Below are 72,089 nucleotides of genomic sequence, written 5' to 3' on the forward strand. Positions count from 1 at the left end.
TCGGTAGTTGGGAAAACTCAAACCTAGAAAGACACAGCACATATTTGGGATTCTCATCAGTTTGCAATATTTATTCACTAAGAAAGAACTAGAAAAGAGTTTTTATACCATATTTGCATGCACTTCTGATTAGAGAGGTCTTACCGATAGGCACAGTTTACAAATGTATAAAATACAATTTAAAAAAATCAATTCTCCTGACATCTGCAAGTCTCATTCTTCTAGAAGAATGCCTTGATAAATGTTTCCCTCCTTTGTTGGCCATTCCATCTCTTGAAAATTAGAGGAGGTGATAAGACTATCTGGATTGGATTGTGGGGAAACCATTGACAACACATAAATCACACAAATTTAGGAAGACAGTAGGTCATTATGTAATTTCATAAGTTAAATTATCCAACCAACAAAGAAATGGAAGATACGGCATTATCAGATACTTCCTAGAATTTAGGAAGGCAGATTTCTAAAATTTCAAAGGAAAAATAGATGATCCTAGGGTCAGAAACCCTCAAAAGGAAAGTTTCTCATAATAGAAGAGAGAACATATAAAATGACATCTAGCTCTGCAGTAGTTTGGGGTATATGGGGAACTCTTTGATAATCTCAGAACTAGACAGTGATTCTGGTGATGATCACATGAGGTGTCACTTGTTCAAGTCAAAGCTCAAGAATGTTCCTCAACCTTTTATTGTCCTACCTATAGTGTATAATATGCTTTAGTCTTCCACATATAGCTTTACGCCAATCTTTTTGACACCATTAATAACAGGACCATCCTGTCATCTTTGTACATAACTTTCAAAAATATGAGCCTATTAAAAATGCTGAAGACAACAGACAGTACTTCTAAATTATCTTCATCATTTATTTTACATTTATGTATATATATATATATGTAAATAATATAACAACCACTCATCTACTTGAGGAAGGTGGTATAAAAGGCAACAAACAATATAAAAAAATTCAACATTCATTTCACACCCGCTTTGTACCAAACATTTCAGTAGGCTCTGAGACTAGAGCAAAAGGGGATATAGAAACTGCAGTGAGTCACAACTGAGCAAGAGGAGCTATTTTAATATAAACGGTCAAGGCAGACCTTTCTGATGAGTGAAGTTTAAACTGCTGCCTGAATGGAAAGAGAAGCAAATCACAGGAAGATGTGTGATCAAGTAATATAAAGTCTAGGGAAGTAATAAACCGGGCATGTATCAGAAACAGTCTAATAGCATAAACAGCTGGAGCATGATATGTAAAGGGTAGACATGAATGAAATAAAGTCCAAGAGTCAGGTAGAGACAGCTCCTCTGGAACTGTCTAAAGTAAAGAATTTGGAATTTATTCCAAAGGCATGGGAAGTCACTGGGCGATTTCAATCAAGAAAGTGAGTAACATGACACGATTTTCATTTTGGAGAGATCATTCAAGTGCTACATGAAAAACTGGCTGTAGAGGGGCAAGGAGGGTGGGGCAAAGGGACCAAGTCAGGAAGTCACTAAAATAAATCAGAAGAGAAAGACAACTTAAACTATCGTGGTAGTAGCAAAAATGAAAAGTGTCACTTGATTCTAAATGTGATTTGAAAGTATCTCCATCAGGTATAAATGATAGATTAGATTATGGGGTATGAGGAGAAGAAAAAAAAAATTCAAAAATGATGCCAAGGTTTTTGGTAACAAGAGCAAACAACCAATCAAAGTAGAAACGCATGGGTCAAAACTGATGTAAATAAGCAAATTAAAGAATGAGGAGAGAAATTACTTATTTACAGTGGAATAGCAACTAATAAATGTTTCTTCTAAAGCCTTCAAGTTCTTTCTGTCAACCCAAATTCTCCTCAACCTGCCAGTCTTCTCTATACTTTGAAAGTATAGTCTAGCATCCAGCTCTACATTTACTTCAACTGACCCTCTTCAGTACATGAAAATCTGCCTCCAGCTCCATTATTCTACAAAAATTGTTCTCGCTGGACACCAATGATATTCTATTTCCAAATGCAAAAACATGTTTTGAACCCACTCCCATAGAAAGCAAGCCTTCCAAGATCGATGTAACTTATAGTGGTATGACTTTTAGCTCTTTTCATCATGTGTGTACCCACAGCATGGAGACACTGTTATTAATAGTGTTTATGCCAGTTTCTATATTCAGAACAATTTAGCTTCTCAGAGAATTTAAAATACATTCTGCTTGTGCCATATGATTAAAGAGACTTTGAAAAGGGGAAAAATAAGAAGAGATGAGATAAAGATACATGAAATAAGATGATACATATAGATATATTAGAAAAAAACTAATGGTGTGATCCGATTAACCTTGTGCCAGAACACAAGACTATGACAGTGTTTAGATGAAAGGAAGTGATCTTTACAAATGTAAAATGAATCTATGGAGCTCTGAACCAACGGGTATTATTGAAGTAAATTGTTCAGCAAGTTTAAAGGTGGTAATGAGTAACCTTTAAGACAAGGAGAAATTACAGAGTCCATTCCAAAGGCTGGGATTTTTTAAGTGGTCTCAGTTCACACATGGAAAACAGAAGTAATCACCATCTTAATCCCTCACCATCTACTGTAGCTAGAAATCTTAGCATATGAAATAGAAATTCTTTGTTTAGATGGAGCCCAATTAGATGTGCATATATGTAGTGTACATACATTTGTGCACATACATAAACACAAACATATACACAGCAGAATGCTGTTCAGAAGGAACAAAAAAAGTAAATAAATGCAAATATAAAAGAATTAAAGTTATATATCTAAAATTTTCTCTGAAACAAAGGTATATATATGTTTAAGCAACATCCTTTCTATAACATTGTATTAAATAAATTACCAGTATAGTTTCAACCCTTTTTCTAATGGTTAATTTTATAATATGTACTATAACTAGAGTTTTTGGTAGAAAAAGACATCATTGATTAGTTTACCAGTTTGGAAAAGGGTCCAGAGTCCCAGGTCCTAGTTCAGGCTATGCCCTTGACAGCTCAGAAGACTTCAGGTGCCAGTATGTAAGGAATAACAGCCTTGAAGCCACTCAGCCTTGAGTTTGAATTTGTCACAGTTTAATGTCTTCACCAGTTGTATAAGCTTATTTAGTTATTTAAATTATTAGCTTATTTTGTATCTGCAGAAGGGGAAACTCACTGTAATGACAGTAATTGTGACTAAAAGCTCCTTGGACATTGTAAGAACCCAATAAATAGAACTTGTTTCTTCATTAAACCAGCCAAGGATTTTAGTTCCCACATCTATAAGAAGAACATAATAATTATTGGCCAGCCTATCATAAAGGGTTGTGGAGGGGATAAAATGAGCTTATGTATGTAAAAATACTTTGAAAAGGGAAAACTAATGAAGATGATTAGGGCAGTATACTATCCATATTACTCATTATTGACTTATGTATGGAGATGTCAATGATGGATGACATGCCAAGAATAGAAAAGAACTAAAGACTAAATAAAGCATTTGTGGTCTTTTTTATATTTAACCACTCTTATTTATGAGGATTATATAATAATGATACCTAACTTCAAAAAAGTCTGTGTAGATAAATAAAGTATTGAATCTTTACATTGTTGTTTAGCAGCAGTAGAATAGTAGAGCAGGTCCCTTGAATGCCAATTCTGTATTAGGGGCAATATTCTAGGTGCATTACAGATACCTCATTTGAACCTCATAACAACTCAAAGATGCATTATTGCTTCTTGGCAATTTTACGGGTAGGAGCCATGTACAGAAATCACTGAACATGATATATAATAAGCATTCCATAAACCAACCCTATAGTTATTCTTACCATTATGTATTATGGAGAACAGGGATTTCATTTCTCCTCTTGATGAGAAAGTCCAGACCAAAGAGGAGAAATGGTTGCATATAAGTTATAAGACCAGTCAGGCCCATATGCTGTCTAATGACTCTTTAGACTCAGATTCCATATTTATTAATTGCTCTTTTGAAAACCATTTCAAAGGCCAGAAAATCTGGATTCTACCTGAAGATTAATCAGATTTTAATCTTTAACAAGATTAAAATTTATTTTTATCTATACAACCTTGAGACTTCAAAAAAAAAAAAAGTCAAATTCTAGAGCAGAACTCAGAACTGAATTTTCCTTTACTAGTTCTGGTTCAAAATGATGTGCCCAAAGAAAGCCCTGGAATAAAATCAAGTGATAGTCTTTCTGGGCAATGTGATCTACTGCCAAACTGTCAGTGACACCATCACTTTCAAGTGCTTCCTAGGATTTATTTATTTATTTATTTATTTATTTTTTATTTTATTTATTTAGTCATTAGAGACACACACACACACACAGAGAGAAAGAGAGAGGCAGAGGTACAGGCAGAGGGAGAAGCCGGCCCCATGCAGGGAGCCCAACGTAGGACTCAATTCCGGGTCTCCAGGATCACGCCCTGGGCCAAAGGTGGATCTAAACCACTGAGTCACCCGGGCTGCCCAAGGATCCTTTTATTATATGGTTTTAAGTCAGAGTTTGCCAGTGAGAGGAACTCACAGGAGATTTGCAAAGTACAAATAAAGCTGAGGTCATTAATCTTAAGAGGTCACACAGGTCAGACAAGGCAGCTTCCACTTATTTGGCAGTTTTCCAGAAGCCCCTCACTCTTTAATTAAAGTGGTTTGGCTGAACTTGCCATGAGCTCCCTCTTTGTAGTAGCCCAACCCAGTCATTTCCCAAGCTTCCTCACAAGATCCCATGAGTCTCCCCATGCTAGTGCTTGGGACTGATGTAGTCAGTGAGGGTTTCTCCAGTCCTTTTGCTATAGCTTTCATTCCCCAGCTCCTTTTGCATTTACACATGCTAATTCCCATAGTAAAACATTTACTTCTGTGTTTTTTGTAGTGGTTCTGTTTTTCTGACCAAACCAGACTGTTACAGCTACCCTCAGAAATATATTTTGAATTAAGCCACTTTAGCTTCTCTTTCTCTACCCATTTGTATAATTATATGTCACTCTGTTCTTTTTGAATATGCAAGCACTTTTGCCACTTTCATGAGTAAATCCTATTTTATTTTAGACTGCAGTCATTCAGAGTTGGCTGTGAGTAAGAGACTTTATTTATTTTTTTTAAGAGACTTTAAATGATTCATTTAACAAATACTTGTTCATCTCCTACTCTTTACCAGACTCTGTGGAAAGCAAGAATGAAACATGGCCTTACCCCCATGGAACTTATAATTTAGTAGGAAAAACTGATATGAATGAAATATTTAGACAGGGAAATGTAAAATTTCAAGCTGACAAGTGTTAGGAAGAAATTGTGCTTTTCTAGTCCATATAGGAAGGTTTCACCCATTCCAAATTCTCAGGGATTTCCCTGAGTGAAGAAAATGGAAGAAGTTAGTAAAACCAGTCAAGAGGGGAGGCAAGGGTATGGCTTGCACAGAGTACAGAAGGTATAATATACTTTGGTGGAAAACCAGGGTACAGAGAACAGTAAGTAGGAAGAACTAAAAAGTGTGTGGCTAGAGCAAGATGGTGGTGATGTACAGAATGAAGATTCTGAATGGTGTGAGGTAGGAAGCGACCAGACCAGGCAAGTCACTGACAGCCACAGCAGCATTTTGTTAAATCCTAAAAGCAGTGGAAAGTCACCGATTATTTTTAGGAAAAATACTTTCATGATCAGATTTATACATCTTAAATTTACTTTATCTATACTGGAATATTTTGCTCAAGAAAGACATTTTTGGAAGACTGGAACAGATACACCTTTGCTCTCTAGAGGATGAAAGTATGATCTCACATAGGTAGGAGTCAAGTCGTGGTGTAGCTCATGAAGATTCTGAATTTTTTTTCACACAAGATATTTTCTTCTTTTTTTTAAAGATTACTTATTCATTTATTTGAGAGAGGGTGAGAGAGAGAGCAGAAGGAAAGGGAGAAACAGACTCCCTGCTGAGCAGGGACCCGCCCCCAACACAGGGCTCGATCACAAGACCCTGGGATCACAACCAGAGCCGAAGGCGGACACTTAACCAATGAGCCACCCAGGTGCCCCCACACAGGGTATTTCCAATGAGTGCTATGCGGTATTTAAATATGATATCAGGATCATAGCTACACAATGAGAAATAATGATAACCGTGCATCTGTCCTCTTACACCCATCCAATTCTCCACCACCTGTTCCTACTTTACCTCTACACCAAATGGTGAATATACACATTCAACCACTACTTCCTCAGATTAGAATTGACTCGGCCTTTAGTACAATTAATCATTATCAACAAAGGATATTATTTTGGATCGACATACTTATTATAATGGTCACTTTAACTGAATAAATGGTTATTTTGACTCATTGTGTCTTCACTACATCTTTAAAAATTTAAAAAAAAATTTTTTTTTTTAAATTAACCAAACCCTTGTCAATGTGAGAAACCATGTGTTTCCCATGGTAAGCCTAGTCTGGCTAGAGTCACAGAAACTGATACACGATTAGATTTAGATGTGCTATTGTTCATTTGGTCCTTTAGTATTTCTGTTTGTTATGTTCTTGGTCTAAACACTTTGGAAGGGGAAGGAGTATGAGGAGGAGGTATTTACAGTCTCCTACTGATTCCAGTCTAAACTCTAAAGATTCCAGTCCTTTCCACTCAGAAGGGGAAAAAAAGAGAGAGATATAGAAAACACTTTTTACAAGTGTTTGAGGGCCTATAACTTATATGCTAAACTAAAAATAAGTGTAAGCAGACTACAGATAAGTTATGGGAATTCTTTGGTGCGGTCATGCTAACTGTGGAGTAGGATTATAGACTCTAAAGGAAAGTTGAGTGGATAAGTGGGTAAGTGGTGAAGGAGGCATTACAAACAAGAATGAGAAGATAAACAAAGCAGCGTGATGGAAGAGAGAGGTGAACAGAGACCGCAAGAAGTAGGTTGACTTTAGTTCTGTTAATCCTCACTCTCATCTTGAGGTCTCTGTATATGGTGCCCACCAATCTACATAGAGCCATACCCTGGTAGCTCATGCTTCTCTTGAACATAACTCTGGGGACCCACCGCTTACTCTAGACAAGCTAAGTGTCCTTCTTTCATCCTTTACTTCCCTGGTCATGATATTCATCACTCTATAATAACTGCCTATCAACATGTTGGTCGGTGTTCCCTGCTTGGCTGTGGATGGCTTAAGGGCAAGGATTCTGCAGTAGGCTGAATAATTACCCTCCAAAAGATGCCCATGTCCTAAGCCCAGGAACCTACCAATATAGTATCTTATACAGTAAAAGGGACTTTGTAGATGTTATTAAGTTAAAGACCTTAAGATTGGGAGATGATCTTACAATGGCTAGATGAGCACGATGTAATCACAGAAGTAGTTATAAGAGGTTGACGGGAGGATCAGAGTCAGAGAGAAATGTAATAATGGAAGCAGAGGTCAAGAAGAGAGAGGATACTAAACTGCTGGCTTTGAAGATGGAGGTAGAGGCCAGGAGTCAAAGAATGCAGGTGACCTCGGAAGCTGTAGAAGGCAAGGAAACAGATTCTCCTCCACAGCCTCCAGAAGAAACACAAGTCTACTGACACCTTGATTTTAGCCCAGGAAAGCTGATTTTGGATTTCTGACCTCCAAAACTGTAAAATAATAAATGTGTGCTATTCTAACCTACTAAATTGATAGTAATTTCTTGCAGAAGCAATGAGAAACTAATACAGAGTCTATCGCACTTGTCTCCCCAACCCTTAACTCAGAATTTGCTCAAAATAAAAATTAAATTAATAACAGTATTAGAATAAAGAAGAAATGCAATATGGAGATTGAAAGCCAAAGCTAGGAGTGATAGAGGTGTGAGTATTATCATAGAGAACCCTGAGCGATCCTGAGATGAATTCCAACATGAGCTGAGGGTCAGTAGCAGTGCAAGTACAGTGACTATTTTTCTTGAAAAGCATTAAAAGAAGAGACAGCTGAAAATGACTGGCTAGATGAAAGCGTCATTTCTCCAAAAGGAGTCAGTGACCATCTGTAACAAAGGACATGTCGTTCACGCTCCTTCCTTCCTGCATCCCTGCATTTGCAGCCTCTGCCTTTACTCCCTCCGTGCGTGAGGAGCAGAAGATCTCTAGGCTCCCAAGTGCAGAATAGGAGGAGGGAATGAGTTGAGGAAGTCCAGAAGAGAACTCCGCCCACACCAGTCCTTGCTTCCCTTAGGGGACATTTCTGTTTTGGTCGCCAAGCAGCCTGGGGTAGCGTTTCATTTCCGAAGCGTCATCCACTGAGGCCCAGCCCAATCTCCAGCACTGAAAGCAAGGCTGGGTCCCTCTCCTGCAATGAAAGAAGGGAGGAGCCAGGGCCCAGCAGTCAGAGATCCATTTATTTCTGCTCCATAGTGGGAAGGCTAAAAAAATTGCTTACCACATCCTGGCCCCCTTCTGAGCTGCAACCTGCCCTTCCAGATGTGCCCATCCAAGAGCTCAATGAGACAGCACCCTTCTGGCAAGACCTCAAAACTCCAAGCTAAGGAATCCAAATGTTGAGGGTCAGCCACAGTGAGAATCGCAAAGACAAAGAAACGACAACTTGACATCTCATGCAAAATCGTCAACCTGAGTTTCTGGCAGTGCTGATGACCACTTCTGCCCACCTGGTGACAAGGGGAGGGCCGCAGGACTTGGAGAGATGAAGAAGAGACTATTAGCTCACTCGTAAGTGAATTCCTGGGCTGAATTCAGTCCTGAATGCCTGAAAAATGCAGAATCTAGAGGAGATGGTTTGGCAGGCCCAGAAGCATCTTGTGCTCTCCTGTGTCGGAGGGGAGGGCTGAACAGCCTGGGAAGGCCCTTCTGGCACACTCTCCATACCACACTCATCTTCTTCACCGTGTGAGAACAAAGGCAGGCAGAGATTGAGAGTCCACCGGAAAGAACTTCCCGGGGTAGGTAGGTGGCCCAATTCAGCCACGGCTCCTCCACAAAGCTCTATTCCTTCCCTCCTCTGGGCCAGATCAGGATATAATAACGATGAGCATTTCTACCTTCACTGCAGCATTAGGTCACTTTTCACATGACTAAACGTGGATTAAATATGATTAAATAAGGCCCAGAAAGTCTGTCACATGTCTAAGCTCTTGCTAGTAGCAGATGTGAATCCACATCTCTTTGACCCTAGAAATTGCTCTCTCACCCCATGCCGTATTACTCTCCCCTGCTTGCCCTTATACGTCTGTTTCTCACCATAAACCATCGTAATTTATTCATAGAAGTCTGTATGCCGGAGGGCAAGACCGATGCCTTGCTATCCCTCCCATCTCACACAGCACCAAGCACGATATAGCAGCAAATGTGTGCAGAGCACTTAGGCTGCGCCAGGCCCTATTTCCAGAACTTTGTGAAAGCGAATTCATCCAGTCCCCTCAACAACTCTGTGATGCTGACACTATGATTTGTCCCATTTTATGGAGGAGGAAACTGCGACTCCCAAAACTCAATGAACATGTCAGGGGTTCATTAACACAGCTCCTAAGTGGGGACCCTGTGCAGCCTGGGTCCAGAGTCTGGGCTCGTAACTCCTACATTAACGCCTGTACTATTCTGCCTTTGAAATCAGTACATGTCCATAGGTTGCACATTTACCCCTTTGAGCTCAGCAGTGTTTCTCAGCAAGGCTTCTGCAAAGCAGGTACCCTCTCCGGGGAACATATGGCCAAAGCATAAGCCTGGTCCAGAGTGGTCAGGCCAGAAAGCAAAATCTAAGCTTTGCACTGTGCCTCTTCCTCATCTCCATCAACAAACCAGCATTCGGTTTCATCATCAGCTCTCAGGCTTTTGTCTTGAATGCTTAATATTATCGCTTGGATTTCTGTACAATTGAAGCTCACCTCAATTACTCAGAATATCATTTGTCTGCTTCCTAGGGGTCAGAGAGCTAAATGTTATCCAAGAGACCAGAAGAATCATTGAATAACTAAGAGGTTCAAGGCAGAAAAAAAAAAAAAATAAGGGCCTGCCTGCTTGACCCTTGGGTATCTAGCACTTATGTTAATATCTCTGTTATAAAGCTGGTCATGTAAGAGAGAAAGTCCCGAAGTGCATCATCGGAAGCCCCGGTTCTGCAGACTATAGCTGATCACTTACATAAAACATTCTGTGATCCTGTAAGTTTGAGAAATCCGCAGTTAAAAAGTAAAGGCAAAATAAATAAATAAATAAATAAATAAATAAATAAATAAATCATAAAAACATAAAAAAATAAAAAATAAAAATAAAAATAAAAAAATAAAAAGCAAAGGCAGATTCCTTCCTGCAGGACTTCTCAGAGCCTTCAGCATTAAGCATGTACTGTGATTCTCCCGGCCTGACCTACATAAAACAGCTTTTCAGAAACTGGCCAGAAAGAAATGGGCACACTGTGTTAGAAATAAGGCTTGCAACTACAGGGTCATAGTGCATCATAGGAGAATAGAAAAAAAAAAAAAAAAAAGGAGAATAGAAGATAACATTGTTCACCGCACTTTTATTACTGGGACTTACCCTGAACCCTGGAACCCAACCATATAGTGAATGAGCAGTATTGATGTGGACACTTGAAGGGACAGACGTAGGGGTAGCTGAAGAGAAAGGATTCTCGGTTGGGGCTGAACACATCAAAAAGCTAAAGACACTGGATTTCATATCTAAATTATCTGGTCTGAGATTGATACGCAGAAATTCATCTGCAAATCCAAGCACATCAGCTGCACAAATTCCAGATCGCACACAGAGGGTGTGCATGACGGCTCGGTAAGAAGTCCTGATTAGTACAATTCTCACCCACAGGGTCCCCCCACCTCGAGATGGTCAGAGTACCTCAACTCATAATGAAATTAACTTTGCAAGATAAGAACACAAGGGTGCTACCCTCTATAAAATCCTCTCATGGCTAAAATCTGATTCCTCTCCAGACTCAACCGCAGGCCCCTCACTTCCTGCTAAGAATCAGGTCTAACCTGTTCCAGGGACACCTGCTGATGACAGTCTGTGATCACAGATTCCTGGGTTCTTTGGGCCCATTGTCTACTTCCAGACCCCCCAGGCACAGCGCGGGGTAATGGGGCGGGACTGAGCCCCATGCCCCCGCCCACCGCAGAAGCGGGGAGTCTAGTCTTCCTCTGTGTGGCCCTCACCCTCCTTGTCCCATAATCTCCACCTCGAAAGGCGGTTTCTGTGGCCTCATTGCAGGGCCCCCAGCTCAGGGTGCCCCTGTGTCCCGCACATCCCACAACAGCAGGAAACCGTGCCTCCATTCCCTGATGCTCAGGCAACTCCTTGCCACGGATGTTAAGTGTCCTCCAAAGCTTGAGAAAGAGAATTTCCTCCCTGTGTAATTGTGCCCACTACCCACCAACATGGGCCCAGGGCTCCAGGACCATGACTCTGAAACAGGGTTCTCTCTCCTTTGCCCAGGGCACAGACTTGCCCTCAGAAGGCAGACAGGGAATGCGAAGGACCTGGGCCATCATTCTGGCCAGGACATTGGCCTACCCTTCCCCTTTCTTGACGGGAAGCCATGCCCTGGGAATCTGGTCAGGCCTCACCCAGTCTACTCGCCCCAGAGACCTTCCTTATGAGAGTGAAGATTCAGGGTCCCCAGCCTTTCTCCCAACCGCTCATGGAAATGGGTCCATAGAACAGGAGCTTTGCACTCTCGTGCACGTATATGTGTTTGAGGTGGGGGACAAACCCAACAGACCCAAGCAGCAAACCACACAGTTTTGAAAAACAGGCCCAGACTGATGGAAAGAACATCCCGTCGGGAAACACCTCCTCCTCTCACATACCTACTGCTCCTGGAAAAGGTTTCTTTGTCCCAGAACCAAATTTTCCCAAGAGTTACGAAAGGTGGACCCAGGCTCCCAAGCTCTGAGCCCAGCCGGTGAGTACAGAATCCAGCCTGAGCCATTCCCACCGGGTTCCAACACCTCTTTATTGTTTCAGTTTAAAGACTCATCGACGTACCTATTTCTTATTAATCAGCTTTAACATATTTTACAAAGTGTCCTGCTAGTGCAGTCACCAATCTTCTGGATTTATAGAACTCACCTCACTTACTAAATATCACATTTGGCAGAACATGTGTCATTTTCTATAAATATTGAAAAATCAATAATTGCTGCCAGAAACCCTGTATTTGTTCAGACCCTGGGTGAGATAAATGATGAATAGAAATACCATTCTCCCTTAAAATTCAGAAATAAGACACATCTGATTGCTTATTCTTTTGATGCTTCTACAATGTGCCTGGCTTCAACAATCACGGGTGCAGCCCGCAGCGCTTACTCTTCCTTCTGCTGTATTTTTATTATTTTACATCTATTTCTAAATGAACAGTTAGAGTCAGCAGACTACCCTCATCATGCAGGGATAAGAAACACGTGTGAACACTGGGAGCGGGTACTCACAGCAAGCTGGGAAGGAGCATGGAGTTAAGTACAGATTCATCGTCCTAAAGTGATGAACCAGCAGTACAAAGTGTTGAGTTCGGTCTCTATGTGTGTGTCTATGTCTATGTGTGTGTCTCTTTCTATATATATATATAAAAAGTATATTTATCTTGCATTTTATATTAAACAAAAATATTTTGCAAATATATTTATAGATTTAATATATTTAATGAATATGAATATATTTGTATATTTAATAAATATGAATGTATGTAATATAAATATGATATACGTCTGTATATTTAATATATGTTAATGTGTCACATTAAACATATAAACACTACTATATTAAATATATTTTAATTATATACATTCATTAAATACTATCAGGATGTATAGTACATATTAGAGAAGTTCATTCTTTAATTACTTCAGAAAGAAAATGAGATAAAGAAGGTGCTATATACGCACACACACACACACACACACACACACTCTGGAATATTATTTGGCCATGAGAAAGAAAGAAAATTCCCAGCACTTGCAATAACATGGATAGACACTGAGGACATTGTGCTAAATGAAAAGTACCAGACGGACAAAAATCCCCCAGGGAATCATTTATACGGGGAACCTTAAAAAAAAAAAAAAAGGCAAAGTCCTAGAAACAGCATAGAACAGTGGTTGCCAGGGGCAGGGGGAGACAAGAGGTTGACAAAAGGGTGCAAGGGTTCAGCCCTAAGAAGAAGAAGCCCGGGATCTCCTATAAAATGATAAAATGTCAGGTGCAAAAAAAAAAAAAACAAAAAACAAAAAACCTCAGGTGCAGCTGAGCTGAGAACGCGCACTGGATAAGTGAGAGCTGGCGGGTGGGCACATGGAGACAGGCCAGTCCGCCCACAGGGGACCCGCCCGTCAGGCCCCACAACCAATGCTCTCTAAACAGCTTGCAATTTGGTATGTTAGTTATATGTCAGCAAAACCGAAATTTTAACAAAAGAAGACGAGAAAAAAGCCCAAGCTGAAATAGATTTCTCCCTCCTCCCAAGGGGCCTTCTCGCACAGGCCCGCAAACCAGCCACTCGGAATCCACTAGTTCCAGCTTTGCTCTGCCAAGGGCCAGGGAGCGCTCTCCGTGAAGGCCAGAGGTGACATTTTGAGCCGTCTGGGCCCTGTGGGGGCTGCCAGGGCTGACCAGGATGCCTCTGTGGCAGGAAAGCCCTCACACACAGCACCCAGGTGAGGGAGTACGGTGCAGCCTCATAAACTCCATGCACTCAGACAGGCAACAGGCCCGGTGGGACCTACTTACCAGCCACTGTCCTTGCTGGTCCTTGGCTTGGAATATGGTGAGGAGATGCTTGGGGGAGTGTGGGGCAAGCTCATGAGAACTACTGAAAAAGTCATGAAAGCTGCCATTTTGTGTGTGTGTTTATTCTCCCTAAAACTCTTTTCTTCCTTACAGCTCCAGACCCATTGCCCCTGACTTAGAACCTGGATCTGAAAAGAAGAGAAAAAGACCAACACGCATCGATACAAGTGGCATAAAGAGGATCCTGACATCATGTCAGGGATCTCCACCCCTGGATATACCTCTATGAATCCAAAGGGACATACTTTCCCATTCTTTCTTAGGTTCTCAGCTGGGTCTGTGTAACAGAAGACAGATTAACAAGAGAAAAGAATAGAAATGTATTTAATATAAGTTTTATGTGACATAAGAGCCTCCCTAAGGAAATGAAGACCCAAAGAATCATTTCAACCTGAGTGCTCTTATACTAGATTTGACGAAGCAAAGGAAGTCACAGAAAAAAATGTGATAAGACAAAGGAGTATGAACTAAAAGTAGTAAACTGGGGGCGGGGGGTGTGGTTAACTTAGCAAAACCTGTGCATTCATTCAAATTCCTTTTAGCATCCCTGCATCTTTGGAGATAGGATGCTTCTTTCCTCCATATATAAGGAGGACGCCTCCCATATGAGGGTCTCATGACCTGCTTCCAAGGAAATGTCTGCAAGGCCTTCCTGCACCTGCTGTTTCTCAAATTCCTTCAGCTGAAAATATTCAATGTGCCAAGACACCACAGCTTGGGGTAGCACGTCCTGAACCCTACACCAAGTCCCCAAATTCCCTCTTAGTTTCTGGTAGTTGGGGTTAGATTTTTGTCACCTGCTGCTAACAGTAGTAGTGATACATCCTGACTAATGCAGTATTTCATTTAATCCTCATACAACTCTGTAAGAGAAATTCTTTCTCATTGCGTAACTGAGGGAACTGAGGTACAGAGAAGAAGTTTCCACCGTACACGCCGCTGGGGAACAGCAGGGCCAGGTTCTGTGCTCTGATGGGGCGGATGGCCCCTGCTCCGCCCTAAGAAGTCCAACTGGCCCTATGACACTGCCCGTCCCTCCTGAAAACTAGTGAATCTGATGTAGCCCTCACAAAAGAGTAAACACACAGGATCAGTTCCAGAAGCCACCACTTGTGTCACCCAGTTAAATTCCTATTTAACTAAGAGAAAATGGTATCGACCACAGTTGGCTTGATTGCAAATGTCAGGCTCTTTGAATTATTAGAAACAGCAATGAAAAATTGATTACATTTAAAACATCCTGTGAAAAGTTTTACAATTGCACATTAAGAAACGGTGTTAAGCAAATAAGAACTAATTGTTCTCAGCTGCACTAGTAACAGCCCTGTCTGCCTTCCCATTACAATGCATATTCATTTTATTTGAACGGGAAAAGTAAATAAAAATAAAAAGTCCCAGATCTCATTCATATTCAATCTGCAATTCTGAGCCTAAGGTTATCCTCTGAAGGGAGGATAGCAATGTAACAACTAATGTTTTCCCCATCAGTTAGCTCCAACTGGTCTAGAAACCACTATCTGCCCCATGTACAGAGACTAAAAAAACATTCACAGGGAAAGAATACCACACACCATGCAGTAGATGTGCATCCAGACATTTGCGGGAGGATTTGAGGGATGAATTAAGATATTTTAAGGGTCCTTAGGGAATTGACTTGAAAAAAGAAACCAAAAAACAGTCAAAGTAAACTATGTTCTGTGCCTTCGTGTTCATCCAGCATCCGCGGGCAGCACGTTGACCCAGAATGCCATCTAGACTCTGAGGTCAGCTAACCCCAGTGGCCTCCCCACCCCTAACTTCATGGGGAGTCAAAACAGAAAGCTCTAGTCCCTCCCCATACCCACTCTTGTCCTCACACCGTGACTCCTCTCCTCCTGTAGTCGCCCAAGTAGGCCACGTTATAGTGTCGTAACCACACCAAGACATTCAGTAGCTTAAAACCACAAAGGTTTTATTACCCATTCGGGCAAAACGTCCGTCATGGGGTCCACAGGTAGGGTGACTAGCTCTCCCCAATTCGCCTTGGACTTTCACGGGTTTTGCACTGAAAGCCCCACAGACTGGGTCACGCTATCCACAAGACAGCTCTTAATCTGATGCTTGCTCCAATGCTAAGTTTTAATTGTTCCTTATGATCCAAAAGTCTTCTGAATTATGTCTTTCTCTGTTTTGGAATTGGGAAGTAGTTTCCTCTTCCAACTCTGAAGTATTTTTGTGTACACACTTTATTTCCTCTCATTTCTGCTGGCAAGTCTGCCTTTATCCCCCACTCCCACCCCCAGACCTAGTTAGCCACCTGCAACTAGCACCTGATACTAAGAGTTTGTTCTCTGAGCTTTTGCCCTGGATCTATACACTCAACATTGCTCTAAAAGGTCATACACTATGATCAAGTGGGATCTGTTCCCGGAATGCGAAGATGGTTTGATAACCACAGATGCATCAGTGTGACACAGCACATGAACAAAACAAAGGATAAAAATCATATGATCATCATATATTGATATCAGTGGTTTGTTCCCCGAGCTTTTGCCCTGGATCTACACATTCATACGTACATGGTCTGCCTCCCCACCCCCCACCCCGTCATCTCACGTGACCAAATGCTTTAGCACAGAAGAGCATGGATTGACCATTTTCCAGCTCCCGAAGCGTTGCCTTGTTTTTCACCACTCAGTCCTTAACAATGAAATATATTGAATATTCTGCTTTACGGCAGCCCCATTTTGAAGCACTAGTTCTATATTGGTCAGAGCAAGCTAGGTTATGCTGAGGTAACAAAGCAAATAAGCATTTCTGTGGCTTAAAAAAACACAAAATCTTCAGTCCCTATTCCTGCTTCGTGTCTATCATGGGACAGCAGGAAGGCCCAGGTCCAGCACCCCAGGCTGATACAGACTTTAGTATTTTAAATGTCAGGGGTTGCCAAGACACAGGGAAGTGGATATTGTCAATCCTGAACTAGCTCTTAAAGCTTCCATGTAGAAGCGTCTACACTTGTGTCGCTTCTGCTCACTTGTCACATTGGTCCAAGCAAGCCACGGGCCAGCCCTGATGACAGGATGAAGGAAAGTGCCATCGTACCACATGCCCCGAAGAAGAGACAATGCCTGTGGAGAGTCCTAGTGACTACCAAGCCCCACCCCAACCCCAACCTCCATTCTAACCTTCCAAACATACCCTGTAAAACTCTTCCTCGGTCGTTAAAAGATGTAGCTGATCCCAGAGTCTTCTCTTTACCTCCTGCCTCAACCACGATCTGTCTCTCTCTTAGATAAGCAGCCCCATCCCATACGCCTGTCTAAATGTTCCCTGTCCTCTTCTTCCTTCCTTCCTCTCTTATCCATAAGGACACCTACTTTTCTTCTCAGAGGAAGCACTCAGGGTCAGAACAATCCTGTTTCGTATTTCATGATATCCTGCCTCCAGACCATGACTCATCCATCCTTGAGTAACAAACATCGTTCTTTGAGGTTCTTACTTAGGACTCTATCCCTTCTCTCCCATATATGCCCAGATTCTCTGTTCACTGACCTTCTTATCTCCAATGACCTTCTCTTACTTTCTAATCCCACTACTCAAATCCATGGCCACCCTCTAGTTCTTACACTCACCTGGAACCTGTGCTCCGCCTTTGAAATCTTAAGTTGGAGTATCAAACTTTCTGGTCCCAACTCCTGTCTTTCATTCTTGCTTGAGACTACTACTATTGTAGCTCTCAGTTCCTTGCTCCCCTTAGAGTGTTTCAAATGCAAAACTGTCTCTTCCCTAAACAGCTTACCTGCTCAAAGCCCTTCACAGGCTCCCCATAGCACAATGATTTTCAAACTTGGCTACATAGTAAAGCCACTTCAGGAGCTTCTTAAAAATCCCAATGCCAGACTACATCCCAGATAAACTGAATCAGAATTCTTGGGGTGCCAAGCACCAGTATTTCTTTTTTAAGTTCTCAAGTGATCCCAATGTGCAGCCAAAGTTAAGAACCACTGACTTAGAAAATAAAGTCCAAGTGTGAACGGTAAATTACTTGAAAAATGGGCAGGGTTTTTTTCTAAATGTTTTTTTCCAACCATGGAGTAATCAACGTTGCTTATTTTCCTGGGCTCCACCCCAAGATATTGAGTTATGGTGACTTTAGCTACATTCCCAGAATCTAATTTTCAATAACTCTCCAGGTAGTTCTAATGCATGCTGAAAATTAACAATCACTTTCTGACATATTAACTTGTTCACACTAAGCTTTTGATACGTCCCTATGAATACAGTTTATGCTAAGTAAAGTCCTAAGTGATATTCTAAGTGAAGTCCACAATTTTTAGACAAAACTGTGAACTAGAACACATAACCACATCTAAATTTCCACAAATTGTGGAAAACAGGGAAGAAATTAGTAGAGGTAAACAGACACCATAAGAGATCATGATGACCAAGGGGAAAAGTCACCTGTAGAGCCATCCAAGAGTCTGGTATCTCCTGGTCAGGTGTAGGGTATCTTCCCATTAACCCCCTTTCCCCTAAAAAAGCTCAGTGTGAATCTAATCCTTGAATTACAAATCATCTACTGGATATATTCCCCACTTTTAGTCTTTTTCCAGAAATGACCCTCTCCCACCCAAAATAAATATTTGTTGAATCAATCATTCAGTCTTAGTTTTTCCACATTTTCAGTTAAAGGTAAAAGAGTTTCTGGGTACCTCTCTGCCACTATGAGAATCACTGTAACGATGTTATATTGTTCAACTTAGTAGAGATCTGAAGTCAGTTTACCCCTGCCAAAATTATTTCGGTAGTCTCTCCCCTCTCAAAACACAGGACTCTCTTCTACATGCCAACCAAACATTAACAGCATCCCATTTCTGGCTCCCCTAAGCCAAATCCCTTCCTCTCACAAGAGCTACTTGTTAAATATTCAGGAGTTTTGTGAAGTGGTTTTCACAAAATGTTTGTTTGAAATCAGCCTTGGTGGGAGTATTTATACCACAGAAATTGGCAAATGCTACTAGTCAGAGCTAATTTGTTTTATTTTGTTCTTTCTGGTAAAACCAGTTTACTAGTAAACTGCTACCTCACATAAATTTCTTATTTATACTTATTTAAAGTTTACAAACTTTTTCAAATCCATTATTACACTGAAATTTGCATGAGAACACTAGGAAGAAGGTACTATGTTCCGTTCCCCATTTTGTATAAAGAAAACAGAAGCTTACCATGCTTAAATAACCTGCCTATTGTCACAGAGATTTGGGGGGAAGAAAAAATAGACCTGACTTCTACTTTATATCTCTTTCCAAAGCAGTACTTTATTGAATAAGGTTAATAACTTGTAAACCTAAGGCAAAAGCTATAAATTCCCTGTGTGATTATTCATTCCTATCTTTCATTCATCAATACACATTTATTAACTGACTACTGTGTGTCAGACTCTATGCCAGATACTGGGATTACAAAGATAAATAAGACACAGTTCCTGTCCTCAAGGACCTGCCTATCTATTAGGAAAGAAAGATATCTTAGCATATAAATCACAGCACAGTATAGTGTATAGAGCCCTGGGCCCACATATATTCACCGTGGCCAGGAAGAAATCAGATGTCTGCCAATGAACCATACTCTCGATGGTAATGAAGCTTATCACATTTTAGGACAACCAAGAATAGCACTTTAAAAACCTCATGGCCTCACTCCCAATATATGGAGCAGGTGACATGACAGTTCTACAAAACATATCACTACCTGTACAGCATGTCCAAAGATCAGGGACAAGAAGAAAATACCCATTTTTCCCTCTCAGATACACATCCAAGCAATGCAAGCATATTATCATTGGTTTCCTTACATCTGCCAAGAGGCAATATGTCAAATAAATAATTTAGACCAGCTGAGGCACCACAAGAAAACAAAGCCATCATTCATCCCGGCTGCATTATTGATTGCCAATAACAAGATACTTGCTAAGACAAATGACTCAGCTATTATACTAGTGAGGCTTTAGCCTATCTCAACTACATAAATCACATTGAACTGTTTGTTGTTTCAAGGTGTACAAACATATCTATAATAATTTTTGCCCCCCATTTTCACTGTATATCTTAGGTGGCTTTTCATATGCAGAATCTAGATTCATTATTTCCTCATGCAATTTTTCTTTCTCTATGTGGAAGTTACCAAATGTCTGCTGCATCTATTTAATGGAGAACTACATTTGTTTATGCCTATTCCTATAAGACCCAGATATTTGATTCAAGATAGAAAAATATAATTAATTCATTAACCAAATTAATTCACTTCAGATAAATCAAGGTGTGACAGGATAAATCCATAGCAATCGGAGTCAAAGACACAGGTTTCAGGATAGTCTATTGGTTGTGTGACCCAGGATACCTATTTCTTATTGAAGTTTTGGTTTCCTTTACAAATTTGAAATAACACCACCTGACCTGCCTATCTCAAGGTTATTTTGAGAATGAAAATTTGAAAATTGTAAAGCACTCTATATAGATGAGGAAATTATTTCAACATAAATTTGTCCTTTTATGAATTACCAACTATGGGTATATCTGTTTGGTATTCCAAGCAGAAACAGAACATTCAAATTAGGATAATTGGGCGGGGGTAGGAGGTGCAATTAACCAAGGGACTAATTATACAATGTTGGTGGGAATAGAGAAACCGCAAGAAATAGTGCAGGAGCTTGAGACTGGCAGTATCATGACTGTGATTTTGTCTAAGCCAGAGGATGTAAAAGTGGGAGAGATGACCTAAAGAACCTAGAATGACAGACTCATGAAGATCCAGTTACCCTAAAAAGAGCAAAGGTCTTCTCCCACAAACATAGCCAGCCCTAGGTGACCTCACAGTAAGGGAACCAAAGGGATGGAATCGGATTCGTCCCCATTGACTATACCCTTCCAGCAGCCAGGAGACACAGGCACTTTTGTATATGTGACTCACGTAGGTCAGGATTCTAGAGCAAAATGCAAGGTAGAAAAGGAGGAAAGTATCTTACGGGACAAAGGCAGAAATTCAGCACAGAGGGGAAAATCTGTGATGTCCTGGACATCGGCCCCAAAGCCATGCCCTACTTTTCCTCTCCAGAGCTCCATTTCAACTCAGGTATGAAATCATGTCAACTTTCTCTCTCCCATTTCCATCACACCCATCCCCTGGTATCTAGGTCTATTACCTTTGTCCATGCCTATCTGAGGCAGGAATCTTTGATTACGAGTAGCAGAGAGAAGCTCAAACTGGCTGAAGCAATAAAAGAAACTTGCTGGCTCATCAATTGAAAACTCCAGAAAAATTATATCTTCAGCCATGGTTGGATTCACAAGGTGAATCATTTCATTAAGATTAAGTCCTCTTCCTCTCCTCTCTGTGTCATCCTTCCCAGGCTGTGCTTTATATTACTGGCTTCCATGTTGGGTAGGCTCTCTTCAATTGGGGGATTCAAGTGCCTTAAGTCTACTGTGGTTGGGGACCCTGAATCACAAAGGCAAAAGGAGTCTTGGTGTTCTATAACTATTTACATTCACATTCAACAGCATGGGAGGTTATATATTGATTTTTAGCCAAATTCCTAGCTAAGAATTATTAGTATTTATTTCCCCTAATTCCTATCCTGCTCATGTCCTTTAAGGAAGTGAATGACAATAGCACTGAGAGATGGCACCAATCATTATAGATGGGGAAGTAGATTATACATTCATGAATTCTGGTTCATCTTAAAAATCTATTTCACCCTTGACCCATATTAGAACTCTTCCCAACCTTTTTGGGTAGAAAGACGGGAGAAAAATCCTGAATATGTTCCACAGTTTAAATTTCAGTGTATGTGGCCAATCTCTAGCTGCCTTATTGTGAATATTGAGTGATATCCTTCAAGTACTCACAGAGAAGGTAGGTCAATAAATATTAGTGCCCTGTGCTTACATCTGTCTTTAAAGACACAGCCAACAGTACATGTTAGAACTCTCACTTCACAAATAAAGAAACTGAGCCTTTCAAAATTACTCTGTTGGGAAGCAGAAAGTCATGATTCAAGTCCATATTTGCCACCAAATCCCTAAAGTTTTCTATTTTACCAAGATGCCATCTTTATGCCTCTATTGCTAAGGAACAGTCAAGCATCATTTTGAAGCATGATGTATTTAAGTAATGATACCGGAGTGTAATATAGAAAATATGTATTGATCTCTGCTCTGGTTCCTGGCACAGAGCTCTCGAAACCCTTGTATTTTCTCAGTGATAGGGGTGTCTTTTGTCCAATGAGGTGACTTTGGGTGGGCTCCTGGATGAGTGCCAGGCACTGGAAAGAACAAACCATGATTAGAAGGTTGGAATTTTCAGCCCCGCCCACCTTCTCCTGAGAAAGAAGAAGGGCTGTAAATGGACTCTATGATCAGTCATGCCTACATGATGAAGCCTCCATAAAAATTCCAGTAGTATGAGGTTTGCAGATCCTCCAAACTGGCAAACACATCCAACACTGGGAGGGTACACATCCCAATTCCATAGCTCCTGTGCTCCGGACCTTCCAGATCTCACCAGATGTAACTCTTCATTGGGTGTTCATTCACATCCTTCATCATACCCTTCAATAAACTGATAAACAGGAGTAAGTGTTTTGCTGGGTTTGTGAGCCACTCTAGCAAATTAATCAAACCTAAGGAGGGAGTGATGGAAACCTTCGGTTTGTAGCCACATCAGAAATAAGCGGTGGGTAACCTGGGGACCTACTACTTGCAGCTGGAATCTGAAGTGAGGTGGGAGCAGTCTCGTGGGACTGAGCCCTTAACCTGTGGGACCCGGCACTACCTCCAGGGAAAAAGTGGCAGAATTGAATTAAAGCATAAGACACCTGGTTGATGTCACAGAGAATTGCTTGTTTTGGGGAAAAAACCTTCACTTAGAAGACTCAGAAGTGAAGCACTTGTGAGTGTGGTAGTACAGGAGTAAAAGAGAAACACACAGGAGGACAGTAGGTTTTTCTTTTACAGCTGGGTATATCCAGCATCATGGGGAGAAAAGGCCACTTAGGTCAGGATATATGGAGGCCCTGGAGTGAACTACAAAGCAACTGTTTATACTTTAATTCACAAATGTACCCTGGATACTTCTTCAAAGTCACTCAAATTTATCTTGCTGAAAGATAAATGAATGCATCAGAATACAAATTTACTAAGTGATCTCTCCAATTGGGTTGGAGTTCCTTTCAGCTCCTTTCTAAAAGATGCATTTCATTTGTTATTTTCTTTGGTTATTTATTAATTTATTTATATTTTTTTATTTTCCAGTTTTGGGGGTGGATTTTTTTTTCTATTTCATTTGTTATCATTTAAACAACCAAGAGTGGCATAATTACAGCTATAAAACAATTCTCCTGCCTACCAACATGTTTCCACTCTAACCCACCATCAGCTTCATCCAAATCCAGACTGCTATTCATCTCACATAGACTAGTGGAGAAGTCAACACACATCCAGAGAAGCAAAGCTTTAATATGGATCCAGTTTTAATATAAAATCACACTACCCATACCTATCCCGGGTCATAGAACAGGTGTTGGAGGAAAATGAGCCCTCCACTTTGACTGTATTTTGTTTCATTTTCACAAGAAAGAGGAAATGGAATGAGCTTTAGATTTAGACAACTCTAACTTTAAATCCCGTGTACTGTCTTTATGATTTTGAGCAAGTTACCTTCCCACTCTGAGCCTTGGTTCCTATATCCCCCCCACAAAAAATAGGAATGATACCAACTTCTGTTGTGAGGTATGCAAAATTCATGGCAAAAAGTCAGTATATAGTATTACCAATCATCAGATGGCTTTAACAACTGTGAGGTTAGTTTCTATTATAGAAAGGTGAGTCTAGGGGCAGCAGCAAGTCTAGAGGCTTCCTCATTCCATTATATCAGGTCTTGAGGGCTGAGACAGGTGATGGCCTCATGATGTAGCTCCCTGGTAAGCCATTCACTCAGCTAAGGCTTGTGAATAAATAATCCTTTAGAAACGGCACTCCCTAGGAGGAACGAATTGGCTGAGAGATTCATATTAAGTAGATAAAGTTGTTTTTTCCCATTCCTGTTTTTGTTTGCTTGCTTGTTTTTCTCCTGTGAAGAGGATGCTTGACTAGAATAAAACTCCTGCCATCATCCCACACTCCGTCTTCTCTAGAAAAAGCAAAGCTGCTTAATCTCACTAGTGAGTTGGGAAAATATAACTGGATATCTATAGACCATTCTCTTCTTTTTTTCTCTGTCCCATTAAGCGTCAGCTCTCTCAAAAAGAATATGTGTACAGCTCTGCCCTTCTATGTTTTGATAGTTTCACAAGAATCCAATACAACCCACAACTGGGCAAAATAAAAATCTATATAATTCTAGAGTTCACTATTAAGATCACATGCCACAATCTCCACTGGCTTCATGAAAAATGAAAGTGGTATTTTTGTTTCTCATCTCCCTTGTTTTGGGGGTATTTTTAGTTTTATTTATTTATTCAATGAGAGAGAGGCAGAGACATAGGCAGAGGGAGAAGGAGGCTATGGGATTTGATCCCAGGACCCTGGGATCACGCCCGGAGCCATAGGTAGATGCCCCCCCACTGAGCCCTCCAGGTGTTCCTATTCTTTTGTCTTCATTCTCTACTGACACAGTACTTAGAGCAGAAAAGGGAGTCTTCTTAAATATCAACAATATGTTTACACAAACAAAACTTCATTGCCACACCCATTTACTACACCAAAACCATTTCCAAGTTCCTAATTACAATGATTCGCCCAGAACAGACTTCAAAACTTTTTTAAAAGAGTAACTTAGTAAGTTGAACTCCAATAAAAGTAAATAAATAAATAAATAAATAAATAATAAATAAATAAATAAGATTTTTTTAAAAAGAGTAACTTAGTGTCTATTACGTTTGTTAGGATATTCATCATGGAAGCAGCACTGATTTCCAGCTACCTAAATCCCAGATCCAATTCCCTAACTTCTTCGTTAGACCTTCTTCAGAGGTGGAACATCAATGTATAATTTTTATATCAAAAAGACATAAAAAACTATAAATGCCTTATTTCTACAGCACTTTTATTCCAAAAAAAAAGCTTTTACATTTATGTTGGCTTTGCTTTCAATTTGCTTTCACATTTTTATTTATTTTTTATCTTCATTATATCTGCAAATTAATGATAAACTGGCAAATATTCACCTAATAATTTTACAGATGAAAGAAATAAGCCTTAAAGAGGCAGTGTTGATCAAGATCATACAGATTGGAGCACAGTCAAACTGAAATTTAATTAATCCAATTCCTTGTCCCCAACTGCATACAGCCTAGCAGGAGAGAGACAAAGAAGAACTCAGGACCCAGAGAGCAGATGCCATGACAGCTACCGTGAGGGACCACACAGGAAGGACTGATCCAGCCGTGGGGCCTAAGAGCATACTCGGTGGAGGAGAGAGAAGAGATGGGTTTTAAGGTATGAACGTTGCAGGCAAGAGGAACACTCACGTTCAAAGGAGGAAAGAATATGACTGTTCAGGAAACCACAAATTGTTCACAATGGGATTGAGGTACAAATCACCAAGTCGAGCAGAAAGAGATGAGCCTGGAGAAATAAGCAAAGACCAAAAAGGACAGGCTTTCCTTTTTTTTTTTTTTTTTTTTTTTTTTTTTTAAGTCTTAGAATACAAGCTTCATTATAAAAATATGGAGGCCTCACAAGCTCATCATCTCATCAAATCAAACTAAGTATCTGTCAACATCTCTTCTCCTCTTAAACACAAACTAAGATTGAAGGCAACTAGAATGTAATCCCAAAAGAGTCAAGATTGGTCCACCAGGGCATTACCCTTAGTTGACCTAAAAGGAGCATTTTCGTTTTAAATGATAGACATAAACCTGAAGAAAATTATCCATTCTGTGAACCATTCTGTGTTCAGAGAATGGCACTTCCCAGCATGCTGCACACACACAGTGGTCACGGCCTCCCAGGACTAATCGGTGCTCAGCCAGCTGTGCTGCGACCTTCTGGGGGAAAGGGAGTGTGCGATCATTCAGTTTTCAGAACAACTTAAGACATTTCTTTCCCCTTTCCTTCTAGGAAATGAGTAACTTATCAGAAGGCATTGCATTTTTAAACATATACACGTTTCATTCTCCCCCAAACACACACACACACACACACATATACGGGCACACACAGTCATTTGGAAGTAGGTGCCTTCCTATGTGGGCAACCACACGCTCGTACTACCTGGATGTATATATGAGAATGACCCAGCCAGGATATACAACTGTAATAATTCCTTATATTTGCATGGTTCCTTTTATTTATAATTCATACACAGCTGCTCCCAAAAAGAATGTGCGACAGCTACGGCATTTCATAATTTATAAAGCATTCTATCTTACGACAACCCTGTGAAGCAGGAGGACCAAAGATTAAATAGACTTGTCAGAGAAAAAAGGACACCGGGGCTGCAAAGGTTAGGGTGACTTGTCCAAGCCCAGGACCAGAACCCTGAAAGCCTTGAGCTGTGCTCTTTCCCCTCCGTCAGGCCTCTCCTTTAGCAACACGCAGCCACTGGCTTTCCTTAGGGACACCCTGAGGAATGAGCAGGTGAGAAGGCATCACGAGTATGAGAACACATTCCAAACAGTCTACCCTTAGCCTCCTTGTCCCCACTCCCAGGCCCCCGAGTATTATGAATCCCCGCCAATATTTACTGAGTTCCTAGAATGTGAAGAGCAGAGTCTTAAGCGTTTTACAATTAATTGAGCGCATTATCCCCATTTACTCCTCACCACAGCTCTATGAGGTGGCTGATACTAATTCCATTTTGTAGATAAGGAAAGCGAGGCAAAGAAAGGTGAAATAATTAGCCCATATAGATGTAACTAGTAAGGTTTTTTTTTTTTTAATACTTCATAAGTTTTAGAGTCAGATTTAATACAAAGGCAGTTTTCATCGGAGGGCTTACTTATTTCACTGGTATGCTATTCTTGTTTTTTTGCCCCAGAAATTTCTTCCAAAAAGCTATGTCACAAGAAATAGGTTTTGTGCCCCAAACCAGGTTTGTTTATATATGTAGGTACGTAAACATATTTATAAACATATTTGTTCATATATATATAACACACTTGTATATATATATGATATGCATATATTGCAATATGTTGTGTAGTGTGCTCCTCTTTCCCACATACCTCAAGGGACTAGTGAATCTTCTAGATGACCCACACGGTTTTCTCAAGATACTTCCAAACCTCCTAAATCCACATGCAAGATTTTCTAAGAGAATTATCTCCTTAATTGCAAACTTCTATCCCCATCATAACCAATCAGACCAGAGTCACTGACTAGAGAGGACAGTTTGATTGGACCCATATGTCATTTTGGAAATGGAAAAAATATCAAAAGACTTTGTACTCAGATGGCAAAGGATTTCTATATAATAACCTCCAGATTTATTTTCAGAGATGTAATGATGAATCACGATGCCCCTTTGCATCAGTACATCTATACTACAGTGCCACCACCCAGCCACCTACTGCTATACCCCCCAAATCTTTACCTTCCCACTTCCATCCCTGCCAAGGACAGGTGGCCATGAATCATTACTGTATACTTTGCAGGGTTTCCGAACCTCTAATAACTACTACTCAACTTTGTCCAAGCATGCTTAACCAGGTAAGAAGCTGACATACCCAAATTGATTCTGGGTCATTAAAGACACCAGAAAGAGAAAAAAGAGTTAGAGATTAAAATAGAAATAAAAGGGACAAGTTTCTTGGATAATAACTGACAGTAAAAAAATAATAATAATAATAATTCCAGGGAGAACAAAAGAGAATTTTACATTGATATTACTTTTGGATAATTACAATTGCCAAGAAAGAAACTGAAACTAACAATGGCTGAAAGGTACAATGATTGAAGAATTTTTTTATTGATCCAGGTATAATAGAGACTGCTGGTTGCCGACCAATACCCAAATTTTGTTGGGAGCCATAATATGTCTAGATACAAGGACACAGAAGAGAAAGAAGAGAAATAGGAGGAAAAAGAGAAAAAAGATAAGGAAGAAATGAGAGAGGAAACTGCATTTCCCAGTCTCCTTTGAATATAATAGCATTTATTTGAGATGTGACACAGTTATGGCCAATAAGATAAAAGCAGAAGTTGCTGGGGAGGTTTTTAGGAAAAGTCCTAAAAGATGGCCCACTGCCTTGGTGAATGCCCTTTTCCTTTGCCCCATACCTTCTTGCATGGAATCCAGACATGAGACCAGAATGAATGACCTATCCTGAGACTGAGGAGACAGCTAAGAAGCTATATTCTGACCTAAACAGGCTACCGTATCAGTCATGGGTACCAAACCTATCTTATGCTAAAAAATAAAACTCCTAATTTTTCAAACTGTTATTTCTAGAAGTTGTATTTCTCACAGTGGAATGCAATTTATAACTGATGTACCATACCATGCTAACCTCTGCAAATGTCAAGATAAATAAACTTATTCCAGCTGGAGAACAACAACCCCAACAGGATTTTTCCTAAAATGGACATCATCACTAGTTGAGTTATGCTGGACTACTTACAGGTTTCCTTGCTTTTATTTTCTATCTTGATTAAAATGATTAAAATGTTGTGATTTCTATCACACTGTCAGAGAACAAATAGTGTCAGGAATGATTTATAATACATGCACATAATGACTCCCAAGTATTTCTGAAAATTCTAACATGTATTTGACAATTACAGTTTCTTCCTCCAGAGACAAGTGCTGAGTGGCACATTTACCTTGTCTCCCTGTACAAACCCCTATCCTCCACTGAAATTGTATTTATGCTCTCTGGCTGTCTTAGGGGTTTAAACAATCTTGCCCTTAAATGGCTAGGATATTTCCAGAGTACTAGCCCACCACCACCAAGGCTTTCTGCACATAGGTCATCTTCCTACTGATTATGTTTCCTGAAACACAGGTAAGTGACATGGATCAACCATCACCAATTCACAATCTATTCCCTCAATGCAACATATATTGTTTCATTTAGAATACATGCCTAAATGCTATTTACACCTGGGTGGCTCAGTCAGAAGAGCATGCAACTCTTGACCTCAGGGTTGTGAGTTCCCATGCTGGGTGTAGAAATTATAAAAATATATAAACAGACTTAAAAAAAGATCTTCTAATTTTGTAGCAAAAATATATGATGGATACCAGTTCAAATTATCGATATCAGAATCAACTCCGTGTGATTAAGAAAAAACATTCCCTTCAACTTTTATTGAGAATGTCCTTGTTTAACTGAATAGGAGTAATCCAAGTATTAACTGATATTTAAGAATGTCAGTGTTTACATAACAAACGCAAGTCATGTACTCAATGTACTTGTCCTATAAAGCTGGAGATAAAGGCAAGAGTAACTAAGAAAAAAAAATAGAGTATCTTTAGCAGAAAATATTAACAATTATTAAGAACATACACCAAAGTTTTATATTTGGGGCACCTGGGTGGCTCCGGCCTTATTAAGCATCTGACTCTTGATGTTGGCTCAGGTCATGATCTCAGGGTGGTGGGAACAAGCCCTGAGTAGGGCTCCTTGCTCAGCAGTGAGTTTACTGGGGATTCTCTCTCTCCCTCTCCCTCTGCCTCCTCCTCTCCAATCCTTTCTCTCTCTTTCTCTCTCTCTTTCCCTCTCTCAAATAAGTAAATAAATCTTTGGGGAAAAAAAAGTAGTTTTTATATTTAAATATTTAGAAACTGTTGATAATATTTTAAACAATATTGAAAGCTTACTGAGTGCCAGGAATTATGCTGTATCATCACACTTATTTGTTCTGCCTATAAGGTAAGTAATATTTTAGACCCATCTCCCATTTTAAAGACAAAGTATCTCCAAATCAGATAAATTACTTGTCTGGTCACACAACTAGTAAGTGGAGGAGCCAAGAGTCTAACAAATCAGACTGATCCCTCAGTGAAATTAAACATTTCATTCTATCTTCTCAGCGAGCTAAAGGAAATTAGAAAATAAATTAAATGCTGATTATTTTAAAAAATTGATTTTAATAGCAAACAAACAAACTAAAATTCCATTTAACTGCAACATGTATTTTGGCAGAGTGCTAGCAGGCAGAGAGAAGTAAAAGTGTGCTATGTTTGCCTTGTTTGATAGAACCGGATATGAATGAACTCTGAAGTTTATTAGCAAAATATAAGTTTACATACTTTCATTATGAATTTTTAATCAATCACTGGTAAGCTAAAAGTTAAATGTATAACTTTGAAGCCAATAGCAGAGGAAGATAGAACAAAGCAAACTATATCAATTTAATAAAATATAGAAAAATAAAATAAAAAATATGAACCAGACATAGCAGACTGTATTTTCCAAAGGTGGTCACACCACCATATATACCAACCGATATGCTCTTCTAAAAATGTGTTGTTGACACATCTCCACCGAGGGATGGAGCCTAATGTTGCCTCCCCTGAACCTGCATAGAAATGTATGAACATCTCAAATAACAGAGCTCAGTGGATGTGATGTTTCATAACTTCTGAAGCTAGGTCATAAAAGCCAAAATGGCTTCTACCTGGCTCTTTCAGTACCTTTGCCCTTCAAACCCAGGCACTATATTGTAAGAAAGTCTAACATATGAAGAGACTATGGGGAAGTTCCATCAAAAAGCTCCAGCTAGATTCCTTGCCAACACTGGCAACTACTAGACTTACAAATGAATGAGCTTTCAAATGATTCCATCTGAGAACATCAAAGAACAGAGGAATCCCACCTCTGCTCTGCTCTATCTGAATTCCTTACCCACAGAAACTATGAGAAACAATAAAACAATTATCACTGTTCTAAGTCACTAAGTTTGGGAGTAATTGGATATATAGCAACAGATGATAACTCATAAAAGCAGAGAAAATAAAAATACAAAATTAGATGGAAAAACAAGTCCAAACATATCTGAAATCACAATGAATAGAAGAGAGAGTTACACTCGTCTATTAAATGGAGAAGAAAAATTAAAGACATCACAAGATTGAAAACAAATGAACTGCAAAAAGAAATATCAGGCAAATCCCCTCAGAACAAATACTGTAACAATACTAATATTATGAGTACTTTATATTGTTAAAAGAACAATTATACAGGTCATGAGAAATGTAAATGTGTATTCTCCTAGCAACAGAATTTTGAAGTATACAAAACCAAATTATATTCATATATATATATATTATATATATATATATATTATATATATATATATATACACACACACAATCAGAAAAAATATGGAAATCCATCTAATGTACTCATAATAGTGGCGATATCTGTGACAAAGATGAGGGGACTGGTTTGATGATACTGATTCCAAGTAAGCCAATCTCCACAACACACACACACACACACACACACACACACACACCTGGGATGACACGTAAGAAATGCACACAAGCTAGAACTTAACGTATTTGAAGAACACAATGTTAACAGCCTCATATGCCTCATATAAATGTTGTTCTTTGTTAACTAGATGAAAATACTCTGAGATAAACCAAACTGTATTTCCGATATTACTTTCATCCCAGCAATATGCCAACAAAATAACTTTAAGGGAAATGCAAATAGGAATACGTTGACACAGACATGACACAGGAAGTGCACTGTCCTTGCCCTACAGTCATTTATTTGTTCAAAAATATTTGAAATTATGCCATACACCTTGCACTGTGTTAGGCAGTAAGGATACAAAAGTGATTCTGACAGACTTGTTCTCTGCTTGAGGCCTACTATTGAGTAGTGGACATTGACTCTGAACAAACAAACCTGCAAATGACTCTGAAAAAACAAACCTACAAATGAACATACAAACCTACACCTTCAAACGGTGTAAGGATTCTCAAGGAAAGTAAGAAAGTGCCATGAGGATGGGGAGCCTACCTTATTACCTCAGTTCATCAGGAGGGGTGTACCCACAGGAGAGAGATTACACCAGGGACTACAATGGTGACAAGAATTAGCCAAGTAACTACTTTTTCTGACAAAGATAGAGTAATAAAGACCAGCTGTACCTCTGGTCAAAGTAATTAAGAAACCAGACAATTATTTTCAGACACTGAATGTTTGGTAGCAGAGGAAGGTGATGCGGTGGGCCATATGACTGCCCAGCTTATGCCATCACAGACTCTCCAGTCCTCAGGGGAAGGAGGGGGCTCATCAGGGATCCTACTGAACTGAAGAGATTTTGAAGATTCCAGATGGCAAGACGGCTGAAATTCACTGGGCAGAGCTGCACAGAGAGAGAACCTTGGGATCTACAGAAGTCCCCACTCAAGTCTCATCCAGGGAGGAAAACTACTCCAGACCAGATAAAGAATGACCTAAAATAAACAGAAGGAGTCAATCCTAGAGAACACACACAACCACCAGATATTTCTATTCCCACAGCTCAGAAGGGAAAAACTTTATTATTAACCAGGCTTGGAGTAGAATATTCAGCAGGGTACTGGCTCATTATAAAACTAAACTAGCTCTGGAATAAAGACTGCTCTGGTCCCACCCAGCAAAACTTAACAGAAAGTCTTGAAGGGGCCAAACCATTTGAAAGTCAACTGAAGGGACACCCAGGTAGCTCAGTGGTGGAGCACCTGCCTTCGGCCCAGGGTGTGACCATGGAGCCTGCTTCTCCCTCTGCCTGTGTCTCTGCCTCTGTCTCTCTCATGAATAAATAAATAAAATCTTTTTTGAAAAAATGAAAGTCAATTAAATACATCTCAAAACAAAACTCAACAATATTTAGAGGAATACAAAAATATTCAGCGTTTAACAAGGTAAAATTCACAATGCCTATCATCCAATCATAAAGTTAGCAGGTATACAAAAGAAGCAGGAAAATATGACCCAGCAGGAGAAAGTAAAACATCTTTAAATTACTGAAAGAAAAAAATGTCAACTGTTAATTGTATTGCAACAATAACAAATCTTCCATAAACAAAGGAAAATAAAGAATGTTTAGACATATGAAAACCAGAAGACTTAATCACCAGCAGACTACAAAAATGTTTTCAAGACGTTCTTGGAAGAGGAAAAAAAATGATAACAGATAAAAATCTGTATCAATACAAAGGCATGAAGGGACACCTGGGGGGTTCAATGGTTGAGGGTCTGCCTTCTGCTCAGGTCATGACCCCGGGGTCCTGGGATTGAGTCCCACATCGAGCTCCCCACAGGGATCCTGCTTCTCCCTCTGCCTATGTCTCTGCCTCTCTCTGTGTCTCTCATAAATAAATAAAATCTTTAAAAACAACAACAACAACAACAACAAAGGCATAAAGAGCACTGGAAATCATAAAAATGTGGGTAAATAATAGAGATTTTTTTCTCTTATTTTTAATCTAAGATAACTCATTAGAGAAAAATAATAATGTTTTAAGGGGTTTATAACATATATAGAAGTAAAATGTCTGACCAAATGGCACAAAGACCGGGAGGAGGAAAAACAGGAGTGTGCTGTTACAAAATTCTTATACTACACATGAAGTGGTATATTACTCAAAAATGCAGTGTAATAAGTTAAAGCTATACACCCTAAAGTAACAACTAAGCAAACCAGCTAAGGATAAAAGGGGATAATAAAAGTTATTCAATTAACTCAAAAGAAGGGAAAAAAAAAGGAAAAGGAGAACCAAGAGCTGGTGGGAAAACCAGAAGCAAATAGTAAGATGGTGACTTAAGCTCAATCATATCAATAATCATGTTGAATGTAAATGGTCTAAACATCCCACCTAAAAGACAGAGACTGTCAGGGTGGATTTCAAAAAGAATAATAACAAATTATATGCTTCCTCTAAGAAGCAAACAAGCAGAAAGATAGAAACATATACCATGCTGACACTAATGAAAGGAAAGCTAAAGGGCTACTTCTCTCTCAGACAAAGCAGACTTTGAAACAAAGAATATGAGCAGGTATAAAGAGTGTCACTTTATAAAGGTAAAGAAGTTAATTCAGCAAGAAGATATAACAATCCTAAATGTCTATGCCTCTCCTCTAATAACAGAGCTTCAAAATGCACAAAGCAAAACCGGGTAGGACTAGAAAGAAAAAGAAGTCTGTGATTACCGTGGGAGATTTTAACGCCCTTCTCTCTGTAATGGATACGAGTGGGCAGCACATCAGTGAGGATATAAAAGACTTGGATCACACTATCCAACAAACGTCCACTGACCTCATCGACATTTATAGAACACTCCATCCTAAAACGTCTGAATACACATCATTTCCAAGTGCACACACAACACTTACCATGACAGACTATACTCTGAATCACCAAATAAGTATATTTGAAATGGTTCAAAGCATACAAAGTATGTTCTTGGAACGCAATGCAATTAAAGGCCAAAAACAAAAACAAAACAAAACAAAATTGGGGGGAAACTCTCCATTTTGTAAAAACAAAAAAAGCAGATTTCTAAATAGCCCATGAGTCAAAGGAAAAATCAAAAGGAAAATGAGAAAATATTTTCAACTGAATTAAAATGAAAATACAGTCTATAAAAATTTGTGTAATACATGTCAATCAATCCTTGTAGTGAAGCTGTTCTTCCTTCAGTGATTACTTTGTTTCATGTCCCTTTATTCACATCAGTGATCTTAAAAGAAAACTCTGAGCATTGTACATATCTCCTTGACTTCTCTTTTCCATTAAAACAAGGTGTTCCAACTATTTTTTTTTGTAACCCATATCCACTACTCACTACCTTACTTCTTAAGAAATTAACTTTAATGAATTATCATTACAAAATACATTAGGATAATGGAAACATTATCGTTTAATATGGTAAATACCAGTGTAATCACCACTTAGATTTTTAACAATAAAAATGTATGAAATAAAATCCCTTGTGTGCCCTGTCTGTTCCCATTTCTCTCTATCCCCAGCCCTGGTAGTCAATCATTATCTTGAATTTGTCCATCATCCCAAGGCACGTTCTAAAATGTTTCTTGTACACCTATGCATCTACAAACAAGAAGTAGAACTGTATTGCAGATTTTAATATTATAGAGCCAGAATCGTACACTTGCTCTTCCTTGTGGTAGAGAATGTGCCACCCAGATCTCCTAGCTCTAGGATAGAGCACCCGCCTGACCACCACACAGATGCTACTCTGTGTGTCCACCCTGCCCTGCGCCAGGCTCCCCATAGGTTACTCCTAGCCACTAACTGGGGACAAGAGAGTTGCTAATGCAGGTCCAGTCCTACAAAATGTAGGACTACTTTAACAGGTAGGACTACTTTAACAGTTCAGTGGGTTCCTGAACTCCACAGATCTTGTTCCCTTACAGGACTGGTTCCCTTACAGGACTTTACCTTGCATCATAGTCTGAAAGCTCCCCCCACCTTCTCTAGGTCCCTCCCTTCTTCCCAATAAGTTACTTTCACATCGAATTTTGTCTTGGCACTTGCATTTTAGAGGACCTGACCTAACACAGCACTCTTTGGCAGTTTGCTTTCTTCATTTTGCCTGTTTTTGTGACTTATTCATAAGGATGCATTTATTTTTAGTTCATTAATTTTAACCACTGTAAAGAATTCTTGTGTATGAATATAGTAGAATTGATTTATCCTTTCTCCTTTTAATAGACATTTACGTTGTCTCCAATTGTTTCACCATTACAAGCAATGCTCCAGTGAACGTTACATCCCACTACATAGGTCACAGGGCAGGTGCTCCTTTGCCAGCTCAACTTCAGCGGTGTATGCAGGTGCCCATGGTTCACTCCTTTCCAACCACTGAAATCATTAATTCTTTTAATTTTATCAGTCTCATTGGTACTAAGTGATAACTCATTGTACTTCTAACCTGCATTTTCCTGAATACTATTGATATTATGTATTTTTCAAATGTGTTAGCCTTTTGGGTTTTTAATTTGGTGATTTATCTGATCATATTCTTGGTCTACTATTAAACTGAATTGTTTGTATTTGTCTTCTAGGAGTCGTCTAAATATGCTGTACAATGATCCTATATCTGTTATTTTTGCTTTAAAAAATCTCTTATTCTGTGACAAATACCTTCTTACTCTGTTTTTGATATCTTTTGATACAAACATATTTAAATATTTAACACAGTTCATTTTATCAATCTTTGCCTTTAAAGTTTTGCTTTCATTTTCTAAAAAATCCTTTCCTATACCAAAGTCCTACTAATATTTTTCAACACTGTTCTAAAAGCTGTTAAATTTTGTTTTTCGTGTAGATTTTGAATCCAAATAGAATTGATCTTAAAATATAAGGAATGGATCCAATTTCACTTTTTTCATAAGGATTAAACTAATTTCCCAGAATCACTTAAATATCCTCCCATCCCCCTAACCTGCTACATTACCTCAGTCATCCATCAAGTTTTTATATGTATACATCTCTGTATAATCTTCCTACTATGTTCAATGTCCCTATCTCTGAGCTAACAGCACATTGTTTTAATAAAACATCATAAGGATTCTCGATACCTGCTAAGGTTGAATCCCCCTATTTTGTTCTTCAAAATTGCTCTGACCATTTTTGATCCCTTGGATTTCTGTGTAAACTTTATAGAATGAGCTCGTCACAGTCCATTCTATTTGTCCTATTTGGATGGTGGTTGGAAATAATATGAATTTATAAATTAATCTGTAGAGAATGAGAAACTTTATGATTTGAGACTTCCCATTCACAATCATACCATATTTCTCCACTTATTTGTGTCTTTAACATCTTTGAGCAGAGATTTAAAATTTTCTCCATAAAAATATTATACATTTTTATTTGGATATCATAAACATCATCTTTTATTTTTATTACATTTTCTGTTTGTGGCTGACATAAAGAAACTCAAGATTTTTGTCTTTGGTATTGTATCCAGTTCCTGTATGGAGCTCACTAATTCTATTGTTCATCTAAAGCTTCTCTTGGATTTTCTACGTAGACAATAATAGAATCTGAAAATACTGATTGTTTTGTTCCTTCCTTTTTCATTGTTATACTTTTTACCTCATTTTTATAATAGATGCAGATTGGTAGATCCTGGTGGTTAGAAGAAAAGATCTAATATTTTCCCCTCAGGCATCATATTTGTTCCCTGATTTGTTACACCTTCACATGGTTAAAGAATTCCGAAAAAAAAAAAAAAAAAAGAATTCCTATTATTATTGTTAGTCTGCTAAGAAGTTTGGACTTTTTGCTGTTTGATTTCTCTACACCTAATATATTTTATCTCCTTTCATCTATTAATGAGGTAAATTGAAGTAAGAAATTTTTAATAAATTCTTTAAATAAATTCAAATGCTTCATAACGTATTGTTCTCTTAAACATGTCTACATTCATCTTACCTCTTTTTTTTACCTAAGACTATTTAATCTTGATTTATTAGTAAGATTGGTCTCTAATTTTTCTCTCCCACATATGATTTCAATATCAAAATTATACTTGATTCTTAACTGACCTGAGAAGCATTTTCTCTTCATCCCTAGAATAGTTTGCATAAACGCTTCCTAGAACTTTCTTGTAAAAAAGTCATCTGGGGAAAAAAACAGTCATTTGGGCAGGGAGCCTGGGTGGCTCAGTTGGCTAAGTGGTTGCCTTTGGCTCAGGTCATAGCTCCCGGGTCATGGGATCAAGCCCTGAGTCAGGCTCCCTGCTCAGTAAGAAGTCTGCTTCTCCCTCTCCTTCTGACTCTTTCCCTTACTTTGCTCTCACTCAATATAATTTCATTTTTTTTATTTTTTAGAAATTTTTAACCATTCATTTGCTTTCTTTAAATATAAATGTAAATATCCCACTTTCCTATTTGTTTTTGAGTGTAAAATATAGCTTTTTAAGAAATTGTCTATTTGCCTACTTTTAAATGTATTGCTTAGAGTTCTTAATAGTTTACATTATTTTTAAATTTCTACTGTAATTGCAGTATGTTCCATTTATAATTTCTAATATTTTTATTGTGAGCCTTCTCCCTTTTGTTCCTGATCACTCATGTAGAACTATATCAATTTTATTGTAATCTCCAAATAACTTCATCTTAATCCTGAGTTTTTGTATTATATCTTGTTTTCTTATTCATTAATGCCTGCTATTATATTCACTACACTCTTCCACATTCTTAGAGTTTCCTCTGCTTTCTAACTTTCAGTTGCAAAGTCAGCTCATTAATTTCCAGTCTTTCTTCTTTCCCAATATAATCATCGAGGACTTACTTTATTGATTTAGGTGTTTGATGTGCACTTATTTTGATTTATAGTACAGTTTTAGGGATTCTTCTGATGTCCACTCTGCTCTATTCTCTGATTGTCCTATCCATGAATTGTTTACAATGATTCTGTTACATTTTCAAACCCATGTTTGGAATCTCTCTCTCTCTCTCTCTCTCTCTCTCTCTATATATATATATATATATATATATATATATATATATATATATATCAGTTTTCTTTAAGTTAGTGTTTGATGTGTCTTTTCCCAACCTTTCACTTCCAATTTTTTTTTTTTATTTTAAGGCTAATATTTTGGGTCTGTCTCTTACAAGCAGCAAATTACTAAATTCCTGTTTTAATTAAATACAGTAAATTAGAGCTACACATGTCTAATTCTAAGCCCAGTGGACTCTTTGGTAGTCCTTATTTCTCTCTGCTTAAATACAACAAACTCTCTTTAACTGGCAAGTCCATTTACAGTTATTTACTTTATATTTTGACCTATTTATATCATCTTGTTTTATACTATTTTTTCCTTTTCTATGGTTATCTTTCTCTTCTTCCCTTCTTTCCAAACTTGTCTTTTTTATCTTCTTAGTATCTTCCAATACTTAAGAAGATGTATAACTGTTTTCCCTGGTGCTTTATTTTTTTGAACAACAGGATTTTAAACATATTTAAAGAGTTACAAAGATCCCTTCTCCCTATATTCAGATATATCTCCCCATGGGAGCATTTCCACTGTGGGGGACCACCACTTTGAAATGTACAAAGTCCAATCCATCTCAAACAAAATTTTTGGTGTTATCCCTACACTTCCTTTTCAGAATCAAATGACCTAACACTTGTGCAGAGACTCCTAGGGGCCAAAATATAAACTTTGCATTACTAGTAGGGAAATGGGATAGAAAGCTTGAAAGACTTGCCCACGTTCACACAGCTGCTAAGGGCTGGAACTGGGAGTCGGAGCCGCACCTGTCTAATTCTAAGCCCAGCAGACTCTGGTAGTCCTGCTTTCTCTGCTTCTGAGAAGTAAACACGGATACAGCTACTCTTGTTATGAACTCATTTCAATATTCACAATGTCACTGAGAAAGCAGCAGAGGCAAAGGGGAGACAAGAAATCAGCATAATCAGAAAACTGATGTGATGAAATGCTATTTAAGCCTTTCAAAAAAAAAAATCTCAAATTTGAGCTGATCACTTGAGAACATATAGATGTTAGCTTTGCCCCCTTGCTCCTTTTGAACAGGACTGAGGAGCTCAGCGATGAGACACCAAACTTCAGGAAGCAACAATATGCTTGAAATGGAGACCGACAGAGAATGATTCTGGATGCTGAGCAGCTGTGCTCACTAATCAGAGTGTTATTGTGTCCAAATTTCACCAGTGTCATCTCATTTGCAAATTCTCCACATGAGCTTGACCCCGTATTAGCCCAGTTGTCCTGAAGGCAATGTGTTGACCTGCATGTGTTCTATTACATATGATTTCATTTTTTCCTTGCTTGTGAAATTCAATTAAACCCACATTTTATGGCCTGAACAAAGTAGAGAGTAGATGTGCAAGGCACGTCAAGCCCCTAGTTTACTATTTCCACTAAATCAGTTACAGCAACCACTGTCGACAATCTTTTTCACAACTTCCCATCCTACAGAAGACTCCTTTCCCCAATTTAGGCTGTGTAGGTCCTATGTCCTTACTACCCAAGCTTAGGGACATTAGCTTTGACTCTAAAGTCTGGATATAGCTATAGCCTTATTTATAAGGCTATACAATTCAAAATTCAACAATTCAAACAGACAAGGTATGACTAAGGGCATCACATCAGGATATGGTTTGTAGCATAAAAATATACGGACCAAAGACACAGAAACAATTCCTAAATAACTAATATGTAGGGAGGGGCCAGGAAGTGTTTCCCTTACAAGTTTCTGCCCAAGTGAAGTATACACATTATTGAAAATAGGTTTTTTTTTAAAAAAATCGCTTCCCAATCCAGAAAACATCTCCACAAGGTAGAGGAAAGAAAACAATCTTATTATTGAATAAGCTGAAACTAAATACGATCACAGGCAATCTGTCAGAGATTGCAAAAACAGGAAGAAATCTCACCCTTTCATATACCCAAGCAGATACAACTCATTACATGCTTGCAAGATAAACAATAACTTGTCCTCAAGTAAGAAGACTTGACAGCACCATTTGTCATACATAGTTTATCCTAAATTCACTGGGTAATTGTGGTGACCATCTGTGTTAGCTAGTTGGATTTATCCAAAGGAAATATAAACTCATATGTTTATGACAAGAGTAGTTTTGCAACTTGGACTCAGGCATCTGCTCAAATTAGGTTTCTACCCTCCCACAGAAACTGAGAAGTAGGGGTACTATCTTCCTTGATGATTCCATTTCAAAGATTTTGACCCCAGGTCCTTGAGAAAGACATTCTTGGGTTGTGAGGTTGACAAGAGGTTTATTTAACTTCTAAAAAAGATTTACACATATCTGAAAGAGACAGAGAAAGAACTTGCAATCACAAATTTCCAAAAGTAATTGCTCTAAGAAAAGGGAGGTGGGGTCAGTCCCTTCCTGATTTTCATTAGGAAGAATTTTCTTTTTCAAACTTTTCTGAGATATAAATGACAATGTAAAAATTCTAAATTTTTAAGGTATATAACTTGATGATTTGATATTTGTATAGATTGTGAAATATTCATCACAATCAAAAGGGAGAATTTTTTATTTGCCCTTATAGTGTATATACCCTGCATAGGTACTACTGTTTGAGCAACCAACAGGAGGAGGCTGGTGAAGTGTTCACAAAGAAAGGGAATGTCAGGTTTTCCATCGGCTGATGTTCCTAGTCTCAGACCAAGGTTCTGGTGCTCTTAATTCTTCATGCTCTCACATTTAAATATTGTATTTCAGCAAAAAATTCAGTGTTTTATCTCAGAAAATTTGTGCAGATGCAGCTCCTATACCCTTGGAATGCTTCAGCTAGTTTGTCCTGATTTGCAGTCCCTAATCAACTGGCAAGACAACAAGAGCTGCTGCTGCAGATCCAACAAGTTCCATCTACTTCAGAAAAGTGTGTATTTTGTGAGGTTAATGACAAATCTTACATTTAGCCACTGCATATAATTATGCATGCATATTACTGACACTACAGTGTAATATTGAACGTGCTTTTCATTAATAGGATACAACCAGTTTTTATATTAATTATAATGAGAACTGCAAGATCTCTGATAAGAGGTTTCACTTGCAGGTGTGTACAAGCATAGGGAGGGGGGAAGCTGGAACTAATCATATTCATAAGTTAAAACATAAAGGGCACAATAGGGTATGAGAAGGCAGGATGATCTCATGGGTAAAGTGCGGGTGTGAAGAAAAGAAGTCTTGCATTTCAGTCCCAGCTTGACCATAGATTAGCTATGGGTATCTTATGCAAGTGATTTATTCACTACACACACACACACACACACACACACACACACACACAGACCTTAGGACTTGGTTTCTTTATACGTCAACAGAAATAGGGGCACCTGGGTGGCCCAGGGGTTGAGTGTCTGCCTTTGGCTCTAGTCATGATCCCAGAGTACTGGAATCGAGTTCCATATCAGGCTCCCTGCAGGGAGCCTGCTTCTCTCTCTGCCTGTGTCTCTGTCTCTCTGTGTGTCACTCATGAAAAATAAATAAAATCTTAAAAAAAATAACTTTCCTATCTGATAAGTTGCTCAGAAGATAAACCCATTGATAGGAGATAGTTTTGAGAAAAATAAAAGTACTATACAATATAATAATGTACTATTATAAAATTAACCTTTCTGAACAAATGCTATATCCTACAGGATTTCGAAGCTGGAATGTGGCTGGGATTTGGCAAAAGCAGTGAAAAGGGTAGGTACAATGTCTGATGTATACCATATTTATTGATAAAACCAAAATGTTAAGGAGCAGCATTATCATACAAGTATGTTTGGTTGAACACTGAGAAATGCTTTGCCTCCAAATAGATGGAGGTGAGAAGAGAAGGAAAAAGAAGTTCCTAAAAAGGGGAAAAAGCAAGAGCCAAAGGAAGCATCATTTGTACGATGTGAAGGGGGAGAAACCTAAAAAACCATCATTGTTAAAAAGTACCCAGGTTGCACAAATGCAAATGGCCTCCTGAGTACAAACAGCCCTGAGAGGACCTGTATTCACTTAAATGGGTGCCTCGATTGCATCTGTAGGGCTTAGCATCGAGACTACAGGCCCCCTGTAGTCCAGTAGGCTACATGGCAGTAGCAGAAATTAAAAAAAAAAGAAGAAGAAGAAGAAGAAGCAGAGGGCCAACAAGGGTCTTCAGGCAATAAAACAGGGGTTTGGAGACTTTCAACCAAAAGTTGGGACTCTATGCATTATGTACTACTGTGCACCTGCAGTCAGACATGCAGAAGGAAATACCAGGGAGACAGTAGTAGGTAAGTCAAAATGATTATCTAGGACCCATCACAAAAATAAAAAGAAAAGAACAGAAGTCAGCCCAGAACTGAGAAATGGCCAAAGGATCTTAACAGTGGAAGGCCTCGGTTATTCCTACAGGGGATCTCTACGGGGTTGAAGATGGTCAGCAAACTGATGGAGGTGATGCACGAGCAGTGGACCTGGCGAAAAGCTAACACCCACACTTACCCAGTCTCCTACGTTCACTATCGCTCATCTTTACAGCATCCCTGAAAAGCAATTATTACCTAAAACTTAGGATCAATGATCCCAAACAACTCGCACAGTATAAATGCATACTGTGTTCCTGGGACTTTTCCAAATGCTTTCCTTTCCTAACTTAGGCCTTCTCAGAATAAGCCAATGAAGGTAAGGGTACCTGTGTGGTTAAATCAGTTAACTATCTGCCTTCGCTCATGATCCCAGTGTCCTGGGATTGGGTGCTGCACCTCGCTCCCTGCTCAGCAGAGAATCTGCTTTTCCCTTTCCCTCGAGCCCTCTCCACCACTCATGTGTGCATGCTCTCTCACTAATAAATAAAATGTTTTTTAAAAAAGATTTTATTTATTTATTCATGAGAGACACACACAGAGAGAGAGAGAGAGAGGCAGAGACATAGGCAGAGGGAGAAGCAGGCTCCCTACAGGGAGCCCGATGTGGGACTCGACCCCAGGACTCCAGGATCACGCCCTGGGCCCAAGGCAGGCACCAAACTGCTGAGCCACTCAGGGATCCCAATAAATAAAATCTTTATTAAGAAAAAAAAAGCCAATGAAGGAGATTCTAATAATTATTGATTTCATATATAAGGAAACTGAGGCACAAAGTGGTGAAGTCAGAGCTGGTGTTCCAAATAAGGACAGCCTGCATCCTTTTGCCGGTACATCACTACCTCTAAAAGAAAACTAATTAATGTTCATTTTCATGAGTAGAAGAGGTGCTAATTCTAGGAACTGGAACATAATTGACTAGCTCCATCCATGAGAATACTTGCAGACACCCTCTGTACTCTTCTCCCCCATGACCCTGCCCAGGCACCCACCCACATGCCCGCTCACATGAACTTGTGCACCGGGGCTGAGCCCTGATCCCTTCTTACAATATGTCATATCACAGCTGTCGTGGGAACCAGTAAGTTTTCACGGACTCCTAATGAAAGTTCCATTTCAGACCCTCATTGTGCAATCTCCAGTTCTTGACAAACACAGTAAAGAGGCACTGAAAGTGGTTCATAAGGACTCTGTCCACAGGACAAGGATTATAATGAAAATAGACAGTGGTACCACAGTAATGTTCTTGTGACAGAGATGATGACAGGCACAGAAGCAGGTATAGAGTATGTGGTTCCCACTGAAGACATGAGCAGGCACAGGCATTTGGGGAGAGGGCAGTCTACTTCTAAAGACTCACGGTTGCCTTCCCTTCCACAGTGAATCCCAGGGAAACAAGTGAAGTCACCAAAGAGTCCTTCGTGAACGATGTTACATATAAAGGCACAGTTTGGGTATATTTGCACCGGATAGAGTTTTAAAAGTTGGATTTTTACTTGACCTGCCCTCTAACAGAGCTGTTCTGAATATTAATTTGCTTCTACAGGTGAACAGCAACCAGACCTCCTGTCCCAAAGAGTAAGAACACGTCACTACCCTACTCCTAATGAAGACCATCTTCGTGGCTACTTTCTCACTCTCAGCCTATTAGAGCAATGGATTTGTTCCAGATGGGACAGCATTTTAATAATGATTGGATTAATTGAATATAAAACACGCAGGTGCTGTTCCAAAAAAGGCAAGGAGGAAGCACATTTTAAGTTTTCAAATGTTGACACAAAGGACAGTCTTCCCTTCCATTTAATTAAACTTGTAAACAAACACCTAAAATATTCTGACCAGCAACGACAGCAGCTTTACATCCGGCCTTCGTCTGGTTTATTTTCACAGGCGTCTTCCCTAAGCTTTGATCCAAGCTGAAGATTTCTAGGGTCTGTTTTCTTGTCTCTTCCTGTTTACTTTTCTAACTACATTGTCTTCTTCAGCAACCTGTTATTTGCTGAGCTGTTGAACCTGTTTTGTCTTAAATTAACTCCAACCATCTGAGAAAAGAACAGCAGGTTCTAGAAAACACAAAGCCACAGTGAAAAGTAATGTAGTGGAGATGCTGGACAGGTGGCTGGGAAGGCAGCGATAATAAAGAATAGGAAAGCCAATTTGGATAAAATAGAAGAAAGCAACACCTGAGCCTTTTACCCGAACACCAGACTCAGGCATCAGCTCCCTAGGGACCGTTTAACTCTGTTCTGTAAGCTTTCTTGCTCTCTTCTGGAACATTCTGACTTCCTTTTGAAGCTTACAGCAACATTAGAATGTCAGCAAAACCTTCATTTCACAGAAATCTGAGGCTCACAAAAGTGGCTTTCTGAAGGTTGTGCAGCCAGTGAGGGGAATAACACTGGGTTTGAACTAACCGCATACATGATCCTAAAGATGAAGCCCTATTTTGCTCTACCTCACTGCCTCCCAAATCAAGATGAAAACGCTAATATTTATTTAATCAGTGGGAAGCATTCAACTCGACGATCACGACTTTTTGTGGCAAACGTGACTTCATATCTGTTCAACTACTAAAATAGCAAAACTGAAAGCCCCAACTGAAATGATAAATCTGGATTATCTCATTTCTCCTTTGCCTTGTGTTGTAGATATAGATACAAAAATAGATACAGATATATGAATAGGTATGGAGATACATACAGTTTTAGATGATGTAGATACAGATGAATAGATCGGAGAGATAGAGATACAGATATGGGTATAGATATACCACGGAGTTAGGATGATATAGATAGGAGATACATAGTTCTAGATAGGAGATACAAATATAGATACAGATACAGCTATAGGTATAAATACACATGAGGTTATAGGTGATACAGATAGGTGTAGACTTAAAAACATTTAAATATAGATAATACAGATAGATTTAGATACAGAGCATCCAATATATTAGCGGATATCTAATTTCAGCTCTGCTTTTTGAATTCATAATGTAGTCATTCATCTTTGATATAATGGATAAAAGCAGAAAATACATATTTATCAATACCTTGGAAAAGAAGAATATTGGTGGGAAACACGGGTCCCGTTTTACAAAGAAGTGGAGTATGAGCACCAATCTCCCGCCCCTCTGCAGCTGGGCTACTGCAGACTTTTTAACTGACTGATCAGACTGTTCAGGTATAAGCGTCCCTGTACCTGGGGAATTACTTTGCAAAGCTAGTCCCTGGGATCTCCGTGCTATTATCAGTCACCCACAAATTCCACAGCTTTCCTTTTGACTCTCCCCATCACAGTGTCTTAAAACTGCTTTAATGTTCGGCTGTCATCGTGACTTTTTCCTTTGTATAAATGAAGGTCAATCATATCCAAAATAGACGAGACTGTATAATAGTGTGCAGCTGTACATATAATGTGACGAACCTTCTAGCTGCCTTGACTCTATCTGAGATCTAATAGGGGAGAATGGAGAGTTTTCAGGCTTGCAAATGAAGTGACACCCAGTTAGAGCTTCATCGGTTTTTAAGAAATACCTGTTTTCCTTCTTCAGCCCACATGTTAGTGTGTGCAACAGTAGCCAAACTACACATGCCCAGGCTGCTTCTCATGGCAGTGACATCTCAGGGTAGGACATTTATTTTTATTTAAAAAAAAGAAAAAGAAGTTTTTAATAAAAAAGAAAAAGCTTTGTGGCAGTCCTCAGGCCTCAGGCTTCTTTTGGTTGGCCTGCTACAGCAACAATGCTCATTTAACCGGATGTAGGCTGTATCCCTAAAAATCTGACATCACATAAGATGGGAACAAAACACAAATAGAGTCCTTTAACAAAGATGTTATATTTTTAAGATCTAAATTTTGGATAACTACAAACAGAAACCAATAACCCTCTTCAACTATATTAACTACTCTGTTAAAAATAAAATAATCAAGCCCAATGAAAATTTTCACTAATCTGAGTAAGGCACCAAAAGAGGTCTCTTAGGATCATGATGGTGAAAGAAAAGCATTTAGGTTAGAAGTAGGACAAAGAGTTTCCTCTTATCAACACCTAATGGAGGATTTCATCAGAGTCCAGCAAAGCCAGTTGAATGTAAAATTATATTTGTAATTATGAATAATTATGGAGGTGTTCCTACGTGTTCTTAAATTAGATATTTAATTCTATAATGTATTATCATTAAGAATAGTTTTTGGCAGGTATAAAAATCGTCCCAAGGATTTGGTCACCCATAACCTTAATCGCTTCCCCCATAAGACTGCCTCTAGGCTCTGCTAGATCACTTCCTCCTACAAATTAAAAATTCGAGTTTCCCTGACCACTAAAACCCTTTCAACTATTAGCACCATCTCTCCTCACATACCCTTCCCAGAGAAGCTAAAGGAATAAAATAAAAGTAAACAAAAACAAGAAAATCTGGACAGTCCTGGATCATATCAAGTCTCAATGAATATTCTTAGGAAAGATGATAAGGATGATCAGAAAGACGAGATTTATATTTTATGAAATATAAATGATTTTATAAAACCTTGCCATCCAGAGTGGATAGACAAGTTCTCTGATACCTCCAACAGGTGACCCTTAATAAGAATCTGTTCTACTTTTAGCGTGTCACTGTGTTCCCAGAAGCTGGACCACTATCTGGCATTCAGATGCTCAATTAATATTTATTGCATTAAAAAAAACAGCCAACTTTATCTGTCTGACTTCAATTTTCTTAACTGAAAAACGTTGAGTAGCTAAAGTTTTGCAATGTTTTATTTAGCAACAAACTTCATTTTATTTTTGAAAAACCCTTAAGCTTATTTACAATGTATGAAACAGAAAAGGTAGCTGGTGAAAACAAAGAGCCTTAGAACTCACCCTCCCAGCCACCCCTTGCCCTCATGGCACTTCCACAGAGCTCTAGGATGCCAAGAACAATGATCCTAAAGGTACCTCTTCCCAGATCTCATATTCCATGACTCTATGGCATCCAACATGAGGCAAAATTTTATTCTGAAGCCTCAGAGCCCCAGAGGGACATACCCTTGCCTTATGCAGGCAAGATGGACTTTGACCTGGAGCATGGGAATTAAAAGATAGTCATCAATCTGAGATTCCCTCATTCTCTCCTACCTGGCATCTCCAGCCTATAAAACAAAAGCATTTTCTGTCCAGCCTTAGCCTTTTGATAAACTTCAGCAAAGCTAAAAAGTAATCAATTGGGTTCCTGGGTGTGTAATTGCTCACAAGTGATTTAGGTTATATTGACAATGGTTGCAATCAAACTTTCATTTCAGACCAAGTGTCAGCAGACACCCAAGGCTAATGTCAAAGAATAAAATTACCTTACTAAGAAAATGTCAAAGCAGAGAACTCGGGGCTAAGATATGCATGCAGCATGGCTGAGGATGGGCATGAAGTGAGCGGGGAGAGAGACGCGAAAGAGATTTATAGTAAGGGAAAAGAGTAGGCCCGTTCCCCAGTGTGAAGACTGGGATCAGCTTTCTAGAAAGATCTCAGGCTCAACAAGATCCATATTGTCTGCATCTGAATATTATTATTAATAGCTAAACTTCATTGACTCCTTTTAAGTGCCAGGCATCATCTGGAGTGCCTAAGTCCATTTCATATTTAATCCATCCAACAACCTGTGAGCTCAGCGTACTTATTTTTATCTCCATTTCATAATGAGAAAAATGAAGCTCAGGCTTGTTAAAAACAAGTTCAAGGTCACATAGCTAACAAATAGCAAACTGAGATTCAAATCCAAATCCAATTCAAATCCATTCAATCTATCTAACGTGTATGCTCATTCACATAACATAACCTCTCCACTCTCAGTCTCTTTAGGATCTAATCTGGATACGAGTGTCTGCGTTCCTGACACCAAGACCCCTGAAATCAGGTAAACTCTCTAACCCCATCCCCATACACCCTGCCTTTTCCTGCCTTGGATCTTCTGCCACAATCAGGTACAAGGTCTCACGAAGGCTAGAAAGTCACTTCATGTTCTGTGAACTCCTCTCAGTTTCCCATGTGCTTAATTTTGTCAAGCAGGTAACGGTAAAGTATGCAGCCCAGAGTTCATCTATTACTAAGGATCAAAAATGTGGCAAATGGTCTACCAACTAGATGCCCATCCAAAAGTTAAAAATATCAACCAAGCATAAGGGTAGCACAGTGGAGGTTAGAAAAAAATGCAACTTGGGCCCAACTCCTCATTCGGCCATGGAGAGCTGCATGGCTTGGGAAAATCAGTCTTGTTATCTCAAGAGAGGGACCAGCACGCCCACATTAGGACAGTGAAATGAGATGAAGCGAGCCTGTTTCCCAGACTTAGAGTATATCCAAAGACTGTCATTCTTAAAGTCATCGGTGTATTGACACTAAGCGTCCAGCCTTGAAAATACCTTGCCTCAGCTCAGACTTTATTTTTTTTATTTTATTGCTCTGTGATTAGGGACAAGCTTATCAAACTCTCTGTACCTTGGTTTTCTGAACTATAAAACGGTGTAATAGCAATACCACATAGGATTGCTGAGAAGATGGAATGCAGTAATAAAATGATTACTACAATGATGATAATGATGATTTATTGAGTGCATACTATGCTTTAGGTATTATACTTTGTAAACATATAACATCTATACACTATATATATATATTTAAATTATCATTTTTTTGCTCTCATGGATTTCTGTCTTAGGAACCAATGATTTCAAATCCCACTCAAACAAGTTTAATTAAAATGAAATATATTCTGATATCATCTGAGCCTCTGAACCAAACCAAGACTCGTGCCAGAACTACCATAAACCTTTCAAGGCTATGAGCCAATAAATAGTTACAGCTGTTTAAATTGCATGTTCTCTCTCTTAGAGCCCAAAAAGAGTCCAAATTGATAGAGCTGAATTCAGTCAAACAAGCAGTTACTCTCCAATTGTGTAAAATTGATTAAAATAAAACACAATCCAATCATGGTTTTCCTTTTAGACGGTTTTGAAATATAGACCCTGTCACTGACATTCACCAGCTGGAGAAAAGTCTGAAGCAGTTGCATGTAATGAACAAAGACAGATTCTATGTTAATATCTGGTCTGAGGCCCACATTAGATATTAAGAAAATTACAATGTTATGATGAGCAAAACTGAAAGGGACCTGTAAGGAGTAGTTTCTAAGGATCTAATGTCTGGAGAGATTAGATGGATCTGATGTCTTAGGAGAGAACTATGCACAGAGAGGCTGCTCTAAAGAGATTCATGGGTTAAATCCAACAATAAGGAAAGAATATACACTTGATCTTCCACTTACAACAAAAGACTGAACTCACATAATAGTCTCTACTCACTCTTTAAACCCTATGAAAACAAAAAGAAAGAAATGCTTAAAAGACATAGCCCACAAGAACATATACTGTGGAAGAAGAGACAACAGCAACACAATTTTATAATTTTACAAACTGGAAAATGGATAAGAGATAACTGATTTAACAGAATGGGGGACAGGGGGTAATTTAGTCAGCAACAGGGAAAGACAAGTTATTTTATATCTCATGATCCTCCAAAAGGCTCAGCAATTAGCAGTCACTAGGTATCCTTGGAAATGAAAGTGAATATAGGATAAGAAAAAAAGGGAGAAGATGTGGTTCAACATATTTATTATTTTTTTAAAGATTTTATTTATTTATTCATGAGAGACAGAGAGAGAGAGAGAGGCAGAGACATAGGCAGAGGGAGAAGCAGGCTCCATGCAGGGGCCCCGATGTGGGACTCGATCTTGGGTCTCCAGGATCACACTCTGGGCTGAAGGCAGCGCCAAACCACTGAGCCACCTGGGCTGCCCTGGTTCAAACATATTTAAAAAGTGGTTTGATCCCAACATTTCCTCTCTTATCTCATCATGAAGGTGAGGTTTATTCTCTGGAAATACCAAAACATGGGACATCTGGGCTTACAGCCCTAAGGCATGGTTAAGTCAGGACCACCATGGTGAAATGGGGCCATTACTAGTAAAAGTATCCATACTGACGGATGCTGTCTTTTCCTGCATCTGTCTCTTCTGTAATGCTGGAAGCCACCCCTCTCCCTACTAAACAAAAAACCAGAAGACTCTTTTCTGAGAAATCTGACCAGGTTAAAAGAAAAGAACTTGAGATAGGGACATAGGAAGTTTTTCAAGGAAATACCCCAGCCAGATAGCCCTCTGTTGAAACCTGGAGATGACAAGCCTCAATTTTATATATGTATTCCCAGACAACTTCTGAATGTCCCACTCTTAAGTATGAGCTACTGATCACCAGCTATTAATGGCATGCTTCTAGAATAACAGACAGAAACTAAAACAAGACATGAAAAGGGGGGATAAAAAAGCACACAGAACAAAACAACCATAACAAAAAACACCTGGAGGAAGAATAGGTAATGAGAGAATAAAACAAAAGAAACTAAACCAAAATCTAGCACTTAAATCATGAGTTTATAAAAGCAGACACTGCATTGATAAATCAAGAAAATGTGGTATGTAACACAAGAACATTTTAAAAGTGAGGAATAAAACAGTCTTTGGAAATAAAAATATCATAGCAAAAAATAAGCAGAATAAAAAAATGGAAGATTTTTTTAAAGGTAACAGGACAAGGAAATGGAAAATAGGAGGAAAAAATTTTAAAAACTGGAGAACTCATCCAATAGGTTCATGTCAGAGTAACAGATGTCCCAGAAAGAGAAGAGTGAGAAAGAGAAATGAAAGGAGGATAATCAAAGGAATAATTAAAGAATATTTAAAATTAAAGAATAAAGACAATGTTCCAGAACTGAAGGAAATAAGTTTACAGATAAATAGGCCATCATAAGACCAACATAGTAGAATATAAATAGACCCATTTCAAGACATATCATCAAGTTTGAGAACACTGAGAAAAAAAGAAGACATCCTAAAAGCTTCTAGAGAAAGGGAAAAGAAGAATGGTTTCCTACAAAGATTTTAGAATCAGAACGACCCTGAACTTTTCAATGGCAACTTTGGAAGGTACAGGAAAGAATGGAGTCATGCTTCAAATTCTGAGGAAAAGGGAATTTCCAATCTAGGATTGCATACCTAGCCAAAATATCAATTAGGTATGAGGACATTATGAAGATACTTCTAGACATGCAAGGTCTCAAAAAATTTGCTTCCCATACTCCCCTCCAGGAAACTACTGAAGGTCACACTCTGCCAAAATGAGAAAGTAAACCAAAAAAATAAAAAAAAAAGGAACATGCCAAATTAATAAAAAGAGAGGGAGGAAAGAAGCAAGAAGCAAGAGGCTAATAGTAAGGGGGTATTCCTAGTGCAACAAGCTGGGAAGCAGACTGGTCAGAAGGTTTGGAGAAAATTATTTCAAGAAATAAGACTAAAAGTAATTCCTAATGTATGTGACCATATTCAGAGGAAATTTACTCAATGGAAGAGTGTAGGGATGAGTGAACTAGAGAGTCCTAGAAAAATAAACAAACCATGAAACTACATGAAAAATAACCATTACTTCACCTAAGGATAAAATGTTGGATATAAAAGGAGAGGAAAGCAAGGCACAAAGTCTGGCTGGGCTACGAAGAATATTTATATATTCGTAGCAGTGTAGACACTAAAGAGTGACCTGAGTACCATTCTAAGGGTAGCGACTGAGGAGGGTGCAGAGGTAAGAGGTATGCATGTCACATGGAGTGGCAGTGGTAAGAAGGGGCCAAATCCTCATCTTCCACTGAAAGAAATCAGTATGGGTCATGACCAAGGGTTGAATATCAAGAAATTTCAATAAGGGATCCCTGGATGGCGCAGCGGTTTAGCGCCTGCCTTTGGCCCGGGGCGTGATCCTGGAGACCCGGGATCGAATCCCACGTCGGGCTCCCGGTGCATGGAGCCTGCTTCTCCCTCTGTCTATGTCTCTGCTTCTCTCTCTCTCTCTCTGTGTGACTATCATAAATAAATAAAAAGTATTTAAAAAAAAAAAGAAATTTAAATAAAATCATGTTATTTGAAGCTATAAAGGTAAATGCCAAAGAAAACGGCTGAAAAGAGTTGAGATTGGTTGCCTCTGCAGAATAGGAGCTGCAGAAGGGTTGAAGGTGATGTTTTCATTTAAAAAAAAAAAAAAAAGGTCTAGGACGATTTGCCTTTTTAAACTACATGCAAGTGTAATTTTGACTTAAGAAAAGGAAACAGAAATTAGAAAATAAGACAAAAGAGACCAGGAAGGGCACTTACCTGCCCACGTAACAAACTGAGAAAGCACTAACTCAGAAGAGCATTGGTTCAGGTGACAAAAGTCAAGATAACACCAGGGCAGATGGGGGATATGAATACAGTTAAACAGGTAAGGCTTGTATTTATTCAATACATGTTTACTGTGTCCCTTGGGTGGTCTCCTCCTCCTCCTCATCATCACAACAAAAATAATTAAGCAATGACTCCGTACCAGATATTTTATCAAAAGCTTTATGCAAATAATGCCATTCGATGCTGACAATGACTTCACAATAAGAGGTATTTTATTACTTTCATTTCACACATGAAGAAACGAGGGCACAGAGAAGTTGCCCAATGTCACACATCAAGTAGGTAACAAGCCAGCATTCAACATCTGGCAACTACGCAGTTTTCTTCCTGAACCTCAGGTCTTAACCACTGGCTAAACTACTGAGCACAAAGAGGAGACTCCATAAATTACTGGTGAACAAAAATCAGACAAGTATATGAGACAGGCACTGAGAATACAAGGATGACAAAGAAGTTCAGTCCGTGAAATCAGGGAGCCTGCTGCCTAAAGGCCTGAACGTATGACTTTGAAGCCAAGTTGGCCCTAAAAGGTTAATTTTCATAGCCATCTCCCCCCACGCCCCCACCCCGCCCCAAGCCAACCCTGCCTGTCTGCGTTCAGCACCAGCACTCACAGTCTAAGCCTTGTTGGAGAGCTCATCTACTCTCCCACTTTGCAAATAGGAAAACTGAGGCCCAGAGGGTTTTATAACTTCTGCAAGTCATGCAGGAGGCGAAATCAAGATTAGAACCTGGTCTCTTGGCTCCCACTTGCGTGCTCATTATTACTGAATCAGAACCTACATAAGCAACAACCCCCAGCAATTAACACTTCCCCCTTATGGCACCACTGCCGGCCATTATCCATCGAAACTCACCATGAAAGAACAGGAGAAATGGATTTGAGCAGGTGACATTCCAAGGACATTTTTAAATAAACAATGAGCCTTTAAAGTAATAGAGGCCATATTTATTCTGCTGCTCAAATTGATTGCTGGGATGTGGTTCATGATATTAAAATATTTATAAATATATATTTAATTTCCACCCACCTCTACCAGGAACCATAATATAAACTTTAATCAGCATTTTCCCTAACATCTGAAAGGCAATTATAAGACTATATTAACATTCATCTTACACAGCTTCTTTAAAAGCCTCAATTGTTTAGCATGGCTGTTAAATCATTAAGCAAACGCACTGTGTGATATCATAAACAGCTGATCAGAATTCACTATTTGCTTATCTAAAACATTTTCCCAGAGTTGGATTAAAGAAATTACCTAATTATCATATAAAAAGTCAGACACAATTCCCTGATTGATCTGTCATCTTGGCGAGAATATGATCTCACCACACCGGTCCAGTCAGTCATTAAATACCTTAAATTATCTTCATCAAATAAACCTTTGTATTTAAACATTCAAGATACTTTTAACAATATAATAAGGGAGGTGCAAGGATGCAAGGTGTGAGTCAAAGAAAGAAATAAATAACCTCTTACCACGATAAAATGGTTAAAAGACAGAACCCCATGGACGAAGTTCTGGAAAAGATCTTCATCGTAGCCTAGACTGAACTTTGCATGCGGGATCTTGTGGTGTCTTCCTCTTTGTCAATGACAGATGACTCAGCTTTCTTTCAGGACCTTATTGGCCTTCTAAAGAGGAGGCTCTCCATCTAAGTTAGAGTCCCGATTCTCCCCAGGCATGCAGGCTAAAAAAATCTATCAGAGTCATCCTTCCCTTTAACCACCTTCTCTCTTCCTGTGATGTTCCTGGTTGAGTCCAACTTTGAAGTCCCCCCTTTCCATTCTTCACTGCTCCAAGGCTTTGTCGCTTCTTAGTGTAATTCCTGCATTTCTAACCAGTCTTCCCCTCATCCTATCGCACCTGGCCAAGTCATATTTTGTATTACAGCCACAAACAAGTTTCTAGTATTTCCCTCAAGTCCACATTCTTTAGGCTTGCATTCAAAGCCATCTCCAATTTATCCCCTTCAACCAAGCTTAATTCCCACTAAATCCCTCATGCCAGAGAACACAAGATATGCGACATGTATGATGGAGATTTGCGGCTATTTTGTTTTCTACAGAAGCTCCAATGCCTAACACGATAGAAGATACTCAGTAAATATTTGCCAAATGTAAAAATGACCGTGGTCTACTCTCACCTTACACTGAACAAGCCACGGCATAAGTACACTAACTTTTTAAAGTCTTAAACTCTAATTATACCAATCAAAAAAATCCCAGCAATCTTTCAAAACTCTCTTCAAACAATGCCTCCTCTGAGAACTATTGCTGATACTCTCAGTCAAAATTACTGTTATTTTTTATTATTATTACCTCGTTTGTTCCCATAGAACATTGCTTATTTTTTTAATATTGTACTCTTTTATTGTGGTGAAATCCATAAATCATAAAATTTGTATTTTAAGTGTATAGTACAGTGGTCTTCAGTATGTTTGCACTGTTGTACAGCCATCATAATTACCATTTCCTGAACTTTTCATTACTTCAAACTGAAATTGTATACCCATTAAACAATAAATTCACGTTTCCCCATGCCCCCACCCCTGACAACTACCATTCTTTCTGTCCCAATGAATCCGACTGCTATAGGTTCTGCATATGAGTGGAATCACACAGCATTTGTCCTGTGTGTCTAGTTTAACATGATGTCTTCCAGGTTCATCCATGTTGTAGCAGGTATCAGAATTTAATTCCTTTTTAAGGCAGAATAATATTCCATCGTATGTTATACCACATTTTATTTATCCATTGATCCATCAATGAACATTTGGGTTATTTCTACCTTTTGGTTATTGTGAATAATGCTGTTATGAGCATGGATATACAAATATCTATTCAAACCACTGCTTTCATTTCTTTTGGGAATATACCCAGAAGTGGAATTCCTGGGTCATATGGTAATTCTATGTTTAATTATTTGAGACACCATCATACTGTTTTCCACAGCAGCTGCACCATCTTACATTCCCACCAGCAATGCACAAAGGTGCCAATCTATCCACATCCTCACCAATGCATGTTTTATTTCTGTTTGTTTTGAAAACAGCCACCCTAATGAGTGTGAAGTGCTATTCCATTATCATCTTGATTTGCATTTCTCTAATGATTAGTGATGTTGAGCATTTTTCATGTGCTTATTTTTTTTAAGATTTATTTATTTGAGAGACAGAGAGACAGAGAGAGAACAAGCATATACAAGTGGGACGAAGAGCAGAGAAAGAGGGAGAGAGGATCTCAAGCAGATTCCTGAGTGCAGAACTCAACCCAGGGCTCAATCTCATGACCCTGAGATCATGCCTTTAGCCAAAACCAAAAGTCAGACACTCAACCGATGGAGCCACCCAGGTACCCCTTCATGTGCTTATTGACCATCTGCATATCTTCTTTGGAGAGATGTCTGCTCAAGTCTGTTGTCCATTTTTAACTGGACTGTTTTCTTAGTGTTGAATTGCAAGAATTATCTGTATATTCTGGATATTAATCTTTTTCTAAAGATTTATTTATTTGAAATAGAGAGAGAGAGAGAGTAAGCACAACTGGGGGGAAGATGCAGAGGGAAAAGGAGAAGCAAATCTCCCATTGAGCACCGAACCTAATGTGGGGCTTGATCCCAGAACCCTGAGATCAAGACCTGAGCCCAAGACAGAAGCTTAACCAACTGAGCCACCCAGGTGCCTCTTAATCTCTGACCAGGCATATTATTTGCAAATATTTTCTTTCATCCTGTGGGTTGGATTGCCTTTTCACTCTGCTGATGTCCTTTAATACACAAATTCTTTTATTTTGATTAAGTTCAATTCATAATTTTTTTCTTTTGTTTCCTGGGTTTTTGATATCACATCCAAGAAATCAGTGCCAAATCCAATGTCATGAAGCTTTTTCCCTATGTTATTTTTTTCTAAGAGTTTTTTGTTGTTGTTTTGTTTTTGTTTTTGTTTTTGTTTTAGCTCAGGGTCTTATATTTAGATCTTTGATCCACTTTCAGTTTGTTTTTGTACATGGTGTAAGATAAGGGTTCACTCCATTCTTTTGTCTGTACTATCCACTCTTCCAAGCACAGTTTGTTGTAGATTCCTTTCCCCATGGAATGGTCTTGGACGCTTGTTGAAAATCCCTTGACCGTATATATACATGAGGGTTTATATCTGGGTCTCTGGTCTATTCCATTGGACTATATGCTTGTATTGGTGCCAGTATCATAGTGTTTTGATTACCATAGCTTTGTATTAAGCTTTGAAATCAGGTTATGCAAATCTTCCCACTTTGTCCTTTTTTAAGATTGCTTTGGGCTATTTGGGGCTTTTCGAGATTCCATATGGATTTTAAAATGGATTTCTCTATTTTTGCAAAAAAATATATATATATAATTAGAATTTTGACAGGGGTTGAATTAAACATGTAGATTTCTTTGAGTGGAACTGACATATTAACAATATTAAGTCTTCCAATTCATGAATTCAAGTGTCTTTCAAAGTGTTTGTGTCGTCTTTCATTTCTTTCAGTAATATTTTGTAGTTTTTGTCAACAAGTCTTTAGCTTCCTTGGTTAAGTTCTTTTAAATTTATTTTTTGGGATTGCCTTCTTAAATTTCTTAAACTTCTTTTTTAGGATTGTTCATTGTTGGTTGTATAGAAACGCAACTGATTTGTGTGCACTGGTTTTATATTCTGCAACACTGCTGAATTCATTTATTAGTAGGTATTTTTTTGTGGAATCTGTAGAGTAATGCTGCACTTTTATCTTTCTTATATTATAGTTGTGTTTATGTGTCTATCCTTTCCTGGTGGTAAATTACTTGACAGCATAAATCACCTTTCTCTGCAGCCCATGGTCTACTGGTTTTTGTATGCAATAATACAATTTAAATGAATAAATCAGTATTTTGAAGGAATAGCTATAATTCTGAATTATGGCGGTATTCTGAGGGACATTCCTGGGTTGATCAACAGGAGGTGTCTTAGGTCCTTTGCTCTTACAAACCCTCTAAGTCTCCCTAGGCCATACTTTAGGATGAGGATGGAGAGAGAAAAAAAAAAAAAAAGATGAAAATTTATTGAACATCTACTCTCTGCCAAACAAATATGAAATGGACATTTCATATTCACAGCTGTGATGAAGCAGGTATTGCTCTACTCATCTATATGATGAAACTACAGAGTTTTAGAGGATTGAGGTTATACATGCAGGAAGTACAAAAGCCAGAATTCTATGAGGAAATTATTAGGCAAGGAGAATCTCTAAGAGTTGGAATGTATGGAAGGAGACTGAGAAGATGCCAAATGAGGACTGGATAACTGTAGCATCCAGAGTCTCAGAAGAGAAGAAGTTCTAAAGAGAAATGTAATTCTCAGTGGGGGAACAGGAGAGGAATCTGAGCTGTGTTTAGGGAGTGTGATAGTATAAGATTAGGTCACCTTATCATATTGTGCTGGGCTTAGGTATGAGGTATTCATGGGCAGAGGTGAGGTTGTATTGCCCACCCCACTGAGGCAGGAACTGGGAAACATCCCCTGGAGGCCCATGTTACACTAAGTGGTGAATATAAGTTGCTCAGAACTTCTGTAATATGGAGAATTCCGGTTACCCTAGGAGTTATGAGCTGATCCATTTGAACCCCTGGTGTATATGACTTTGAGACCTGCTTTTACTTCATCAGACAGACTTAAGACTCTGTTTCCTAGAAATATATCCTTCCCATCAAGATACTTTATCCTCAAGATACTTCTAACATAGCCAGAATCAACTGTATTGTATTATGCATTATTGAATCTTGCAAAATTGTTTCAGCATACTCCCAAAAGGATTTGCCTTTCCTCTCTGCCTATGTTGTTCCCTCCCTTTAACAGCAACTTCAAGGGAAGGAAGAATTAGATAAGGGATTCATTTTATAGCACTCTGCTATTATGATGTATAATAAATACTAAATAATATAATTGCTAAATATGGGCAATAGCTGCTACTGTGGATCACAGCTCTTCTCTGTTAAAAAAATTCATTAGATTTGTTCGATGCTGAAATGACGTTGTGGGTTCTTTTGTGGATTTTTTGTTGTTGTTGTTTTTAGTTGTGAAATGAATAATCACAGAAGAGAATTAACTGCAGAATACTACCTATTGCCTGGTCTTGTTTTTTTCTAGATTCAGTATCACATTGGGGATTTGTTTATTCCTCTTTTTATTCATTTTCAAGGTCATATTTTCCTTCATATGTTTGCTTGGAATGGGCAGTGTGTGTGTGTGTGTGTGTGTGTGGCCATGCCCGCTTGGAGACAGAGAATAAGTAGGGATTAAATAGTTGATCTATTTCCAAATACAATCTAAAAGAACTGCTGTTTGTGATCCTAAGGGCACAGATAAAATGAATTTCAGTAAACATCATATGTCCCAATCTGTCTGTCAGCAACAGTAGTCCTCATTTCCAAAACCAGACTCTCAACAGTAAGGCTTACAAAACCAGAATTCTAACTTGCAATAAAGCCATCTCAACATTCTGCATGCTTTGGAAATTGCATAAGTTCCTCCTTCCCACAAACTACTTATCTTTGATATTTTTTAAACTCTGACATTTAAAAGATAACTTTGCACAAGAACTTCACTCATTTTCCTACAAAATGACTCTTTCTTGTCATGAAAATTGCCAGGGGAAAATTTACAAAGTAATTTCACATACTAAAAAAAAAAAAAAAAAAAAAAAAAAAAAAAAATTCCCTGATCTTGGAGAAGGAAGCTGTATTTTTACAGTTTTGGCAGTCCTGGAGCTCCCAAAACAACTCCCAGTGGGGTGAGCTCTCTATTTGCTTTTCTTATCAATAAGATGATCACTAACTATGATTTCAGAAGTGTGGATGGAGGATGGAAGAGTCCAAAAGAAGGCAACATGATTTTCCAAACCCAGGTAGAGAGGGTGTGACTGTTTTTCTTCTCAAAGCCCTGCAGAGACTCTGCCCTGGAATCCACAAAACCCTATAAAGAGAGTTTGGCGGAAACTAACTCCTCAGCCGCTCAGTACTTCCTGCAGCAGAGTGGCACTCTTACTTTGAATACCAAAAAAGGACAGCGCCGAGGTGGAGGTGCTGATGCCACTGGGAGGGGTTCTGTGGGGCTCAGTGTGAGCCTCCCCTTCCTTTGGATTCTAGCTTCAGAGGGAGTAAGGCAGTTCCCTGTTGTTAGGACAACTTTGCTTCATAGCACTCAAGTCTACAGGGGAGCAGGGTAGGGATGTGAAGACTGTGGTAACAGAGGAAGAAGCTCACTGATCTGCAGCGTGCTCTGGCCATGAAGGGAGCAGTCAACAACAAAGCAGCCAGTCTGCTCTTAACTGCCTCAACTTTTATCTTGGAAGCCACACCTGACTCTGAGGGGGTGGCTGGGAATCTCTCGCCGTCTGCTCTGGCGGCCCTGATAAGCCAGCCGGTCCTCCGGACTGGCAACCAGACACCAGGGATGGCCACTCGAGATTGAAAACAGCAGAGGAGAACAAGTAGGACGGCCTCGCTGGTCTGCAGCTAGGGCTGCTGATGCACAAGTTATGGACTTGAGCCTCAACTTAGGTCAGAAAAGAACAAGATCTTAACATACAGAGAAAGCGGCGTTGTATGTTACGTGTACACACGAGGATGTACATATTACATATATATCTATGTGGCAGAGGGGAACTGTGTTAGGTGGAGAGAGAGATGAATTAAAGAGAATTGATCATTGAGAATTCTCTTTCTTCTTTCGAAAAGAACCGTCTGTTAATCTTCTGGGTGGCAAGTGATCTCGTTTACTCGTACTTGCACTGGATCACGGACTAACAATCCATCAACACCATTCAGAAGAAGACATGGGACTAGCATAAATGTCAAAAGAAAAAGGAATTGTTCACAATACATGACCTTTCCACATTTAAAAGTGACCTTGATATTATCAAAGCAAAACGCTCACTCATTGTTTCTACGTGCTGTTCTTCTTTCCAAGCCCATTTTGTTCTTGATTTCTTTCTCCTTTTTTACCTTTCTTCAAGCCTCGAGGCTTTTTGTCTAAAAAGTGTTCAATTCTGCATGGACCTGTGAATCCAGAAGGTCCGAACCATGAGAGCAACCACTTCCTGCTTAGGACAGGGTCAGACTGAAAAGGAATTACCCCGAGGCTCAATCTGGATGGACACTCAGCCGAACTTTGCAAGACCCAGCTCTGCCATTAACTCTCCTGTCTACACCTCCAAGTCCTCATTTGAAAACAACTCACTGTGGATTAGTCTAGCTGATTTCCAAGTTCTTTGCATCCATGTGGAAGAGCCACAGAACTTCCAAGGCAACCTTATTATTGTTGGTGATTTCAACCAAATCCTAAGATACTAATTTTTTAAACACTTTAAAATCGTAAGAAGACGAGGGGTAAGACTAAATTAACACAAACTCCTATTCCAAAAGCCCTCCTGCCCAGGTGATTTGAAATGACTGTCCTGATGCAAGAAATTCAATGTCAAGAATACTTCTGCCCCTGTACTGTGTCGAATTTAAAAGGTTTCAATGCATTTGTATTGGATTCTCTGTTCCTGTGCTCTTTGGTACAGTTACAAGTGGGATATTGATTGAGACTTTCTGAAACAAAAAGGGAAAAAAGACTTTTGTTCTCTCCCCAACGGCCATAAGTCATGGTCTCACATCCGACCTTACCTATTCCTCTGTCTGAGGTCCAAGTACAGATAAGGTATTTGTATGGAAGCAGGCAATTCTTTTTCTTGGCCTAGATTTCTGAAAAATAAACGTTTTGTGCAAGAAAAACAAGGTGGGGGGCAGGGATCTACCCTCAAGGACCTGTTCTGATCCCAGACTGAAAGCATGCCTAACAAATGAAGGGACTTGGTGTGATTTAGTGTAATGCCAGCAGCAAAAACACAACTGTAAATTATTCTTTTCCAACACGCTCTCTGAGGCTCAAATTGCTGTTTTACTGTCTGCATCTTTAATGATGGCTGATACGTCCCCTGGGAAGGAAAGTACTGATCCTCTCTCTTGATGTAGTAGCTGAGCTGATTACGTAGATATAGGTATGGATATACAGATACGTAATTATTTAGTAGTCACCAAAGTCAATGAAGGCAACAAAGAGAAAGGGTGGGATAAATAATTGGAGTTCAATCTTCCATAAGTGGCAGATCATTTCCATAAAGAAAAAACTCCCTTGTTTTAGTTTATTAAATCTGTTTTGGATTTTAGCAGTGAAGAACACTAGTGCTTAGGGGTTTGCAGTGGGGGGCGGGCGGCGGTGATTGCTTTGCTTTGTTTTGCTTTTTAAGATCAGAGCAGTTCAATGCTTTTTGTAGTAATTTGAAAAGTTCTGACAAGCCAAAGTGACACCTTGAACTACAACTCAGAGGATGATACATGTGCCTGAGCTGTTTGCAAACGACAGGGTAGCCTCCCGAGACTTTAGACAGATAAGCCTTGTCCTATCAAGGGAAAAGTAGCAGAATCAGGGGTTAAGAAAGTCTTTCCTCCCAGGAAAAAAGATAACAGCTGAAAACTGAAGAATAAATGGAAATTATTGGAGAAAGACCTATTGTAGTCTCCTCTTGTGCAAAGATGTGGAGACACTAAATATCATGGGTTGTTCCTAAGTGAAGACAGAAGACACTGCTCATCAAACCCATGGGCAAGAAAGCTCTGAGGAAGAGAAAATATGTTCTACAATAGAACTCTCCACCCCATGACCACCAGACGTTGAGTAATGGGTCATTTTTTACAATAAAATTTATTTATTTATTTATTTATTTATTTATTTATTTATTTATTTATTTTTATTTTTTAAAGATTTTATTTATTTATTCATGAGAGAGAGAGAGGCAGACACACAGGCAGAGGGAGAAGCAGGCTCCATGCAGGGAGCCTGACGTGGGACTCGATCCCGGGTCTCCAGGATCAGGCCCTGAGCTGAAGGCGGCACTAAGCTGCTGAGCCACCCAGGGATCCCCTACAATACAATTTAAAAGGAATAAATGTATAACCCGACATGTGGGTTCAAAAAATGTCTTTAAATCGTAAGCACTCTTCTATAGGGCAGACACAGCTGAGCAATAACACATGTTCCAGGAGATGATACATGTTGTGGCATCAAGAGATACGGAACCTTCTGAGGTGGAGGAAGGTAAGCATCTGCTCTTCCTCCCCTGCTCTAATCAGATTGTTCTTGGAATGATGTGCTGTGTTCAGCTCCTCGGGAGACAAGCCAAAGGGATCAAGAGAAACCGGAGCACAATCAAAGAAAAGTGACTAGGATTGTTGTATATTTGAAACCATGTGATGAAATAAATCTGGTGGTGGTGGTGGTGGTGGTGGTCGTGGTGCTCTCAACATATACGTACAGAACATTTCAGCTAAGCACTTTCCCATTCCATGCTCACTTTCTCTCTAGGGTGGCAAATGGGTTTCGACTGGTTGCACAAGAAGTTTGGTCAGTTGGTTGTCACTTCCTAGAGCGAAGTGTCGAGGGCACTAAGTATGCAAACTCAGCCAAGAAATCCATCGGAAGTGACCGCCACAGCCAGGGGGCAGAGTGGTGGCACTTATCTGAGGTGCTGGCTCTGCCTCCCTCCTCAGCTACAACCTTTAAGCAGCAGAAATTCAACTCTGGGCCGTGGGCTCACCTTCACCCCAGCCTCACGGTGGCCGCTCCTTAAGAACTCTGGTAAATCCTTCTGGAGAGTAGCCAGCCCAAAATGAGACCATAAAGCCACCTTAACGAGCACCAGTGAGGCCGGAGGCGAATATTAAAAACTGTGCTGCTCTCCTTCACTGCCCTTCAAATGAATTAGAAAAAGCATGTCTGAGCGGGTGCCACATGTAAATTGCCTTTCTGCAGACGGTGGGGACTGAATTCTAATAAGTTTTCCTGTGAATGTAACCAAAGAGATATGACTTTAAAAGATAAAGGATATAACCCCCCGGATAAGATAGGGAGGAGGTCAGTCCTTGGGTGGTCCCTATGGTAAAGGCTGCCCCTTCTTTTAGGCATTTTCTTCCCAGTCTTTGACTCGTAGGCATCCACAAAGTCCAGACGAACCCACCTTGATAAGGCACGAGGAAGAAAATACCACAGAATGGTGTTGTGACTGATGGGGTCCCCACAGGAAGTGGGAAGTGGATGTTAAGAAGACTTAAGCCTTTGTTCTCCTTATCACGATTAGTCCTTATTCAGTGGGGTAGAAAGAGTCAGAAGACCAGATTGAGTCTCGGTGTTGCCAGATAAGATCTTAGACACATATTTAATCCTATTAGACACTGAAACACTGAGATATTAATATAATTTATATTATAGAGCTGTTTTAGGGATTAAATGGTAGCTCAATCCCAATTATTTTTCCTTTGCTTTAAAGTAACAGATGATCACTGTTAAACGAAAACAAAAAATAGGGGCACCTGGGTGGCTCAGTGGTTGAGCATCTGCCTTCAGTTCAGGTCATGATCCGGGACCCCAGGATCCAGTCCCACATCGGGCTCCCCGCAGGGAGCCTGCTTCTCCCTCTGCCTGTGTCTCTGCCACTCTCTGTCTCTCATGAATAAATAAATAAAATCTTTAAAATATAAAATAAAATAAAATAAAATAATAATTAATGTATAATATAATATAAATAATATATTATAATATTATAATTATAACTTATAATATAATATAATATAAGAATTTATAATATATTATAAGATAAAATATATATATAATATAATATAAAAACAGGGAAAGAAAAATCGTTTCTATATCCGACAAACTAGAAATAATAACCATGGCTATTTCAGTGTAAAATTTTTACCAAAAATGAATAGAAGAATCACATAGTACACACACACACACACACACACACACACCGCACAGAGTACAATGAACAATAAGCCCTTCTTTTGCCCCAGAATCCTAGAGTAACCAGAACCCAGAGTGACTGAGTGGCAACAAATATCAATAATTTCTCATTTAGCCTTCCAAAATTTTACTATGCAGCTATACATATGATATATACATTTGTATATTCTATGAGTCATTTAAATGTGTTTTAAAAAATTTTTAAAGTTGGCAAATGCGCAACAGTGAGATGCTATTTTTATTGATGAGCCAACTTCTGATTGGACAAAATGGTGGACACTGTTGGGTATGGAATCCCTGTCACATTATCAGCAACCACAGAAGCTTCTTAAGTACTATATGCCCAAAGCGATGCCTATCATTATTAGGTGAACCTAGGCCCCAAATCACGAGCTGGACTTCTGTTTAGCTTCTCACAAGCTGTGTCATGTATGGCCTTCTTGTCCTCTCTCCTCTACAATTACATACTGGTTTGTTCTAGAATCTCAGCACTCAGTGGAAGGAGTACATAAAACAAATCTAAATAACAAAGTCAGCAATGTCCACAATAGCCAAACTGTGGAAGGAGCCTCGGTGTCCATCGAAAGATGAATGGATAAAGAAGCTGTGGTCTAAGTATACAATGGAATATTCCTCAGCCATTAGAAACGACAAATACCTACCATTTGTTTTGACATGGATGGACCTTGAGGGTATGATGCTGAGTGAAATAAGTCAATCGGAGAAGGACAAACATAGGGTCTCATTCATTTGGGGAATATAAATAATAGTGAAAGGGAATAGAAGGGAAGGGAGAAGAAATGGGTAGGAAATATCAGAAAGGGAGACAGAACATGAGAGACTCCTAACTCTGGGAAACAAACTAGGGGTGGTGGAAGGGGAGGAGGGCGGGGGTGGAGGTGACTGGGTGACAGGCACTGAGGGGGGCACTTGACGGGATAAGCACTGGGTGTTATTCTGTATGTTGGCAAATTGAACACCAATAAAAAATACATTTATTATTAAAATAAATAAATAAATAAATAAATAAATAAATAAATAAATAAATAACAAAGTCAGGCAAATTTCAAATAGATGGGACTGAGACACTATTGCCTATCCTGTCCTACTGAAAAAAAAAATGCTGAACTACCCAACTACAATGAACTTAGAAAGGAAAGAGCCACATTTATGATTTAGATAACATCCTTTTGCTTCCCACCTTCTCTTAAACCTTGTGTTCAATCACGTGTCCCTGAAAATGCCTTTTTATTCCTTTCCTCACCTGTGACTTGCTCATCTATGAATGCAGGGGGTAAAGTGATGTCGTGAGCTCCATCTAGAAGTCAATCAGACTGATGACTTAATACTATCTTTTACAGCTCTGATGCCATGACTGTTGCTGCAACCTACTCAGTCCACAGATAATTTCCTTGAGAGTAGAGTCACATTGTCTGGCTGTCAAATAGAATCAATTAACCAATGAAGTTATAACCATCCACAAGGGACTACTAATTAGGAGGAATACAAAACTAAGTCCAATGCCATCCCTTGGCACTGACCCTGACACTACACCAAGAATAATAAAGTCTTAGAAATCAAAGACAGAACTGACCACTTCAATCATGTGTGCATTTACCCAACCAAGAAAGTTATCTACACACATTTTCCAGCAATTCAGGAAAATCAGTTTTAAATGGCAAACTGAGGAGCCAGTAAAGTTGAGAAGAGTTGCCTCTTTCATAGGCACAGGTAGCAACAAATCTACGATCTATATAGGCGAAGGCGCTCTTTTATCTATAAAGTATAGAAAATATTTGTGTATAATCCTATAAGTGGTTTTTGTCAAATTTTCTCTCAGTAAATTTTTTATTTGTTTATTGTTGCAGCCCTGAAAAGTGTCAACAATAGGTCAAGTGGTTTTCTTATCTTCAAATAATTGAAAACTTTTTCTATACATTTAACTTTTTCAGACCTGTTTGCCTACCATGTGAACACATTGAACTGAATGAAGCATAAACCATTAATCTTAATTAACTTGACTTTAAATCAATGAAGATTTTTAAACTGAATCATATGAATTTTAGTTGTAATGGTTAAGTAATGGGCAAAGATAGGGAGTTTGGAGACATTTGTGGACTCGCATTCTCTGATCCAACACTCCAAAGTCAAACAACAGGAAAGCAACCACTTTCTTGAACAGTAACATAAATATCTGCTTGTTATTCATTTCCTACCTTCAGTCAAGCATTATCTTAAGCCCTCACAACAGCCTTTCAAGATTAAGTATTAATATCTTCATTTTATAGTCGAGCTTGGATAAATCAACTAACTTTGCTCAAGGTTTTGAAGCAAATAAACAGTAGAACACACAATTTGAGCCGGGAAGGCAAAGTTCATGATCTTCTCACCCATCTAAAGAGAAAAAGTCTCTATCTTTTGAGAACAGGATGGGAATTTCCTACAACTGATACATACCCCTACCTCTTCTCTTTTCAATTAAAGTGTCAGTAGCAGTCATAGCCATCATCTATGACTTGTGCTAGTGCATGGACCATCTACAAGGAAGTATTTCTGATTTTGTTGGCATCTTCTGGACAGTTGAAGTCTTCTGAAAACACTCAATCTGCTGGGCTTTCCTTGCCCAGCATCATCATTCTTGAAGAAGCCTTGGTCTAAGCGATGGTTCTGAAAGTGTGATCTCCGTCAAGCAGCATCAGCAGCACCTGCTGCAGATCTGCCAGATCTGAAATTCTGAAGGTGGGGGCCCAGGATCTGGGATCTGGGATTCAAGAAGCCCTCTGCGTGATTCTATGCCACTGTAAGTTTGAGAATCACTGATCTACAGGAACAATCTCCATAGGTCTTCCCATAAGTCCCCTGGACCCTGAAACATGCTTCTCTAAGATCTACACAGAAATATTAATTAAGCCTTTGAATTCAAATAACTAAGAAAGTGCCAAGTCTAAGTGTGTTTGACGGTTCTTTTCCTTAAACATAAGGATTCTCTTTCCATCTAAAGGCCCGTGCAGAATGAAGGACCCCTTGTGTTCCCATTGGAGGGCTTAAAGAGCTGAAACTGGAGTCATGGGTTTCTGTGAACACAGGCAATAACACACTCAGGTGCACACATAAACACTCAAATACACAAACATGAAGGGAACTCCGCCAAGGAACAAGGCAGGCTTAAAGGTCCAAGGGATCCTTGTGAAGGATCAAGAGCCCCAGGGTAGTGATTCACTTCAGAGACAGAGCGAAGCTGCCTCACTGTGCATCTGCACGGAACGGACGACTCTGGATGTCGTCACACCACTGGCTTGCTGCACCATCTCAGGTGGCTAAGTGGCCTCTTATTCTTGGTATCCTCATCCATAAAATGGGATAGTAAACCTTTATTGGGCACTTTCCACACACTGAACATTGTACTAAATGTTTTAAACATTCCACATTTAATACTTATGATAACACTTTGAGTTGGGTTTATAGCCTCTTTTTACAAGTTCGAAGTTCAAAGAGGTCAGGCCAATCATCTGAGATCACACAGTGATTTAGGCAGGACATAATCCTTGCCTGTGTCTCTAAAGCTTGTGCTGCTAACCATGATTTTCCTCCAAAACTTTTTCTATTTCTTTATTATTTCTCCCATCTGAGGACTCAAGTGTCCCTTCCTCACTCTACCTGAAATGCTGGTGTTTTCAGTTAAAATGGATTATTTTTAATTGCACATAGAGCTGAAAGGGCCACACTTTAAAGAATTTCCAAGGATTATTTTAGGCACAGAAAAGAAGTAAGTCTTTTATATGGATGTTGAAGGTAAATTTAAATATATGTAGTACTTATATTTACATCCTTTATGGATTTAATGTCATTTTGCTAGGATATACACATGAAATACATAGCTTGATTTATTCATAAAATTGCCGTATGTGGAATACCCCCCAAGGACTCGCCTTAAGTTGAGGAGAAAGTAATAATTTTATTGTTCTCTGATTCAGCCCAAAAGGTTTTCCAAGTTTGTAAGTGTAAATTCCTTGACGGGATGCTGGGCAGCTCAGTGAGTTGGTCATCCAACTCTTGATTTTGGCTCAGGTCACAATCTCAGCACTGTGGGATCAGGCCCCCATCGGGCTCCACACTCAGGGAGAGTCTGCTTGGGATTCTTTCTCCCTCTCCCTTTCCCTCTGCCCCTCCCCCTGCTCACACTGTCTCTAAAATAAATAAATCTTAATAAATAAATAAATAAACAAACATATGTATGTGTGCATATAAATTCCTTGAAACTAAGAACTACTATAGCTCCCTTATTCTGTATCCTTATTGACAGGATCAATAAATGATTGTTGAATAACCTAATGAAGAAAGAAGTAAATACAGAAATTGGGTAATCTGCCCTTTTAATAATATTCTTAAGATGAATTTGTTCAGTAAGATTATTTTCTCACTACTTAAAACTACTCATTTCAGTATATGAATTTTAATTGGGAAATGTCAGAGTAAAAGAGATTGCTTTAGAACCTAGTTTTTGAGGCATGCTGCTGTTGTGGCTGAGAAGTCCTGTAACAGTCTGGGGCATCAGTTTGCTAGGACAGGAGGGACGTGGCTTAGAGGACAGAAAGACAAGACAGGGTCTAATTCAACCTCAGGTCAGGTTCCTTGCCACCCTGCTCTGCTCCAAGCAATAAAGAGACTGTCTCCCTACAGGCAGGCATGGAACCAAAAAGGGGTCTAAAGCCATTTAATAAATAAAGCAGGCTCTAAACTCCCTGAAGGTAGGAACAGTGTCCGCCCATGTATTCCTTCCCAGCAACCAATCAGTCCTAGGCACAAAGCTGAACCGAAATCAAGGAACGACACCTTGACCCACTACTCCTGGAAATGCAAACGTAGGCTCTCGGATCCGGGACAGAGACTAACAACTTAGGGCTAACAAATTAGCTTTATGTTCCCGAGCTGCAGAGTTCCAGGACAGTAGGGGAAGGGCATGGCTGACACCAGAGAGGGACAAGGGGATTAAGCTCATCATCACACAGTAACCACCTGTCTGCCGGCATAGTCATTCGCTCCTGCCCTTGCTGCTTGGCATCCCCCTCCTCATCCCACAGGTGCTGCCTTCCCACACACTTGAATGTCAACTCTGGAAGTTAGGAGCAGAACACAAGAGACTCAAGGAATGCTCAGCGTGCAGAGGGCCCCAGCTGGTCCAGGGCCCGCCCCCGCCTACTCAGAACCAACGGCCTTGCTGATGTAGCCGCCCAGCCATACATACAGATCTTGACCTTTTCACCAGAAATATGGTCAGATAACAGAGCAAGCACTGCAGGAGTCATGCTTGTTATGATTAGTTTTATTAATTATCGACTGCCAGACAGGATGTTGGGGGAATACAGTTCTCTGGCACATCGACTGTGGTCAATACAAACAAACAGCAGCCCCCCTTCCCTGAGGCCTCCAGGGTGACAATCATTATGCGCTTACAGCCTGATTACCCCCTCATCCAATATTTGTGTTCATTATGCAGAAACACTGTTCCCACTCTGCCTTTGGAATCCTCGTGAAATAAAGGAACAAAAGAGTTGACATCAATTACCCAGAAGTTCCTGCATCAAGTGGAACCCAATATTGATAGTGGCTTCAAGTGGATTGTTTGCCGGCCATCTATCGCACGTGGTGTATCTGAAAGGCTGATGGGAGAGGCTTGCTGCACGTCAGTCCCAGGGACGAAGGGAAAGGGCTGGGGGGGGGCCAGTCTGGTGTAAGCCACTGTCCTCAAACCTTGGCCGCGTGGGAGAGGGGGCGAGGGGAGCTCAGAGAACAGAGGACGGAGTGAGGGAGGCCAGAGGGAACAAGGGCAGGATTAATTTCCTGGGCTGTGACTTCCATGGTCCCAGATGGCACCAGTGTGTTCGGTAATTTTTGTAACGATCTAGACAGTTCTGGTACAAGAGCAGGACTGAACCACTGAAAGGAAACAACCAAAGTGGGGAATCAGAGACCAAGAAAACCTGAAGGCACAAATCAGGATTCACGACTTATCAATAACTTAGTAAGTGTCCTGTTGTAAAACGTATACATGATGCATTTACAGTACGTGTAAATAACCACAGTAAAAGGTGAAAAGTGATAAGCACCATAAAAAGGAGAAATTGAATCTTGGGGGACCTTGGTGTGAAGAAGAGATCACAGTGCCTCCCTGGGGCAGAGACGAGAGGGAGGCTTTTAGGGGAGTTTCATCATTTCAGCTATTTGAATAAGGTTGGAGTTTTCCACGGGAAAAGTCTGGATATTAAACCCAGTTGAAATGATTATGAATTTCAAAAGCCACAAGTGCAAATGTAAAAAATTCAATTTTCTTATATTTTTCTTACCATTGAACTTCGGTTCTATCTCAAATATCTATTCTTCTACCTGGTAATTGAAATTTTATCTAGTATTTCCAGGTATATTCAGTCTTTTCTACGTAAATTCAACCAGCATAGGTTTCAGATGGGGTAAGTCAGGATTTTCAGGCCCCTGAATGGCTTGGCCGGGGGAGGAGCTTAAGTAGCATCAGGCAGTGGTATGGTGAGATAGTGGCCCCCAAGGCCACCCTTGGATTTCCATGGCCTTCCGTTAACATGTAACTTGTCCCCATGATCTACAGTCTCTGCTGCAACCAGTACTGATGCCCACAGGCCTGTCGTGATCTCCAGGCATCAGGCCCCTGCTGGAGGTCACCCTGCCCCTTCTAGGTCCAGGCTCCTTCAGGGCTGCCGGCCCTCTCGTGGCTACCTTCTTGCCCCTGTCCCCATATTGGGTATATTAGGACCTGTGAAAAGGTCACTGGGCTCCCCTGGTCCCTCTGCTTCCTAGACACAGCACACTGTACTTCCCACAAACAGCTGCTATCTCAGATGAGAAACCCTAGGTCTTTGGTCACTTTCCAGGGCCTCATTGAGGGACCCAGCATAGGTCCATTCTGCTCACAAATCTCCTCTCCAAACTTCAGTGGGATTTCTATCAATCCTTGCCCATAACTGAAGACTCAACAGTGGGGAGAAAATAGGGGCTCACTCACTGGAGCCAAAGCAGTGGTCATATTTCTTCTGAGTGAGCCCTCCCACCCCCCAGCCCCAGCCCTTAGCCACCTTCCAGAGATAAGGTAGGTAGTCTTCTTACTTACTTCTCCTGGATTAGCCCCTAACTCTATTATTTAAAAGGTGGACTTCAGGTGGTTTTTTTATGGAAGGAAGGGAAGGAAGAGAAGGAAGGGAAAGAAGGGAAGGGAAGGAAGGGAAGGAAGGGAAGGAAGAAAGAAAAAGAAAGAAAGAAAGAAAGAAAGAAAGAAAGAAAGAAAGAAAGAAAGAAAGAAGAAAGAAAGAAAGAAAGAAAGAAAGAAAGAAAGAAAGAAAGAAAGAAAAAGAAA

At 39.4% G+C, this 72,089-nt stretch overlaps 1 long non-coding RNA gene across 6 annotated transcripts; it reads left to right on the forward strand.

The window, feature by feature from the left end:
• The first annotated feature begins 20,677 nt into the window (after positions 1–20,677).
• On the forward strand, positions 20,678–44,413 carry LOC144292813 (uncharacterized). Of its 6 annotated transcripts, XR_013360209.1 has the most exons (6): positions 20,678–20,880; positions 20,996–21,098; positions 25,098–25,244; positions 40,945–41,104; positions 41,871–41,919; positions 44,101–44,413. It is a non-coding gene; the product is annotated as an uncharacterized LOC144292813 (long non-coding RNA). The 6 variants fall into 6 exon arrangements; XR_013360206.1 differs by lacking the exon at positions 20,996–21,098; XR_013360207.1 differs by lacking the exon at positions 20,996–21,098 and having other exon boundaries at positions 40,983–41,104.
• The last annotated feature ends 27,676 nt before the right edge of the window (positions 44,414–72,089 follow it).

The sequence above is a fragment of the Canis aureus genome, chromosome 21, assembly GCF_053574225.1.
Source record: "Canis aureus isolate CA01 chromosome 21, VMU_Caureus_v.1.0, whole genome shotgun sequence".
Classification (NCBI taxonomy): domain Eukaryota; kingdom Metazoa; phylum Chordata; class Mammalia; order Carnivora; family Canidae; genus Canis; species Canis aureus.